The 72,089-nt window shown below is 36.7% G+C and overlaps 2 protein-coding genes across 2 annotated transcripts; both read left to right on the forward strand.

Moving 5' to 3' along the window:
• Positions 1-21,871: 21,871 nt before the first annotated feature.
• On the forward strand, positions 21,872-30,513 carry LOC140871572 (uncharacterized). Its single transcript, XM_073274141.1, has 8 exons — positions 21,872-22,506; positions 23,882-23,981; positions 24,096-24,152; positions 25,928-26,045; positions 26,222-26,304; positions 28,557-28,618; positions 28,700-28,796; positions 29,937-30,513. The coding sequence occupies exons 1-8, from the start codon at positions 22,166-22,168 to the stop codon at positions 29,991-29,993; spliced, it is 915 nt and encodes a 304-aa protein (XP_073130242.1). The 5' UTR covers positions 21,872-22,165; the 3' UTR covers positions 29,994-30,513.
• Positions 30,514-32,049: 1,536 nt separating this feature from the next.
• LOC140872045 (uncharacterized) lies at positions 32,050-33,072 on the forward strand. The gene has a single exon (XM_073274781.1). It carries the CDS (start codon positions 32,050-32,052, stop codon positions 33,070-33,072), a length of 1,023 nt encoding a protein of 340 aa, XP_073130882.1.
• The last annotated feature ends 39,017 nt before the right edge of the window (positions 33,073-72,089 follow it).

Genomic DNA, 72,089 nt, shown 5'->3' on the forward strand with positions numbered 1-72,089 from the left:
TCGGATCGAATTGTTCGAGTCCGTAAATTTTAAAATTGATTTTGGATAAATTTGAATTTTTGGAAAATTTTAATATTTTATCCGTAAATTGAATTTTGAAATCAATTATTTTGGTACAATTGATGATAAGATATGATCTTATGATATATTAGATAAAATATGATTTTATTTGTAAAATTGGATTTTATAGATAAAATATGATTTTATTTGATATGGAGATAAAATATGATTTTATATGTGAAATGTGATTTTATATATAAAATATGATTTTATCTTGTTTAAATTTGAATTGCCACAGCATGTTATCCAATAAATTAATTTTGAATTAAATGTTATTGGATAAGGATGATCGATTGCCATGACCAATTTTGTAGGTGTATGTTAGGAATTTACATTTTGTCTTTATTGTTGTTGGTTTTATTAATGGGCCTGGTTTATGGCCCGATATGAATGTCATATGTAATAAAAGTGGGCTTGGTTTATAGCCCGTTCCCACCCCCTAAAAATGTATCCCCTACTTGTCATTGTTATTTAATTGTAAATACATTAGATTTAGTGGGAGATCAAGATTTGAAGATGGTGGGCCCAGCAGACAATGAAGACTGAAGAAATGTAAATTGGAAGCATATGTAATAGGATTGCATTTGCATACTGCATATTACCTAGGATTGGACTAAGACCCGTGATTGGCAACCACGGGTCAATTAGAAATGGAATCGATCATCCTATATAATATGTGATATTATGATTGTATGCATGTTTAGACATAAATTGCGTGAATCCGGCAATGCATGCAATAAATTAAATATGATGAGACAAATATTTTTATAAATAAAAATCCCTCATTTTAAATATGATTTAAAATTTATATCAAGATAAATAAAGGAAATTTAAATATTGTTTAAATGTTCCTACCTTCCATCAACGGTCAATGTATGTGATGCTACCCGCGGATACGGTCCGGCTCATATTATTGGGGGGGCCCGTCCGTCGGAAAGCTGTACATTGGATCGACAAATGTTGTAAGTTGGGTGGAACTCCCATGGGATCGGCTCATATTATTGGGGGATCCACATGGCGACCGTCCATCACAACTTAATATTGATGGGTCATCTTGACATGTCACTTTAAACGGCGTCATATTATTGGGCCCTTATTGGACATGAGGTAAACACATGGGGGTTGCTTTGGAAGCAATTGGGCTCTACCTTTTGAGAATTATGGTTGGCTGATATTATTCGGGACCATAAGTTTGTCAATTGGACTCCATGTTCTCACTAAGGAAAAAGTTTCCCGTTTTCACTAGAGGGTGGTGAAATCGTTAAAATAGTGGGAGTGAGATTCATAAAATAAAATTCGCCAATTTTATGTCTTAGTAAATTATTTAAACAATCATCGATAATTGTCTGTTTTATCTCAGTAATCCACATGTTTCTGTTCTCCAACAAAACAAACTTATTGACGCAAACAATACAGAATGATTCCATAAGTTAAGATTGTCCTAAGTTCGGAAAAAGATTTTCTAAGTGTTAGAAAAGGCTTCTCCGAAAACAGCCACGGCTGATGTAACTAGAGAAATGGTTGGACCATGATCTCAAGGCAAAATGTTACATACAAAATTGGACAAGTCTAAACAAGTTTGCCATCACTACAAGAAACCCGGTTATTGGAAACGTAACTGCAAGGAATACCTCGAGCAGTTGCGAACTGCAAAGGGTATGTTATACATTGAAATAAATATTTTTAATACTACTTCTTGGGTATTGGATACCAGATGTAGATCTCATATTTGCAATGAGTTGCAAATGATGATAAGAAGTAATAGGCTAAGGATGGGTGAGACCCAGTCAAGGCTCGGGAATGGTTCCAGAGTTAAATCCATAGCTATGGGAAATATTTATTTTTTGCAGAACGGTTTTAAGTTACTTTTGATAGATGTTTTATTTGTGCCAGATTTAATTAAAAACATTATTTCTATTTCTATGCTTGATAGAGATGGTTATTCTTGTAATTTTGTGAATGAGATTTGCAATATTTACAAGAATGAATGTTTAATTGGAAATGGACAACTTGAAAACGATCTATACAATTTAAAACTAAAAGACGTTCCAGTGAATTGTATTGACAAACCGGCGACAACAAACAAAAGGAAAATCGATAGTCAAAACCCGGCAAACCTTTGGCACGCTAGACTAGGTCATATTTCCTCAAGGAGGATGAACAAGCTAGTGGGAGAGGGCATGTTTGATATGTCTGATATTAACTCTCTACCTACTTGTGAATCCTGCCTAAAAGGGAAAATGACTAAATCTCCTTTTAAGGGGAAACCTGAGCGTAGTCAAAATCTGTTGGATTTGATCCATACAGATGTTTGTGGTCCATTTAGAGTAGGGACTCAACATGGCCACACCTACTTCATTACCTTTACTGATGATTATTCTAGGTATGGGTATTTATATTTAATGAAATATAAATCTGAAGCATTTGAAAAGTTCAAAGAATTCAAGGCTGAAGTAGAAAACAAGCTAGGTAAAAGTATTAAAGCACTTCGATCGGATCGAGGTGGAGAATACTTGAGTACCGAGTTTTTGGACTATCTAAAAGAGAATGGGATTCTCTCTCAGTGGACTCCTCCTATGACACCACAGCTTAATGGTGTATCGGAGCGTCGTAATCGAACTTTGTTGGACATGGTTCGATCTATGATGAGCTTCACTGAGCTTCCACCTTCGTTTTGGGGCTATGCGCTTGAAACGGCGGTATTGTTGTTGAACAACGTCCACACTAAAGCAGTGGACAAAACACCATACGAGTTATGGAATGGCAAAGCTCCTAAGTATTCATACTTGAGGATTTGGGGATGTCCTGCTTACGTGAAGCGGACAGTGGGAGATAAATTGGATAGTCGATCCAGCTTGTGTTATTTTGTGGGGTATCCGAAGAATTCAATCGGATATTATTTCTATTATCCTGCTGAAACAAAGGTGTTTGTTTCACGGAATGCCACCTTCTTGGAGAAGGAGTTCTTATTGGATAAGAAAGGCGAGATGATGGAACTCGAAGAAGTTCGAGAAGAACCCGAAATACAAAATAACGATCCCACACCTCAGGAACCATTGCTGGACACGCCTGCACCTAGAAGATCCGAGAGGACTTCTAGACCTCCAGTTCGATATGGTCTTCTTCTTGAAGAGGGTCAAGATGAACCCGACATTGGATGTGATCCAAGAAGCTTCAAGGAAGCAATTTCTGATGCGGATTCGAATTTATGGCTTGAAGCTATGCAGTCAGAATTGGATTCGATGCATACTAACCAAGTCTGGACTTTAGTGGATCCTCCCGATGGAATTGTTCCAATAGGGTGTAAATGGATCTACAAAAGAAAGCTTGGGCCTGATGGTAAGGTATTGACCTACAAGGCGCGATTGGTGGCTAAAGGTTATACTCAAAGGCAAGGAGTTGACTATGACGAAACCTTTTCACCAGTTGCAATGTTCAAGTCCATAAGAATCCTTATTGCCATAGCTGCATGGTATGACTATGAGATATGGCAAATGGATGTGAAGACTGCTTTTCTTAATGGAGACATTAAGGAAGAAATCTATATGAAGCAGCCTGAGGGGTACACATCCATGGGAAGCGAGCATAAGGTATGCAAGCTTCAGAGATCAATTTATGGTCTAAAACAAGCATCAAGAAGTTGGAACCAGAAATTTGATGAAACAATTAAAGACTTTGGTTTCATCAAGAACCCGGAGGAACCTTGCGTGTACAAGAAAGTAGTTAAGGATGCGGTGACATTCTTAGTACTTTATGTTGATGACATCCTACTCATTGGGAATGATGTAGGGATGTTGCAGTCAACAAAGATATGGTTATCAGGTAGATTTTCGATGAAGGATTTGGGTGAGGCATCCTACATTCTTGGGATACAGATCTATAGGGATAGATCTAAGAGAATGATAGGACTCACTCAATCAACCTACATCGATACCATATTGAAACGGTTTTCAATGGATGGGTCCAAGAGAGGACATCTACCCATGTGTCATGGAGTTTCTCTATCCAAGTCTATGTGTCCCAAGACTGATGCAGAGATAGAGAATATGACACATGTACCATATGCGTCAGCTATAGGTAGTATCATGTATGGGATGATATCTACCAGACCGGATGTAGCATTTGCTCTGAGTGTCACGAGCAGATATCAGTCTAATCCTGGTCAGATGCATTGGAAAGCCGTGAAGGACATTCTTAAGTACTTGCGAAGGACTAAGAATATGTTCATGGTTTATGGAGGACGAGAACTCAAACTGGAAGGCTATACCGACTCTAGCTTCCAAAGTGATGTGGATGACTCGAAGTCAACCTCTGGATTTGTGTTCATGCTCAATGGCGGTGCTGTCTCTTGGAAGAGTTCCAAGCAGGACACCACAGCGGATTCCACCACTGAGGCTGAATACATTGCAGCATCAGCTGCTGCTAAAGAGGCCGTTTGGATGAGGAATTTCGTCCAAGAGTTGGGCGTCATTCCTGAATTTGTTGGTCCAGTCCCGGTGTACTGCGACAACACGGGTGCCGTTGCTCAAGCAAAGGAACCAAGGTCTCATCAAAGATCCAAACACGTACTGAGGAAATACCACATAATCCGGGAGATTGTGGAAAGAGGAGACATCAGTGTCGAACGAGTGGCCTCTGCAGACAATATCGCTGATCCACTTACTAAGCCTTTGCCAGGACCATTGTTTGACAAACATCGCGAAGCAATGGGTCTACGTAGTATGACTAGTTGGCTATAGGGCAAGTGGGAGATTGTAAGAGTGGGTGCCCAGTGAGCCAACTGTGTGGCTATGGGCTTTGTTGACTCTTTGTATAAACAATCTTTTGTTTAATATTATTTACACTTTTATGGCAATGACTTTATATTACTTCATATTGTTATATTATGATATACTATTGTTGTTTTGATAAAGACCTTGAATATACTATAGTGTATGTAAGATGTGGTAGAACATGGAGATGTCTATCATGAAATACATCTTATAGTCACTGTATATTCTAAAACCGTTCCTAGTCGATTGAGCCGTCCGATAATAAGGATAAGGATCGCTCGAGTTTGAGACTAGCATTTGCGATGCGGAGTACCACGTTTCATTGGTAGGGAACATGGAGATGTTCGAAGCATGCAAATGGATATTCATAGGATGAATAATCGAACTACCCTATCCGGACTTTCCAAGTGGTTATCACTTATCGAGTGGATAAAGTCCGCGGTTTTGGTTGTACACCATTAGTCCTTACGACTTGAAACATCATGGAGACTCTATATGCTAGTGCTGTGCTTTGACTCGTTTACCGACTCTATGGGGGTCATCAGGTGTCGAGATTGGGTATAGTTACGACACATATAGGAGTCAATGCATTGTTGTCAAGGATTCACCACATACTTGCGAGTGTGGATATCCTATGCGATCTGAGGAGATATTAGTGTGACAAATCTCTGGCCAGAGTACTTGATGTGATTTAAGAAATGGTTTCTTAGTAGCACATGCGATGTCACTAATTTGATCTTCAAGATGCATTGCATAGTTATCGAATCTTGAGCGACTCTCGATATACCAATGGTTGTTGATTCGATCGGGATATTTGGATGAAGGGACCGTACTGTACGCTAACCAAAATCTACTGGTTCTTGTAGGCACTATCAGTGATACCTAGGGAATCATGGGGCGATGTTGCTAGGCGCTTTACCATGATTCGTTGGGCAAGTCGGAAAGTGTTGTTCCGAGTCACAAGGAGTTGTGAGCCCACGGCTAGCTGTATCCCTGAACCATTGAGGGTCACACAGTGTAATGGAGTTTTAATCCCCGTTGAGATAGTTAAATTTAAAGAGTTAAATTTAATGAACTAAGGAGTTGGACTTCTTAAATAAGAGTAAGGGAGTAGGATTTCCTAAAATGACATAGGGATGGACATTTTTGGAAACCACTGAATTCGGATTCAGGAAAATTTATTTTGACTTTAAAACGTGCAGAAATGGTTTCTGTGCACATTGGTGAAATCGTTTCATCAATCGGAGTCACGATGAATTTTATATTAATTTCTGAACGAGCGGGCTTTGCTTGTCGGGCCCCAGCTTATGACTAATGGGCCCTAAGGTGTTAGTGGCCTGCATTATAAATAAGTTATTTCAGTACAGAAATTACACACAACAGGTCATTATTTTGAGACAGAAATTTCGAACCCTTCTCTCTCTCAAAAGCAATCGGCCGAACCCTCCCCATACTCTGCCCGAGAAAATTCCGGTCTGTGATTTTGAATCGCAGTAAGGAATAACGAATCAGATTCGTGTATTCTCTTCGCAGAAAACTTCTGATAGATTTTCTAGTGCAATCTATCAGAGGGATTAAACCTCTGTTCGTGGACCTGATTGAAGGCGTTCATCGGTTCCAGGGAGAGACAACAAGAGCAGAATTGTTCTGTTGGTGTCCATTAATCTCGTTGCGAGATTTGAGGTAAAATTTATTTAAATGTTATTTAAATTTTACACACACGTAATTCAATCGATGAACGGTTGATACCCATACCATGGAAACGTTCCATGAAAAATTTTTAAACTTCCGCTGCAACGGGTATCAATCGTAATTGGTCTGGGAACTCGCCAGTTTTCCAACATTGGGATGTGTGTTGACACAGCATGGACATGTTATTGCCTATGCTTCTCGACAGTTGAAGACGCATGAGAATAACTATCCAGTGCATGATCTCGAGTTAGCCGCCATTGTATTTGCGCTCAAGATTTGGAGACATTATCTTTATGGTGAGAAATTTGAGATATTTACGGATCACAAGACTTTGAAGTATTTATTCACTCAGGCAGAGTTGAATATGCGACAGAGACGCTGGATGGATCTTCTGAAGGATTATGATTGTGAAATCAAATATCATCCAGGTTCTGCTAATCTTACTGCTGATGCCTTGAGTCGGCAGGTGAGACTGTCTGCACTTCAGACTAATGAAATATCTCATATGATTCAAGAGTGCTGTTCATTGAGTTTTACGCTCAAGCACAAGAAAGGGAGGAATGGGATTCGTTTGTATACTATTCTATCTGAGCCAGCATTGTATTCTCGGATCAGAGATGCTCAGATATCTGATGTTAAGACTCAGCGATTGGCACGTCTAGCCAATAGAGTTAATACATCTGGATTTCATTTTCAGGAAGATGGTTTATTGTGCCTATCCAATAGAGTGGTTGTACCTAATGTTGCGAAGCTCAGGAATGATATTCTATCTCAAGATCACAGGAGTCGATTATCAGTTCATCCTAGAAGTATGAAAATGTATAAGGACTTGCGAACTAGATTCTGGTGGAAGGGGATGAAGCGAAGTGTGTATCAGTTTGTTTCAAGATGTTTGGTTTGTCAACAGGTCAAGGCTGAACATCGACGACCAGGTGGATTACTGCAGAATCTTGAGATTCCTAAATGGAAGTGGGAGCACGTGACTATGGATTTTGTTACCCACTTGCCTATGACTTCACGTCAGTATGATGCTATCTGGGTTGTCGTTGACCGTTTGACAAAATCAGCACACTTTATTCCTTATAACCGGGAATATTCTTATGATCGCATGGCACGTTTATATATCCAGGAGATAGTGCGATTACATGGGATTTCAGTGAGTATTGTCAGTGATAGAGATCCGCGATTTACCTCACGATTTTGGGGTAGTTTTCAAGAAGCGTTGGGTACCACTCTGAGTTTGAGCACTGCGTATCATCCGGAGACTGATGGGCAGTCAGAGCGCACTATTCGTACGCTGGAGGATATGCTACGTTCTTCTATCATGGACTTTGGTTTATCTTGGCAGGATCAGTTACCTTTGATTGAATTTGCCTACAATAACAGTTATCATCGTAGTATTGATATGGCACCATTCGAGGCATTGTATGGTCGACGGTGTCGTACTCCGTTATTCTGGGATGAAGTCGGGGAACGGCAAGTCGAGGGTCCTGAATTGGTGCAGCAGATTGTAGACAAGGTAGATTTGATCAAGCATAGGATCAAAGTTGCTCAAGATAGACAAGCCAGTTATGCGAATATTCGCCGTAGGCCACTTCCGTTTGAGCCTGGTGAATATGTTTTTCTGCGAGTATCACCTTTCAGGAAGGTGATGAGATTCGGTGTGAAAGGCAAGTTGTCTCCTTGTTACATTGGTCCTTTCCAGATACTGGAGAAGATCGGAGATGTTGCTTATCGTTTGGCTTTACCGCCATCTCTTTCCAGTATACACAATGTTTGTCATGTGTCGTTGCTTCGACAGTACATAGCTGATGAATCTCATGTGATTCAGTCTACTGATATTCAGCTAGAGCCAGATCTGTCTTTTGTTGAACGACCAATCTGTATCCTAGACAGGAAGGAGAAAGTTCTTCGGAACAAGACTATACCACTTGTGATGGTACAGTGGCAGCGCCGAGGCGTTGAAGAAGCAACTTGGGAAACTGAGAGTCGTATGCGAGCAGAATATCCTGAGTTGTTTGCTTTGTATTTTTTATTACCATATAAGATGTAATTACCGTTGTTGTAATAAGACATGGTTTGATGTTTCATATTGTTATCTTGATTTGTCTTTAGATGTTATTTCGCGGACGAAATATCTAAAGGTGGGGAGAATGTAGTAACCCAGATACCATTTTAAGATAATAATATGTTAAACATGATTAAGGGTTGGTATTTAACCAATTTCGGAGTGTTATTGGACTTCAGAAGTAAAATTTGAGCTTTTTAATTTTGGGCCGGATAGTAAGTTCCGATCCCGGATAGTAAGCTCCGATCGGAACGGAAGCTCCGATCCTGGAACGGAAGTTCCGATCCCCAGCTGCCAGAAATGATCGATGACTCAGTCGCGAGTTTTGAAAAGTGTCGATCATAGAGCAGATCGGAAGCTCCGATCGTAGATCGGAAGTTCCGATCCTGGCGTGGCAGACATGCACGCAATGAGCTGGATCGGAAGCTCCGATCCCGAAATCGGAAGTTCCGATCCTGGCCGAGAAATTTGGCTATAAATAGGGCCGTTCAGAGTTCATTTTCAATTACGAATTCCCGAATTTCCTTCTTCAGTTATATAGTGTGAGATATACACTTGAGGGCCCTATCGGTTATAATAGAGGTTCTGGAATAACCAAGGGGTGGTTATAGTCATCCGGGACTAGCGACTCCAAAGGGCTAACTACGGACGAAGGTATGGTCCGGGAATCTATTTAAGTTTTGGGAGTACTTATTAGCTTAGTTAAGGCTTATAGAATTTATGTAGTGATACGGTGAACTTTTGAATATAGGCTTGGAACCTAGGATCCTATTATACTTGAACTAGCCTAGAGGTACGTACACATTGACTGAGATTGCCAGCGAGTATACATGTTTATATGTTGCATTTATTTGGCCTTATTATATGGCATGATGTATGATTTACCGTTTTCTATACTCATATGTCATGTGCATATACACGTTGAGCCTATACCTTGTTATACCTGATTATAGAGCCGCTCAGCTCTATACTCGATAGTCTGTCACTGAGAGTACCGCGACGGCGGGGGCATTTATGTCTGTCTACTCTGGTGTACTAGACGAGTGTGGTTGCACCCAGAGGTTGATCCGTGCGGTGGCAGCACTCATATGGTGCCGGTTCTGAACATGACTTTTCAGATGATCTTTTACCAGTCATCATGTTGCATGCATTATATACATATGTTTACTCATGTCTATGTACTGGGCGTAGCGCTCACGTCCTAGTTGTTATCTTGGACACCCTATTTCATGGGGCAGGTCGCAGGATGGACGGAGCTGGTAGTTCAAGGCAGGACTAGGGAGCAGGAGCCTTGAGGATTTTATTATACAGGATTGATATAGCTGTATAATGTTTAAATTTCGATATGGTTGTATCACTACAGATTTAAGTCTGGATTATATTACTAAGCTGATATGTAAATTATGGTTAAGTTTCCGCACGTTTTTACTCTGTTAAGTATTTTGCTGTATTAAGTTTAATGCATGCTATTAGTTGCCAGTTAGTAGGTGATTCCATGTAGGGTCACCACAGGGATGATGTTACAGAGGTACCTGAGATTGATCCTGATATGATTAGAGAGATGACTGACAAAGTGAAACTCATTCAGAAGCGAATGAAGACAGATCAAGACAGACAGGCAAAGTATGCGAATGTGAGACGTCGAACTTTGAGTTTTGAGCAGTGAGACAGAGTATTCTTGAAGATTTCACCTTTCAGGGGTACTGTAACGCCCCGATTTTATCTTATTTGACTTTATTTGAGATAATCGGAGATTACAGAGTTCAAGAGCCGACTTGATTTTGATCAGAGTCCTTTTTGAAAATTTCGGATTTTTCAGGGACTAAAATGAAATTTTGGACTTAAATAGATATTTAATCTTGCTTTGACTCTTTCCTCCCTCACTTCTCCTTCCCCAACGTATCCCCCCTCCATTGAAGATGCTTTCCAAGTTCTTCGAGCTTCCAGATTTCACCCCGAGCTCGATCCGTCCGTTGGAATTTATTTCTGAAGGCAGATTATCGATCACTGCGACGAGAGCTTCGTTCTATAATTCGTTCTAAGGCCATTGAGTTGTAAGATTGCAGGAGTTGAATCGCTTTGAATATTGTAGCCGGTTGGAGAATCGACGTTTGAAAGAGGTATAAGACGACTTAGACTTGAATGGAACGATTAACTCGAATCCGACTTGATTCGAAGTGTTCCAAAGAAATCACATACTTGCATGTTAATTGATTTACTTGGATTATTGATTGAGTTATGATTTGCATTGCATGCATATTGATCCAATTGATTCGTTCATTTTGAGTTAAACGATCTGAGAATTATATTAGGGGGCATTGGCAGGCGATTTACTGCAATGATCGACTTAACCCTCTATAGTTGCTTCAGAGTCTAGAGGATTGAATTATACACTATCCACCCCGAGTGTAGAGTCGGTGCGATTTGTGGGATAGTTCATCCTCGGGATCCCAATAGAGGAAGAGAAGAGCTGATTACCTTTTGATTATCCAGACTTGATAATCCCAGATTTAAAATCATGCATTTCATTTTAGATTCCTTCTTGAAGTACATGATTGAGATTTTGTGTATTATGCTTGAGATTATATATCATTAGTTGATGTTTTGAATGATATTTCATGTTAGTCTCTTTTACAGGGAATATTATTCTCACCGGATTATCCGGCTGTTGTCTTTGTTTGTATGTGTACTTGGCAACAGGTGGGGCAGGACCGAGTCAGAGATCGCATGGCTAGGTGGGAGATGATGTAGAAGTGAGGATCGGTTTAGGAGTTGAATTTATTTTCAAACTCGATTTGTATTTTGGATTGTAAACTTAGATTGAAAGCATGTTCTATTAGTTTGGATTGGATGTATAACTTTAGAACTATCTTGTAATGTAATATGCATGTTGGATGTGTTGATGCATATTTTAGATTGAAGATTTGTATGGTGGTTTGAATTGAAGAAAGTCTGCCTTGTTTCTGATGTTTTTCTGGGCAGAGGGCGCCCTCGATCGCACGAGTTCGTAGGATCGAGCGTGGCCCGTAAATTTTTCGCGGCAGTAGAAATGCAAAAATGATGCGCTCGATCCCACGAGTTTGTAGGATCGAGCGCAACACTCGAGATTTCTCCGGCAGTGCTTGAGGCATGGATGGTGCGCTCGATCGCACGAGTACATGCAATCAAGTGCGGCTCTTTTAAAAAAAAAAATTTGTCTTGCCTTGACTTTTGAATTATTGTTGATGACGATTTACTTTATCTTAAGATTAGAGGATTAGAACCGAGGCCTCACATTAAGTGGTATTAGAGCGATAAGATCTTGGACTGAATTTAGAAATGAGCGGGGTAGATCGAGTCCGCATGAATTGAATTCTCGCATGTGAATGAGTTATTTAAATTGATTTGTTTAAATACCATGCGAACATGCTTTATTAATTGAGAATTGTTTGAATTACATGACTATGTGATTTAATTTATAAAACATGATTTACTTGAGATATAACTGTTTTGTTATCAACTGGTATCCGAATTCTAAGAGGTTGCAAGGGCACCAAATTGCAGCGTTTGAGATATCCTGTGTCCTAACCTTTGATTATCAGATGGGTACTCGACGAGTTATTAACAGGAACCCACCGCCAGTTACTCCTCCCAATGAGTAAGCTAGTATAGAAGTCGATCAGTTGGATGCCACAGCGACGCTTATGGAAACCTTACTGAAGAGGTTTCAGTCGTTTAACCCTCCTTTGTTGCTGGGTATAGAGAATCCTGTTGATTGCGAGAGCTGGTTGGATGACGTTGATCAGTTTTTCGATTCCCTTGACTATTCTGATGACCGCAAAACCAGGTTGGTCATTCATCAGCTTCGTGGTGTTGCTAAGAACTGGTGGATCACGACGAAGCGATCTATGTAGAACCGAGGTACAACTATTAACTGGAATCTGTTTAAGTCTGAGTTTTATAAGCGGTTTTTCCCAGTTTCGTACCGAAAGGACAAGGGTGCTGAGTTTGCAAATCTGAGGAGAATTTGAATATTGAGGAATATGTGGCCAAGTTTGATAGTTTGCTGAGATTTGCACCGCACATTGCTGACAATGAAGAAGCTAAAGCCGACCAGTTCATTAATGGTCTGAACCCTGATATCTTCACGTTGGTAAACACTGCTAGGCTTGATAATTTTGTGGATGCCATGAATCAGGCAAAAGGAGCTGAAGCATGTTTATGGAGACAGAGAGGAAGTCAGTTTGTGCCTCAGCAGCAGCAGGGACAGTTCCAGGCACAACATTCTCAATATCAGAACCAACCGTCCCAATACCAGAATCAATATTTTCAGTTTCAAAATCAACCACCGAGTTCTGAGGGTGGTAACAATGGAGGTAATAAGAAGGATTATTATCTTCCGAAGGTAAAACAGTTTAAGAAGCACGAAAGCAGTTCTTCGAGCTCTAGTGGCTCGAGGCAGTTCGGAGCGGGACAGAGTTTGGGTCAGCCAGGCATGTCTTGTGCCAACTGCGGAGGTCGTCACTTCAGTGATCAGTGTAGATGTATTTTTGGAAGCTGCTATAGCTGTAACCAGGCGGGGCACTTTGCCAGAGCGTGTCCTCAGCGTGTCCCTGAGCAAGCATAGAGTGGAAGTTCTTCGAGACAGTCAGCTCAGCCTCAGTGGCAAGCGCCTACTGTAAACTCTTTCCAACCTCAGTAGCAGAATAGACAGGAAGGTAATCAGTATGGGAACCAGCCTCCCAGACATCAGGCACGAGTTTTTGCTCTGTCTGAGGATCCGCAGACTCAGGCGGCACCTGATAATGATAGATCAGATAACGTTCGATTTTGGGTTTTCTATTCTTATTGGACTGTTAGATACTGGTGAGTCTCTTGCCTTCTTATTGAAGAATCTGTTTAATGTTTATCATGCCTCTAAAATTTTGTTGAATCGTTCGAATTGACGAATACTCCAGTAGTGTTGTTAATTTTTCTATTAACCGGATCTTTCAGAATATTAGTTGAAGATAGGAATTCTTATAGATGATTTCTTATCTTTTTGGAATAAGAATTGTACTGATCATTCAGAGCTTTTGAGGATCGTATAGCAGATATTTGTGTCGAGCAATTGTATGCTATTATTCGATGTCTGAATTCTATTTGGATCGAGTTGTCTTCCTCGATTTCATGATCTGGTGATGGAAATTCTGTCGATCAGCGCTCCGTATACTGATTTTTTTATACTGATGATCTTTCAGTACTTGGCATTCTTCTTATCAAGATTTTGGGATGTATTCTTATTCATAAGAATCGCGCTATAGTCTAGACATCGAGACAGCTGAAGATGCTCGAGACTCAATGTCTGAATCTGGACTTTGAGCTCGTAGCAATCTTGTTGATTAGAAGATCTGTTATCTAATGTCTTATGAGGAGATTTCCGCGATTTTTTCTAAAACTTAAAAGTTGGAGTATTTGTTTTCGCAGACGGAACCAATTATGAGGACAGAGAAGAGGATTAGATTGTATGAGATTGCTGACTGCAAATCTTAATCTGAGGAATTGTATGCAACAACTGATGTTTTGAGTTGTTCTTATTTTATCTACTATCTGATTTTGATTGATCGATTTATGGAATCTGCTACCGTATTCCGTACAGAGTGACTTTTAGTCAAGACCAGAGGATTGATACATTGTCAGAAGTCGTCAGGTATCATGTTTTGCCGAAGTCTGTCAGTTTATACAGAGACTCTCGATGCACTCGTTCTTTCGGCATAGACTTCGAAAAGACTTTAGTTGTTTGATTACAACTTATTTCAGTTCAATATCCTCAGAACGACAAACAGCCAGATCAGATTAGTCAACTTTGGAGGATATGCCATGAGTAGTAGGGCTCGACTTAGCATTAGTTGGCAGAATTCTTGATTCTTGTGGAGATTTCGTACAATCGTTAGCTAACAGATGGTTATCTTGATGACATATTTCGAAAAGTTGTACGAGAAGATAGGAAGATCCACGTTATTAGAGGTGACTTTATATGTCACATGATATGGAACCAGAGACGATTCGGATTGTGACTGAGCAGAGGAAGATTATACTGACAAGAATGAGTCGACTTTTAATTGACGGACATGAAGGAGTAATTTGAGAGACACAGTTCGTGTTGAAATCGTGTTTGATTTCGAGGACGAAATCTTTTCTAAGAGGGAGAGAATTGTAACACCCTGATTTTATCTTATTTGACTTTATTTGAGATAATCGGAGATTACAGAGTTCAAGTGCCGACTTGATTTTGATCAGGGTCCTTTTTACAAATTTCGGATTTTTCAGGGACTAAAATGCAATTTTGGACTTAAATAGATATTTAATCTTGCTTTGACACTTTCCTCCCTTGCTTATCCTTCCCCAACGTCTCCTCCCTCCATTGACGACGCTTTCCAAGTTCTTCGAGCTTCCAGATTTCACCCCGAGCTCGATCCGTCCGTTGGAATTTATTTCTAAAGGCAGATTATCGATCACTGCGACAAGAGCTTCATTCTATAATTCGTTTGAAGGCCGTTGAGTTGTGAGATTGCAGGAGTTGAATCGCTTTGAAGATTGTAGCCGGTTGGAGCATCGACGTTTGAAAGAGGTATAAGACGACTTAGACTTGAATGGAACGATTAACTCGAATCCGACTTGATTCGAAGTGTCCCGGAGAAATCACATACATGCATGTTAATTGATTTACTTGGATTATTGATTGAGTTATGATTTGCATTGTATTCATATTGAGCCAAATGATTCGTTCATTTTGAGTTAGACGATCTGAGAATTATAGTAGGGGGCATTGGCAGGCGATTTACTGCAATGACCGACTTAACCCTCTATAGTTGCTTCAGAGTTTAGAGGATTGAATTATACACTATCCACCCCGAGTGTAGAGTTGGTGCGATTTGTGGTATAGTTCATCCTCGGGATCCCAATAGAGGAAGAGAAGAGCTGATTACCTTTTGATTATCCAGACTTGATAATCCCAGATTTAAAGTCATGCATTTCATTTTAGATTCCTTCTTGAAGTACATGATTGAGATTTTGTGTATTATTCTTGAGATTATATATCATTTGTTGATGTTTTGAATGATATTGCATGTTAGTCTCTTTTACTGGAAATATTATTCTCACCGGATTATCCGGCTGTTGTCTTTATTTGTATGTGTACTTGAAAATAGATGGGGCAGGACCGAGTCAGAGATCGCATGGCTAGGTGGGAGATGATGTAGAAGTGAGGATCGGTTTAGGAGTTGAATTTATTTTCAAACTCGATTTGTATTTTGGATTGTAAACTTAGATTGAAAGCATGTTCTATTAGTTTAGATTGGATGTATAACTTTAGAACTATCTTGTAATGTAATATGCATGTTGGATGTGTTGATGCATGTTTTAGATTGAATATTTGAATGGTGGTTTGAATTGAAGAAAGCCTGCCCTGTTTCTGATGTTTTTCTGGGCAGAGGGCACGCTCGATCGCACGAGTTCGTAGGATTGAGCGCGGCCCTTAAATTTTTTGAGGCAGTAGAAATGCAAAAATGGTGCGCTCGATCCCACGAGTTTGTAGGATCGAGCGCAACACTTGAGATTTCTCTGGCAGTGCTTGAGGCATGGATGGTGTGCTCGATCGCACGAGTACATGCGATCGAGCGCGGCCCTTTTTAAAAAAATTTTTTTGTCTTGCCTTGACTTTTGAATTATTGTTCATGATGGTTTACTTTATCTTAAGATTAGAGGATTAGAACCGAGGCCTCACAGGTACTGTTCGATTTGGCAAGCGAGGGAAGTTGTCTCCACGTTTTATTGGACCGTATGAGATTCTGAAGAAGATAGGTGATCTAGCTTATCGACTTGCATTGCCTCCAGCTTTAACTTGTATTCATGATGTATTCCATGTTTCGATGCTGAGGAAATATCAGCCTGATTTATCTCATATTATCCAAGTGGATGAAGCAGAACTGGATGAAACTCTTAGCTATTTTGAGAAGCCAATTTAGATTCTCGATCGAAAGTAAAAACAACTTCGAACCAAAACCACTCCATTGGTGAAGATTCAATGGAGTCGACATGGAGTTGAAGAAGCGACATGGGAGACTGAAGAATACATGAGACAGAGATTTCCCTATCTATTCCATTGATGTGAGTTCTTATTCAGTATTCTGTCATTTCTTATCTTATGTGTGTACAGATTTCTTATGAATTCAAGGACGAACTCATGTCTTAGTGGGGGAGAAATGTAAGGCCCTGAATTATTTGATTTAATCCGAGATTATTTAATTTGAGAATTTTTAGAGTTTAGATTTAAATTCTAATATTCTTAAATTATTTAAGATTGAAATTGAATTAAAAAAAAGTTTTGAGGGCTGATTTGCAAATAGTGGAAACTTGAGGGGTCAAAGTGCAAATATGCCTAAATGGGTTGGACACTTGTTATTTAATTGTCTTACAACGTGTACAACACTATCTTCTTCAGAAACTCAGCAGCTAAGGTCAAAACTTCAGCTTCCAACCATTTCTGATATTTCAAACTTTGATATCTTGGGTTTCGGTTGTCCGAATTTAATTCCGAAAATAGTGCCGTGATCCTCTCTTCAAGAGCTTCGATTTGATGCAAGTATCTTTATTTTCAAGCATGTATTGATATGGTGATGTTGGGAGAAATCAGAATTGAGCATGGATATATGTTCTTGAGTTTCTATGAGTTGTATATTCGAAACCGGATCGAAGAACGTATGCCATATGCAATTCTTATGATTTTTGCAGCATGTATTCGACCGCTAGCACTTCTAATATGATGATAGATTGCTGATATCTTGATCATTAGTTGCTGATATTATGTTGTTTATGCTGATTTGAGATTTCTATTCGAATTCGATATTGTTTCGGTTACCGATTTTCAGTCGTTACGCCGCCGATTCACGAATTTGATCGAGTTTGAATATTGTTTGATTGAGCTGAGTTTGATATGATGTCTTGCTGATATATCTTGTTATGAACACTTTATTTCAGCATTTGATAAGAGTTGACGACTCGAGATTGACGCTTTCGAACTGACGAAGAAGTTGAGTTAGGTTTGAAGTTGTTTGATTGTGAAGAGTGAATGATGATTGAGTTCGGAAGTTGGTTAGAGTTTTATATATGTGTTCTTATTGTTGTGTTTTAGAATTTAAGCCGCAAGAACCCACAAAAACGAGAAGGTATAAGACAACATCGAGAGTCAGGAATTCAATACTCAAGAATGACGTTTCTTGAGTTATTCCGCAAAAACCACATACTTGTTATCGTTTGTGTTTATATTATTGATGTTGTCGATCCATTTCAGGTAGTGGATATTTAATTGATATGATATGATATGAGATATGATATGATTCTTATGCCAAGGTCAGATGGACCTTATTTTCTAGTCTGATGAGACGACGATAGATGGATATCCATGTCAAGATCGTATACAAATCTTGATGGCAAAGAGTGTGATAGGAATCAATTCTTTATATATGCATTTACTCTATTCTAGAGTTGAAATGTTTAGAGTTGATATGAATTTATTTAATGCATGTATATGTTGATTATACTGAGAATTGTATTCTCACCGAACGTTTTCGGTTGTTGTCCTGTTTTGTATGTGTGCATGACGACAGATGGGGCAGGAGTTGGCCAAAGTCGACGAGGGTAGCTCATGAGAGAAGATTAGATGTGGACTCGGGTTGTGTATAGCTGAATCGATGCGTACTTAGTCCTAGCAAGAATGTTAGAAAACACTTGTGAATATTGTGCTTGAGAAGTTGATGAACACTTGGATAGTTTCATGTTTTTGTTGGATTCCAAATTGTTGGTTTGATGTATCAACTTGTTATAAACATGTGTAGATCTTGTTCTTTGTAATTATACATGTTCTAGACTTGGAAAACATGGATTGGAATGAGTTGGAAGGATCAAATTTTGCTGCTGAAAAACAGAGTAAGAAGCTGCCTAGAGCTGAGCCCGATCTACTCTTTTTGGCAGACCGGGCGCAGCCTAAAAATCCCAAACCCGAGAGTTGGGTTAGGGAGGGGCGCTCGGGCGGCGGTTTTTTACCGCCCGAGCGCACCCCTATTTGAAAAAAATTTTGTTTGATCTTCTTCCTTACTTGGTTAATTAATGATGCTTAATTACTACTTGCCCTAAGAATAAGATTAGCAACCCGAGGCCCCACACTATTTGAATAAAAAATACTTACAATATCTTCTTAAGATGCGCCACTTGGGTTGAGCTTCTCAATAATAATAACGCAACCACATAATTTTCTAACTGCATGAAGGATATCTTGCATGCGACATTGCATTGATCTTTTATTGCGTTCTTGAATTCTCTCTGGTTTGCCAGCATTGTAAGCTTCTTCAATACGACTCCAAAACCGATCTTTAGATTGGTTTATACCGATGATAGGATTTTGTGACACGTCAAGATAAATATTACACAACAACCTATCTTCTTCAATAGCATAATTTGTTGTTCGGATACAATAATCCATCGAGAGGCTTTGAGCAACTAGATTATTTGATTGAAGTTTTAATGTGTGATGTTAATCAATCACATATGATCTATTTATAGTGAAATATTTATCATCTAATACTCATCTCACCTACCTCCTCACCTCACCTACCACTCACCTCAACTACCTTCTCACCTCACCTAACTCTCACATCACCAACCCCATTCACCTCACCATCTCACTATATAATTTAGATGTTACCTCATATTTTCATACATATTTTATATCGATTCACTCTAAATTTAAATGAGTTCATCTTTTCTCAATGATGCAATGTACTCTAGCTCGTCGTCTGACAATGACGATGATATTCAATTTACGGATATTAGAATGACACTATTGAGTACTATAATTCGAGAAAGAGATTTAGTTGATGCCTACGTGATCCAACAAGACCAAGAAGTCACACATGGAGGGTCAATTCCAAGTCACGTAATAATCCGGCGTGACCGATAAATTGCTGATCAAAGGTTGTTCAACGACTATTTTGCCTAGAATCCAGTATATAATGAAGCAATATTCCGGCGACGATTTCGAATGTCTCGAAATCTGTTCCTCCGGATAGTGGATGCGATAAAAAAATCATGATACTTCATACAACGAAGTGATAGTGTCGGAGGGCTTGGGTTATCGACTAATCAAAAAGCTATACTTGCATTGAGAATGTTAGCATATGTCTTATCTGCTGATGCTACTGATGAATACATCCAAATAGGTGAATATACTGCAATTCAGTGTATGGAATGTTTTTGTCAGGCTATAGTGAACGTTTTTTCGAAGAAGTACTTGAGGTCGCCTACTGCCAATGATGTTTCCAGACTTCTATATATTGGCAAACAACGAGGTTTTCCTGGAATGTTGGGAAGTCTCGACTGTATGCATTGAAGGTGGAAAAATTGTCCCACCGCTTGGGCTGGACAATTTGCAGGCCATAGTGGTTCTCCAACAATCATTTTAGAAGTTGTGGCTGATTACGATCTTTGGATATGACATGCATATTTTGGTATGTCTGGCTCCAATAATGATATAAATGTTTTAGAGTCATCCAGTCTGTTTTCTAATCTTGCAGATGGAATTGCTCCTCCTGCTCACTATACTATTGGAGGAAAAGAATATGAAACTGAGTATTATTTAGATGATAGTATCTATCCTAAATGATCAACTATTGTACAAACTATCCATGATCCACGTGCTCCAAAAAAGCGGTATTTTGCGATGAAACAAGAGTCATGCAGAAAAGATGTGGAGCGTGCATTTGGCATTCTTCAATCACGGTTTGCGATTGTGGCATCTCCAGCACATGGTTGGAAGAAAAATCATTTGCAAGATATAATGAAATCATGTATTATAAAGCACAATATGATTATTGAAGATAACGAGATCTCAGCGCACCAATTCAAGATGCGAGGGAGACACCAACTCCAGTGTTAGAAATGACTGCCAATGATCATGTCAGATTTCAAGAATTTCTCGCTTGCAATACAAAAATAAAAAACAAAGACGCTCATTATGCATTGCGAAATGCTTTAATTGATCATTTATGGGATGAATATGGTCATTTAAATATTTGAAGTTTATTGTGTTGTTTTAATTTATATCATGTACTTTTATTTTATTTCATCATTTGGAACAATTTATGTTTAATTTCTTATAATATATTATTATAATAATACAAAATTAATATATTGATCATTTTAGTAATATTATTGTAATTATTAATATTAACATATTAATATAATAAATTTTAAATATAATATAATTAATTAATGCAAATTTATAAATATATATGTTTATAAATAATAAAAAGTAATATAAAAAAGTAAATTAAAAGGAATATTTCGAGAATATTCTTTTTAGAGTAAAATTTGAAGTAGGTGGGTTGAAATGAATGTTATATTTGGTATAGAAATTGCGCTATTTTAGAATAGAACTGCTTTAAAATAAAATTTTGGGTTGGAGATGGCCTAACACACGCATTGTGTGTCATCATCTACTGAGTTGATTAAGTGCGACATATATTAACTATTTTTAATGTTACGACGATTTTTCAACATTTTTTATTTCTAAACCTCTGTCCCCGACCATATCCATCACCATCTCCCATGTTGAACAAAACCTCTTCAAACTCCATCCATGACTTACTTCTCTTACTTTTTTTTCTTTCAAATTGCTCGCATTTATAATAATAATTTTTTTTTCATAAATCCAAAGAAAAAAATCTAAAAAATACAAAAATAACGAAGTTTAAACGATTTGAAAACCTAAAAAGCAAAAGCTCATAAATTTGTACTATTAATAAAGGAAGCGCTATTAACAATAACTACTTTGGTGAGATTTGTTATTTAAAAAACTTTGATTTTTTTCTTTTTTTGTTAATGAAAAAAAAAAAAAGAAGTGTAAATTGCTCAAAAATTCCCAATGCAAACATGTTTTGCTCTGCACTCCCTAGCCATTTTTTTGTACCACATTTTTTGTTAATTTGTACTACATCTTGTATGGTTTTGTACCACATCTTGTATTGTTTTGTACTATATTTTATGACTAGGGACCCCAAAGCAAACATGTTTGCATTTGGGGATTTTTGAGCAAATTGTCCATGAAAGAACGTGTTATTCCACTGCACAATTTATAGATCATTCAAATTTATATAATCTTTGCTAAAAAAATAGTTAAATTTATATTTTATGCACACAGAAAGCTTGTATATGTTTAAGTTTGTGCCCTCTGTATTCAGAAAATTATGCACACATATTTTAAAAAGGGAGAAAAAAAGAAAATCTCTCCCACTTTATAAAGCAAACAGCACCACCAGCATCCTCCTCGCCATATTTTTCACTTGACAAACGATTGTCTTTCTACTACTGCCCATCGCCTTTTATCTCCCAGCAATTTCTCCATTTCCTCTGGATTCATCCACCCATTACCTGAATTCCAAGTGCGGTAATGCGACGAATTTCATAGAACGAAGCCTCTGGTAGCAGACTTTCGAAAAATTAAAGCGATTTTGGTACCGGAAGTGAAGTAATTGTACCTATTTATGCAGCAATAAAAAGTATGACATCTGAATCGAACGCCGGGTTTCACCACCATTACCATCAGCAGGGCGTGATGTTTAAATCCAGCGGTGCGATGAGCAGCAGCAGCAGCAGTGGTTCGGGGGGATGTGAAATGATTTCCATTGGAAATTACTATGGCAATCCTGGGGGAATTATGAATTTAGCTGTGAATGATGGGGCCACGGGAGGAGGGATGGTTTTCTCATCTGGGGGTTCGCCGAATTCTTTGAGTTCTTCCACGCTTCTGCTTGATTCGGTTCCCGGGCTGAAGCACGATACGGGGTTGGCTGTCGAATGGGGCATTGAGGAGCAGTACAAGCTGGAGGAAGGGCTTCGAAAGTTGGTACTTTCTTTCTAATCGTGGGAAATCAGTTAATAGCATTATATCTTTGTTTAATTACTTGAATTTTGATGTGTGATTCTATTGCTACTCACGGAAGTGCAATCCGGGAAACTTTGTTGTACCAGGTGTTCATATTGCTTGTTCATGGCCTTTCAAACTAACAGCTTCTAAAACTTTCATTATATTCTGGAGTGACAGAGAGATTGAGGATGTAGGCATATGTATAGAGGATCTGAGAGAGAGCTAGAAATGACTGGCTTTATCTACACTTCATAATCCGCAGCAGGTTATTAGAGTATTGCTGTTTTCTGCAATTATAGATCTCAAAATATATAAGAATGTGCCTACTTTGCTAGAGCACAGCAAAGAACATTCCAGCATAATGATATAATTATTGTGTCAAAACAATTGAACAAACTAATACGACACGACTCTCAAATGACAGCCAATTTGTCGAGACCTCAAGCTTTCTGCGTAGGTAGAATAGAAACTGAGCGCTGTTTGTTCCAATTTCTGCACGTGTAGTTGAGGTGCTTTGACTTCTGATTCGTGGTCTTTTGGTCTAATGTCTTTTATGTGTGCCGGGGCTTTTCATTCTTAGCCAATATGGTAGTTTGTATGGTGTAAGTTGCCGTTAAAGAAGGTTATGATCTGTGAGTGTCATTTTCATTGTTTGAGTTAGGCTTTTATTTGTTGTCAGATGTTATATTCTCATACATATTTTAACTGGGAATAACGTTTTCCTTGGGTTTGGAATCTGGATTCATCATAATCTAGTTGCCTTGTATTATTTGTATATGCACGTAGACTTTTAGGCGCAACACACTGGCAAAATTTGTTTTGTGAGATTCTTGCATCAGTTGCTATTACTCTAATACAAATGGAAATTGAAGTGCCTGTAAATTTCATTTTTAAAATCGAAAGGTGGAACCTTTTAAATGGATGCGTAACAAGGATAATTAGACGTGGATCATTACTCTAATTGGTTGGTATTGATTAAAAAAATTCCATGTGAGTTATGAAAGGAATCATTGTCTCTTCTGTATGCGAGCATAAAGCCTTTGATCATCTGTCACCTGTACTGTCATGTATTCCTCCATTTCTTTAGAATATGGATTCATGCCAGTGCTTCTATGAAACATTGCAAATTAATCACCTTATCGCAAAATTTGACTAATTTATTGCCAGCCTGATTGTTTATTTCAGCCTTGATTTTCTACCCTCGTCATGCAGACTTCTTTCCAATACGTGACTCGTGGTGTAACCTGTCCAGATCTTACATCTGGAGCTTATCTTGCGTTCCAATTGTTTGCTATTAGTTTCCAAAAGCATGACCCTGTTTTCACATGTTTGATTGATTCCTGCTTGAAGGTATGCCAATGAACCCAAAATTCTGATGTATATTAAGATTGCAGCCTCTCTTGGCGACAAAACTGTACGCGACGTTGCTCTTCGATGTCGATGGATGACGGTGAGTTAATAATTCTTTTCGAGATTGCATCTGATAATTAAATGTATTGTTCTGCTTCATTTTATGTGAAGATTGTTTGCCTCCTTGTTTAATGTTTTTACATTGTCTTGTCAGAGTAAGCGAAGAAAACATGAGGATCAGAGCTTGGTGAAGAAAGTGAAGGATCAGAGGGTAATGCTTTCTTAGGTTTGCTTAAAGTAGATTAACTGACTCAGTTTTAATCATTGGTCAGCTGTGGTGTGATTCGATAAATTTCAGCACAGTTTCATTTTCTAATCTATGTAAATTAATCATAATTCTTATTAAAATTAAAATCACTGAAAAACTAGGCTGCTCAGAACCTTCTTTGCTGTGGTAGTCAATTGGTATGTTCAGTTATGCTGATCTCCTGCTGCCTAAAACTAGATGATTGTTTATACAATGCATCTGAAGAAGCTGACCACTATGAGATTTTTTAATTTCTCTACTATTGAATATTTGAAATCAGATTTTAGAATCTTTGAAGCCTGATATAATGGCTATGGTGTTTCATAACCAACACTGGTTTGAGTTCACATTCATATTTAACTTCATATCAGCCTGTAGCAGTAGAAACTTATGGCTCTATCATGATAGGCGTGGTAATGAACTTTAGGAGTACTGGTTATATTATACTTTTGAATTTCCTATAACCTATTGTCTGTGATCGTCTTTGAGGGGTTAAGCCAGATCTGGCAATAGATGTATGTGAGACAAGATTTGGTAGAAGCTGAAGAGAGAGTATCAAGTGTTACTGGCGACTGGCAAGCACGTTGGAGATGGGGAGCGAGTTGCTTACTGTAACTTTTATGGAAGCTTAACAATTTATGGATGGGTTGTAGCATTAGCATGTTATTTGCGAATCTTTTTAGTTTTTATTTAATCTTAAAAATAAGAAAAATTCATAATTTTCTTTTTTGTTGTCTTGGACTTATCATTTACTTTTTCAAATTAGATCAAACTGCCATCCTTACATTTACTTATTCATTGAAAGAATAAGTTACATTGAGAAATAGACTTTAGCCAAGAAAGAAAATTTTCAAATGTTTACCAAGTATTGAGTTCCATGGTTGGATGAATAAAGGAATCACATTTAGCTCATTATTCATTTAATGACATCCTAGCTTAGCTTAAAACTATAATTTTGTACCATCATATGCTGTTTTGAGTTTCATTCGTGTACTGCAATTGTCCTTTGGTAGGATATCTTCTCCTACTATACTTTTATCGAATAAACTTTTTTCATATAAAAAATGTGAACATTGTCGAAGTGTTTGCGAGGCTGTGTAATATCCCCTTCTTTTTTTTCTTTTTCTTTTTTTTTTTTTGGTCTTAAGGGGGTGGAGTTGGTTGGTTTAGTATGGAGCAAGGTGGTGGTAGCACTTGAGTTGGGTGTTGGTTATAGACCACCCCTTCAGAGCTAAAGTGAGGAAGAAAAAGTACTATCAACATACAAAAAAGGCATAGTTGGATCTTGTTGTTGCTAGGATTTGATTGGGTCTTGGTCAGGTAAAATTGTTTGTGAACTAGCGACATTACAGTTGGAAAATGTAAATTTTGGTTTTGCACATAACGGATTGTGAGAAGCATCAATGCTTGAAATACGAGGCCTTAATTGGTGTACCTTTTCTTTACCTTTTACCTGTTTTGGCAAGTGTTACCCTCGCTTAGTACTGAATCTCATTCTTCTCTGACCTAGCCATTCCGATGATTGAGTTACTGTAAGCAATCTTTTGTTCATGAGATATTGTTTACAAATGAAGTTTTAAGGATTCTATGTTCGTTTTATCAACTGATCAGCAAAAAAGTGTGGATGTTTGTTATTAATCTTTTAGCTGTTTTGTTGTGTGTATTGTATATCTGCAATTCAGAATTATTCTCCTGTCTCAGAAAAAACTCTTACTCTAAAACTTAACCTATTTTTCCAGGATAAATTGATTGATTCAGCTTTGAGGAATAATATGTCTCCAGCTTCATCAATGAATGCTGCTTCATGTTCTTTCATTTCAAACCATCACAATCAAAGCAACTTAATGTTTTCAGAAGGTTTGGCTCCCTAACTTTTGGGATTAATCATATCTTCTCTTTTGCTTCTTTCCCTGACAATCACGACTGAGCACATTTGTTCATTTTCATGTCTAGAAGGGTTAATTTGGATGCCCTTTTTTATTGATTTTGAGGGAGTACATTACTATCGTGAACTCATTCTATTTTTCTTTCAGCAATGAGTGGCACAGCCAGACATCTTTTGGAAGAAAACAAGCAAGCGTTTGGTCAAATTTCTGCAAATCTTTCAGCTCTCAAGGTAATTTCAGGAGGAAACTAGAGTTAGCTTGTTCTAAATTGCTTTAGGAATTTCTAGGGGACATTGTTTCTGATGGAGTCTCATTGTTTAAGTATTTATTGCTTTAACATGATTATATAATAGAACTCTTTTCAGACATATGCGAACACACATTTCTTCCTTTTCGTTTGAAGGTATGGCATACCTTTTCTTTCGTAGTTGACAGGAGTTATGATATTCCAAAGACAACATTTTGGCATAAGGTGAATAAAGGAATTCTAGAGAAGATAGAAGAATTAACATGAAGACTTGCAGCATATGATGCATGTATATGGTTATAATGTGTATTAGGAATAAACTAGGAAAGCTTATTAAAAAAGCTTTAACTATCTGATAAATCTACATAAATCCCCATCCAAAATACTTGCGTGAAGCGTGTAATTTAAGAGCTTAGGTATGTCTGATTCTAACCGCCTAGGTACTTGTCACCTCCTATTGTAGTTTGTACACAAAACAATTCCAACTCCTGTATAAAGACCAGATAAGGTACTAACAAATATATAATTTATTATAACAATATCCGTGGTTACAAATTTGTAGATTAATCTTTTAACATTTTTCATTTGATCAATACCCTAACAAGTAATGTTACTGTGCTCAAAAGTGTTTTGATTCAACTTCATGTTATCCTCTCGTGTGCGGAGAAATCAAGAACATACACTAAATAATTGGGCATCTGAAGTACGGGAAGATACAAATATATCTGAACAATATAAAAAACAAATATAAAAAAAAATATATCTGAACTCAAAAGGCTGGCCCTCTGAAATTGAGCATCCGTGCATCTTCGATGAAGATGTAAGAACCTTGGTTTATCAATCCTCAACGTGAAAAAGTTGTAGAACATTTTGAATCAACTTCATGCTATCCTCTTAGATTTTTTGACCAAGAGAATGTGATATAATAAGGTTCTAAAAAACGCTAGGCGGTAGGCGGGCGGTCACCCACCGCCTAGAGCCTAGGTGCCTAAGCGGCTACCTAGACAGTGCCTAGGCGGTTTTTTAAAAATATATATAAATATTTTATAATATCTAAAATGATTCAAAATATGCATAAATATGTTCAACATTTTCATTAATATTTTTTCAATCATGTTTATTCATGTGCATAAATTTTTATGTGGATATATTTCAACAAAAATATGCATAACTTTGTTCAACTATTTTTTAAAAATAAATTTATCAATTTAAAAAAAAATAATGGAACCAGGTTGTTTGTTACCCGCCTAGGCGGCCAATTTTTCCAGCATCTCCTGGAGTCACCGCTAGGCGGTGATTTTTGGAACACACACATATATATAGATTTATACATATACATATAATTATGGCTGCGAATTATGCAAGTGATTTTCTGGGTACTCAATGTCATGGCTCTAAAGTTTGTTTCCTCAAGATCTCTGTAATGATCAGGATACCACAAACAGATTTGAAATCACAGTGGCCTGCTTTAGAAAGCAAGATCTTGAATATTTGACTCCTGTGGATGTGGTTAACCTTCAAAGTTGTAGAACTTATATTCCGCGGGAACTTAAATATTGAATTAGGCGAGAGAAGTTTCTGCATGTGTAATGTGAAATATATTGTGCCCGTACAATGAACCCTGCAAGTACCCTTGTGACTGTACTATAGAGGAGTCATGATCCACATCAAGCACCTTGACATTATTTTTTATCTTTTATTACTGAAGAAGCAATATATTGCTTTTGACAAGAAATGATTGGTCTGTGATTTTCAGCATGCAACATGGTAAAATTAGAATTTAGATTGTACATGACACCTTAATGGCTTAATTTGGTATGTCTGTATGTTGATCTCGCAGAAATATTTAAACTATGGCTAAGAAATAAGCTGATTGATCTTTGGTTTAATTTATTTTATCAAACTAAATGACATGAGAAAACTCGGTCACTTGACTACAATGAAATCACACTGCAACATTAGTTATTGGAAGGAGATGTTTAATTGACTGAGGGGAGGGTAACCCCGAATTAAATGAGTAAATCAGATGGGACTGTTGGAGAAGTAGACAAATCCAATTCTGAGGTTTTTGAATATACACAGTAAGAAACTTGGTATAACTAGATGACCTTGTTGAACATGATATATGCATTGATCACTTCCTCATTTAGCAAATGGTTGCCCTTTCTTTACCTAGTTTTCCTTAATAATTTTTGCATACATTTGCCTCTTCTAATCTTTTCACTCTAATATCAGTTGCAGGAGAACGTTAATCTCTTTTTTCATACACGGAACAACATAACTACAATATTGAATGAGTATGTTGTGGTTATTAATCTACCATCATTACTTTTGCACTCCATCATGTCTTACTTAGTGGAGCTCTTTTACTTTTATAGCATGAGTAACATGCCTGGGATTATGAGCCGAATGCCACCTCTTCCTGTGCTATTAAATGAGGAACTTGCAAGTAGTGTTTTTCCTCATTCTTCTCAGGTATGACTTGTTTTTTGTCTAAACTATTTTCAGCAACGGACTTTATGTTCACTTTTTAATATAAAAATGTCTAGCATCTTTAGATCTGTGCAAAGAATATTGTGGAGTGCTGTATGGATATAATAATGGATAACAAGTTCCCTATTGAATCACATGGCGATTTTAGTTGGTAACTCTAGGAACCTAAATATTTGTTTAAAGCTCGTCAAAATCTACACAAAAGGAGACCAAGTCTCATATCACTTCCCTTTCCTACCATAGGGGAAGATTAGACGTTGAATTATGATTTTTTTGAAGATTTAAGAATTGAAAGAATTTTTCCACATAACAGATGGACTAGTTTTAAATTCTTAAATAAAATTTCTAAAATGAAATGGAATGTAATAGATGTTGGTATTCGATTCATACGTATTTGGACTTTGGAGCGATAAATTAGTAGTACCTGCTTTATGCGTGTCACTGTAGGCAAACTTTGACGTCCTTGCGGAGGATGGGAACTGATTGACACCCCAAGCAGACAACCCAGAATATTCTCACGCACCTGTTTTGTATGCTCTAATGCTGTATCTGACGGAAATACAGCTAGTGATTAGTTTGACTGGGATTGGCATATAAGTGTGTGCCCTCGGTAAATGTTGGTATTCGATTCATACGTATTTGGAGCGATAAATTAGTAGTACCTGCTTTATGCATGTCACTGTAGGCAAATTTTGATGTCCTTGTGGAGGATGGGAACCGATTGACACCCCAAGCAGACAACCCAGAATATTCTCACGCGCATTTGTTTTGTATGCTCTAATGCTGTATCTGACGGAAATACAGCTAGTGATTAATTTGACTGGGATTGGCATATAAGCGTGTGCCCTCGGTTGAGCTCCTTGCGCCTTTTTATTGTTGCTGTGAGGATGAAAGTTAACTGCTTCTTTGAACCTTCTTGTCCGTTCCCTTGTAGTTTTACCATTTTCTCAAACAAATTCATATGATATCCACCCCAACAATGAACTCCCCCTTGCCATTTGGAATCAAGGAGCATCTCAAATTTTATTTAGATTTGCTGAACTCATCTTTCTTATTGCTTCATTCGTAATTATTGTGACTATTTTTCCCTTTTTTCTTTTTTCTTTTTTCTTTGTACTGCAGCCCATGATGTTTGGGTCGTCAAGTATGTTACATATGAAGCAGGAGCCGAGGTGCTAATCGCAATTCTTAACTTAAACTACACAAGTCTGGTTCCTGTAAGTATTGAAATTCTGCTGTAATGAGGCAAGACGCTTGCTCTTTTTCCAGTTCATAGTCTTGTCTCCATCCCTCATGGTAAGATTGTTCCCCCCGGATGTCATTTTTGGAAGCTGAATTGTTTGCTGAAGTAGGTACCAGCAAAGGCGCTTTAACTGCTAAATTTATTTGCTTCCTTTTGAATGTAAATTTACAGCACAGAAACCAGTTTGAGTGGATACTAAATTTGGAGCTTGATTCATCCTTTTCAAGAATCTGTCACTTATCTCAAAGCCTCTATTCCTTTGCAGTATAAACTTTGAAGTCAATTGCATTGAGTGGAAATGCAGAATTTTATTATTAAGCGAGTCGATTCCACATCTCTCGAGGTTCAATCTGGTTATATGTGCACCACCCTCAAGTTTTGGTTCATACAGTTTGCTAAACTTTGGATTCATAACTTTGATCGTGATAGATGTATCGACTAGCGGATGAATCCGAAAATTCGAGAGAGTTGTTCTTAGCATTTGTTCGTCTCACTAAATATCATGAAAAGAAAAAATGCATGCTGGGGACACCTGATGCAGAGTTGCTCTTAGCATTTGTCAGTAGTTTCTCATTGGCTTCCGGCTGAAGAATTACTCCAAAAAATAATAATAATAAATAAAGAATAAAATGCATGCTTCTGATGCAGAGTCTGAACAGAGATACTCGAAAAATAAGGGGTGAAATATGCTTTAATTCATATTTTAGTTTCTAGAATCTAAAATTAATTACTACAAAAACATATAAAATTATAAAGAAATAAGAGAAAAATATAAATTATGGATTATTAAAATAATTATTCATCTTTAATCATTTAAAATAGGAGAGAAGTGTAGAACAAAATGGGTGGTTTTTTTATATATGTTTTATATATTTTTTTGAAGAGACAAAATGAGTATTTTAGATAAAGCAAAAAAGGTTTTATCTAATGGGTAGTGTTATTCACACTTCATTTTTTGTTAAATAGACTCCAATTTTAATTTTTGTACTATTAGTTGACAATTGTACCCTTTATTTGATTGTCCTTATTTTTAGTAAGTTCATCAAGAATATTAATTAATAAACTAAGTTACCTAAAATATTATAATTATCGTTAAATTTGTAGATATTCATAAATAAATAAAAACTCAAGACAAATAGTAATAGTATGATTCACTTAACTAATTATTGTTTTTTTTGTTACAATATTATGGATGTCAAAGATTTGGGTGATCGAACAAATCTTCAAGAGATGGTAAAGAATCAAGATAATATCAATTCCTTGTAATTGCATAGTTACCATACTCGAGAATTTCTTGTACCTATAAATAGGTCACTTATGTAATACTTTTGATATATTGAATTTAATTGTTTTCTTTGCATATTCTTTGGTTAGTTTATCCTTTATTTTATAACACGTTATCAGCACGATTTTGTTAATGTTTTTCAATTTCATGGTTTTCATATAATTATCTCTCCGGCACATCTTACTCACGTCACCCACCACCGCCAACCTTGAGTGTCTCGTATTGAATTTGATGTATAATAATTTTGTAGATTATCATTTTCTTTATCCACGTCTGACGCCACCCACCATCACCAACTTTCAAATTCTTAAGTTACTTCTTGAATGTTATCGGTATGCTAATTAATTCATTTATGGCTTACACTATCATGTATAATTCTTCTGTCCTATTCTTGAATCATGACATGATTACGTGAACTTTAGTATATGCACCATCCATATTTTGTTCCCTTTTAATCTACTATTATTTCATAAAACATCATATTTTGTTCCCTTTTTTAATCTACTATTATTTCATAAAACATCAGTTTACATGTATATATTATAATTATGTTTAGAGATTTTTAATGATGAATATTATATGATTCTAATTTTTTTTTTTTAGATTTCATCATTGCGAATATCTCAAAGCTTGAATTTACCGCTCTTGATATCTCCGGCAAGAATTATCTCTCTTGGATACTAGATGCTGAAATACATCTAGATGCTATGGGTATTGAAAATACAATCAAAGATGAAAATAATGAATCACCGCAAAACCGTGCAAAGGCTATGATATTCCTTCGTCACCATCTTCATGATGGTTTGAAAATTGAGCATTTGACGATAAAAGATCCTCTTGATCTGTGGAATAATTTGAAAGAGAGATATAGCCATCAAAAGACGGTGATTCTTCCAAAAGCACGCTATGATTGGATGCATTTGCGCTTACAAGATTTTAAGTCTGTAAGTGAATATAATTCTGCATTATTTCGCATCAGTTCACAATTGAAATTGTGTGGAGAAAAAATAACTGATGATGATTTTTTGGAAAAAACATATTCCACGTTTCATGCCTCTAATGTTCTCCTGCAACAGCAGTATAGAGAGAAAGGCTTCAAAAAATATTCTGAATTGATTTCATGTTTACTTGTGGCTGAGCAAAATAATGAATTATTGATGAAAAATCATGAAATCCGTCCCACTGGAGCCAACCCATTCCCTGAAGTGAATGTGGCGATGCATGATGAAAAAAGAAAACAAAATAAGACCGAATTTGGTCGTGGTAGTGGTCATGGTCATGGACGTGGCCGTGACCGTGGACGTGGACGTGGACGTGGACGTGAGCGCCGTCGAGGACGCTTTCATCCGTATAATCGTGGGCATGAAGAGCCACGTGACTATAGTCATATCAATCAAAAGAATACAAATTATCAAAAATGGGGTAATGGCCAAGCAAAGAAAGTTGAAATTGGTCAAAATAATATGCCAAAGAAATCAGAAAATGAGTGCTATAGATGTGGAATAAAAGGGCATTGGTATCAAAATTGTCGTACGCCCAAACACCTTGTTGATCTCTACCAAGCATCAAAAGAAAAGGCAAGAGATATAAAGACTAATTTTATTTATCAAGGTGAAGATTTAAGCCAAGTCTCATCCTTCTCAGCACCTTTCGATGTCTCTGATTTCTTTGAAGACCCAGATGGGAGAATTGATCATTTGATTGGAGATGGCAGCGTGCAGAATTATTAAATATTTTATCTATCGTTTAGTTATATGTTTTGATTTATTTAATGTTTTTGAGTTATTTTTATTTAAGACAATATTAAGTTGGTTTAATTGTTTTTATTATGAATAAAAGTTATTTATTTCATATTGTCTTTATTATGAATTTTTTTATTCTTATTAATTCTATTATTTTGAATAGAATATGGACTTTGGACATGAAGTCAATGATGGAGATTTATGTCTTGTTGATAGTGCGACAACGCATTCTATATTTAAGAAGGATAAATATTTCTCATATTTGCAAATGAGAAAAAGTAATGTCAACACAATTTGTGGTAGTACAAACATTATTGAAGGCTCCGGAAGAGCAAATATTATATTACATGGAGGGACAAATTTTATTATCAATAATGCATTATTCTCTCCTAAGTCTCAAAGGAATTTATTGAGCTTTCAAGATATCCGACGGAATGGATATCATATTGAGACTGTAAGCCAGGAAGGAAAAGAATATCTTTTTATTACGAAAGAAATGTCGGGAAAGAAATACATTGTTGAAAAATTACCGACATTTACTTCTGGCTTATACTACACAAAAATAAATGTAGTAGAGATAAATGCCACAGTTGACCAGAAAGTCATTAATATGAATACGTTTATGACTTGGCATAACCGTTTGGGACATCCTGGTTCTACAATGATGCGAAAAATTATAGAGAATTCACATGGGCATCAATTAAAGAACAAGAAGGTTCTAAATTTTAAAGAATTCTCATGTGATGCATGTTCTCAAGGCAAATTAATTATTAGGCCTTCACCGACTAAAGTTGGTATTGAATCACCTACATTTTTGGAAAGAATACAAGGTGATATTTGTGGACCAATTCACCCATCATGTGGACCATTTATATATTTTATGGTTTTGATTGATGCATCAACAAGATGGTCACATGTATGTTTACTATCATCTCGCAACTTAGCGTTTGCTAGATTATTGGCTCAAATAATTCGATTAAGAGCACAATTCCCAGAATATCCCATTAAGAGGATTCGTCTTGATAATGCCGGTGAATTCACATCTCAAACTTTTAATGACTATTGCATGTCAATTGGGATAATTGTTGAACATTCTGTTGCTCATGTTCATACACAAAATGGTCTCGCTGAGTCATTGATTAAACGTCTCCAATTAATAGCTAGACCATTAATGATGAGAACGAAACTCCCCACGTTAGTTTGGGGACATGCTATTTTGCATGCAGCAACACTTATACGCATCAGACCTACTAGTTATCATGAATTCTCCCCTTTACAATTAGTTTTTGGCCAAGAGCCTAATATTTCCCATATAAGAATTTTTGGGTGTGCGGTGTATGTTCCAATTAGTCCACCACAACGCACTAAAATGGGTCCTCAAAGGAGATTGGGAATATATGTGGGATATGATTCTCCATCGATTATCAAATATTTAGAGCCCACGACGGGAGATATTTTCACGGCACGATTTGCCGATTGTCATTTTGATGAAACAAAATTTCCAACATTAGGGGGAGAAAATATGAGATCACCAAGTGAATTAACTTGGAATGCATCACTACATCAATTTGATCATCGGACAAGTGAATGTGAACTTGAAGTTCAAAGAATAGTCCACTTGCAAAATATTGCAAATAAATTACCTGATGCATTTAGTGATGTGAAAAGGGTGACTAAGTCATACTTACCGGCTGCTAATGCTCCAGCACATATTGATGTTCCCAAAGAAATATCAAATGATGAGTCAATTGCTCGACTCAAGCGTGGTACACCAATTGGATCCAAAGACAAAAATCCACGAAAAAGAAAAGGATCAAATAATATGAATCCACATATTGAGATATCTGATTCATTGATTGATAACTCTGAAAAAGTTGATCATCAAATCCCCAATGAAGTTCAAGTACTTGACAATGAAGAGATCTCGATAAATTATGTCAAAACGGGAAAACGATTAAATCGAGCAGAAATTATTGTCGACAATAAGTTTGCATATGCCATGGCATTTGATGTTGTTAATGAAGATGATGATCTAGATCCTAAATCTGTTACTGAATGTCGTAATAGACATGATTGGCCAAATTGGAAAATGGCAATACAAGAAGAGTTAAACTCACTAGCAAAACGTGAGGTTTTGGGACCTGTTGTCCAAACACCAAAAGGGGTAATTCCCGTGGGTTGTAAATGGGTTTTTGTACGAAAACGAAATGAGAAAAACGAAGTGACTAGATACAAAGCTCGATTAGTAGCACAAGGTTTTTCTCAAAGACCCGGTATTGATTATGAAGAGACGTACTCTCTTGTGATGGATGCAATTACATTCCGATATCTTCTTGGCATGGCCGCACAAGAAAAACTTGAAATGCGTCTTATGGACGTTGTTACTGCATATTTGTATGAAAAACTTGATAATGATATCTACATGAAAATTCCTGAAGGATTTAAGATATCAGAAGCATTTGCTTCAAATTTTGCAAATGTTTGCTCCATTAAACTACAAAGATCCTTGTATGGACTAAAACAATCTGGGCGCATGTGGTACAAGAGACTTAGCGACTATTTGTTGAAAGAAGGCTACAAAAATGATCCAATTTGTCCATGTGTTTTTATTCAAAAGAATGGATCAAAGTTTGTCATTATTGCTGTATTTGTCGATGATTTAAATATCATTGGAAGTCCCGAAGAACTTGAAAAGACAGTTGATGTCTTGAAAAGGGAATTTGAGATGAAAGACTTAGGCAAAACAAAATTTTGTCTTGGTTTACAAATTGAACATCTGGCAGATGGAATTTTAGTTCATCAATCCACATATACAGAAAAAGTGTTGAATTGATTTTATATGGATAAAGCCCATCCATTGAGTTCGCCCATGGTTGTTCGATCTCTTGATGTGGAAAAAGATATTTTTCGACCTCGTGATGAGCAAGAAGAACTACTTGGTCCAGAAGTACCATATCTTAGTGCAATTGGTGCATTGATGTATCTTGCTAATAGTACTAGACCGGACATATCATTTGCTGTAAATTTGTTGGCAAGATATAGTTCTTCTCCTACACGAAGGCATTGGAATGGAGTTAAACATTTATTTAGATATCTTCAGGGCACTCATGATTTGGGTTTATTTTACTCTAATGCTTGTAATTTGCAATTGATTGGTTATGCAGATGCTGGGTATCTATCTGATCCACATAAAGGAAAATCACAAACTGGGTACTTATTTACTTATGGTGGAACAACTATATCTTGGAGATCTACGAAGCAAACCATGGTCGCTACCTCATCAAATCATGTAGAAATACTTGCAATCCATGAAACCAGTCGAGAATGTGTTTGGTTGAGATCGATGATTCATCATATTAAAGAGGAATGCGGCTTGTCTTCTACTAAAAACTTGGCTACAATATTCTACGAAGACAATGCGGCTTGTATTGCTCAACTGAAAGATGGATACATCAAAGGTGATATGACAAAGCATATATCCCCCAAGTTCTTTTTCACCCATGATTTGCAAAAGAAAGGTGATATTGAAGTTCAACAAATTCGCTCAAGTGATAACCTTGCCGATCTTTTCACAAAATCATTGCCCACATCAACTTTTGAGAAATTGGTGTACAAAATCGGAATGCGGCAACTTAGAGATTTCAAGTGATGTTTGCAACAGGGGGAGTTAATCCAAACTGCACTCTTTTTCCCTAGTCCATGATTTTTCCCAAGTGGTTTTTCATGACAAGGTTTTTAACGAGGCAGTTTAGCAATAATGAGGGATGTTGTACTCTTTTTCCTTCACTAGATTTTTATCCCATTGGATTTTTCCTAGTAAGGTTTTAACGAGGCACATCCGTCGAATGACATCCAAGGGGGAGTGTTACAATATTATGGATGTCAAAGATTTGGGTGATCGAACAAATCTTCAAGAGATGGTAAAGAATCAAGATAATATCAATTCCTTGTAATTGCATAGTTACCATACTCGAGAATTTCTTGTACCTATAAATAGGTCACTTATGTAATACTTTTGATATATTGAATTTACTTGTTTTCTTTGCATATTCTTTGATTAGTTTATCCTTTATTTTATAACATTTTTAATCTTAATTAACGTACTATTTTATTTATTTACGATTATTTGAAACAAGATATGTAACTTAGCTAATTCTAACGTTTTAAATATGTTATTTCATATCTTCTTATTTTTCATTATACTTTTAAATATATATATATATATTTAATTAATCATAATATCTTATAAATGATATATTTCTATAAAATGAAAATTAAAATAATATATCATCGATCAAATTAGTTGAAATATTTTTCAAACAACATTCTTCATAAAAAAAATAAAAAAATATATATATAAAATTTAATATTTATTATTTATTTACATAAAATTGATATAATTAAAACTATAAATTATCTTATAAATATAACGTAGATAATCAATTGATATTTTTATTAAATATTATAAAACATAATATACATACAACATTATTTTTAATCTCAAATTGTAATATAACTTGTATTTTTTTAAGCTTTAAATTTTATAAATTTTTGGTAAATTAAAATGTTTTATATCCCAATATTTACATTTTTGTGAGTTTACGATTTACCAATATTTTGTGTTCATATTAAAATATGATATAAAATATTTATAATATCACATTTTTAGATCAAAATATGTTTTTGATATTATTTATTTTATTTAGATATGATAAAAAAAATTATGATAGTTTTTTAAAATATTAAATTTTAGTTGTTGATATACAAAAAAATATTGCATTTTGAGTTTTTTTTAAAGTAAATAAAAAATTTAAAATGTAAGAAAAGTTAGTTTAAGGACAAATTTGTCTAATTATAAATTGCATATAGAAGATGAAGTGTGATCAACACTTTTTGGAGTGTAAATAACACTCCCCTTATCTAATACATCAAAATATTTACTGTTAGAGTCTTTCCTTAATTTATAGCAATGGATAGATTTATAGGAATGTAAAAATTGGATGAAGATATATTCTACAACCAAATTTAAAATGATATTATGTTCTTGGATTGATAATTTTAAAATTGATTGATTTTAAATTTTTAGATTTACTTGGATAGAAGAATATTGAACTGAATTTCAAATCGATTTTATATCAAATCATATATTTCAGTGTAATTATATTATGGATTTTATTTGACATATGAGGTTGTCTAAATTGGTGGAGTAAATAAACGTTTAACTAATGACTAGAATTTTGATTTTTCATATCAACATTTTTTTCGGACGAGTCTGTCGTACAGAGTTTATGCAATGTGCTTTATTTAACTAACAGAGGTTAGTGACTATCACGTTAATACATCAATTTATCAAATGGTAGTGGTTGTGATTTCCACGATCATATTAAAAAAGACAAGAAAAAAAGTGTCAATCAAATTCATCATCCGATTTTTTTTCAGAATCAAATTCATTCATCTAAATCGAATATATCGATCCAAACATATTTGACTACCCCATAAAAAATCATAGCATTTTGGAGAAAATAAACGAACAAAGCTCAGATTTCCAAACCATTCCAAAATCTTATAGCATTAAAATAAAGATATATTTATATTAATATATTGATTGTGGAAACTTTTAGATTCCATCCCAAACTTTTAGGCATGAAATCCCTAACTTTTAGATGGGATAATAATCATATAAATCAACAATCAAATCTCAATTGTGTAGAATGTGGAATTGGATATCTCAAACAACCTAGGTATGCTTATAACTTTTAAAAATAAGTAATTATTGTTTTTTTTCACAATTTTGTTAAAAAAAATCTATAACCACCAATTTAATTGGCTTCATTTGGTGCCCAAGAGATGGATATATATTTATATATATATATATAATTTAAATATTATATACCCCGTTGAAATTGTCGACTGTCACTCAAGGACTAAATAAAAGAGCTTGAACAAAATAAGTCAAAGAAATCAATTTTTTCACTTTAATTCTATTGTCTTACTGGAAGCTTTAATTATTCAGTTTATTTCATTGAGATTTGTGCCTTTGAAACCGATAATTAATTGTTTATAATTTATCTCGTCGGTTTTTTTTAAAAAAATTTAAAAAAAAATTTAATTTCAAAATTACTTTGGCATCGAGAGTTCTGTCAGTAACAACGGACCCTGCAAAATAAATGGGTCCGCTGTTTACTGCAACGGACGCTGCAGCATATCACGCGTTCTCTGAAAATTTTTCGTGACCTGTTTTCGATCATTCTTTTTTGGCCAAAGATGCTTTAAATTCGAATGTTTTCGGATTTGAAGTGCACATCTATTTTACAAGAAAAGTGTATCACAATATCGAGAGAGGAGAGATTGTTAAAGAAACTGTTGAAAAAAGAAACACGTTATGATTTTTTATTATTAGTGGTATTCATTTAACTACGTGATTTTATATTACTAATTTTTCTCTTAATTAACTATTGTCAATATATATTTTTTTAGGATGACAACAAATTGAGAGCCGAAAAATCTCAATGTACTATATTTACAAGCGACACATATTTTGTCAACATTTTTTTTAACGATATTGTTAGAGCTAAATGATCAGACAATCTTATTTGAATGTTATATATTGAGAATCGCTTACATACCCGTGTCATTGCGTATTAAATCATGTGGGATTTTATGGAGTTTTGCAATGTGAATTTTGAGTTTATGATAATCATTTGATTATTGCTTTTGTTGAACGATGACGATGTGAAATACACGCGTTCTATTTTAAATGTGATGAAGCAACCATCACATTACAAGATGTTTTAATTTGGGGTTTGCCTATTGATGGTGAGAATATAACTAGTACAAATGGTTCACACAACGTTGAAGAATGACAACATATATATCTCGATTTTTTTGGGATTTATGTAATTAACATCGCATATCAAAGGTGATCACTTATCGATGACCACTTTATATGAACATTGCATGTCTGTACCTATTGAAGATAATAGTTCAGAGATAGATGCGTAAAATATAGCCATTAAGTAGTAATGATGATTATTGGAGGAATAATGCTTCCAGATTATCAAGGAGGGTAGACTAGACTTATGTTTTTGCAATACTCCGGAATATTGATCGAGTCAAATCTTACAGTTGGGGGAGTGCAGTTTAGCATTCCTATATCGTGAGTTATGCAATGCAAGTTTTAATAAATTCAATGCAAGTTATGCAACACATGTAGGAAAATCTATAATATTGTGTCTCTATATATCCTGTACGTATAATATATTATGATTGTCTAAGACCACGTGTACTTTTGTTTAACTTTATTTGTTATTAATGACAGATATGAGCATGAAGCGGGATTAAATGTGCTTACCCTGATTCGAATGGTTTATTTCTTATCGTGCCTAAAAATTCAGTCAGTGAAATCATTCCATTTGTTCCCTATGCTGCACGGTAATGTTTAACATTTATTATCATAATAGAAACTTTAAATAAATTTTTTCGGATTTTTAATCATATTTTTTTCATTGTAGGTGGAAAAATATGTTTAGTTACACTCTTTCACCAAAACATATTGTTAGAATTATAAGAGACTGTTTTGATCGTATGAATATAATGAGGTGTAGTATTGAATTATTTAAACTTTTCAAAAATTAAATTCATTTTAATATTTTTTACTAACATTGAGTTTTTATGTTTTGCAGTTTAACTGGATAGTTTACAACAAAAAAGATTCATATTTAAGAACAACAATTGATTCGTACGATAATAATATCTGGCGATGTGTTTGTCATCTTTTCTGCTTTGAAATTGTGGAGATGCGTCGCTCTAATCGAGTGTTGAGGCAATTCAAAATGTGTCAATCTATTACAGGACCTGCACTTGACAACAATGACCTTCGCAATATCACTAGAATAGGCCATCGCAACACAGACTGGAAGGAAAATCATGAAAATGCTATTACTTTTTGAAATAGAAAGTTGTGGTATGTTTTCCAAAGTGAACGACATGGCAAATCTAGGCAGACTGATGATGATTATTTTAAATGGTATATATATATATATATATATGTATATATATATATATATATATATATATGAGCGCATTATTGTATATCGCCTACAGTGAATGGGGTTTGTTTCCGGCCATATCCATACAAATATTTGTTGCCGGATAAAATAATCTTTCTCAAAATTTCAATACGCCTTCTCCTGATTCGCATCAGTCATCATTGGGGTCTGTTCCTAGGTCATCTGGTTGGTATGACAATGCAAGACCATCTGGTGGGTTTGAAAATGCAAGGTCATCTGGTAGGTTATACAAAGCAGGGTCATCTGGTGGATTGAAAATGCAGGGCCATATGGTGGGTTATTGAAACATCTAAAACTCTTTAAACTTAAATGCGGAATTTTTTTTTTTTTTTTTATAATCTATAAATAATACTATACATATACGCCCATACATATATGTATAAACATAAAAGAAATAATTTTACTACATAAAAATAACTTAATTAATTGCTGAAAATATCCTTATGCAAGAACTAAAAATACTAAGTTTGATAATTCAACATTCTCATAATTAAAATAATAAAAATAAGAACTTGTTTAAAAACTCAGCATAATAAAATAAATGTTTCTTAAACATCAACTAGAATCTGCGACGGTCACGGGGTCCACTGCTCCGTGAGCTCATACGTCCTCACCACCGGTAGGAGCTACATAAAAGTCATCTGTCTCACCTGTACCATATAAGCGTAGTGAGCCTAGGGGCTCAACATGTCTAATCCTTTATAACAAGGTTAAAAATAATGCATCACATAATTACTAATACATATACATGTACATGAGCATGCATGGAAATATTTTCATCACATAATAAAACTGCTGAATCATAAACTGAATTATAACCATAATCATAAACATATTATTTCTTCATCATATATAACATAATTGAGCAATGTTTTTGAAACCTAAAGATGGTCCTATCCATAAGTGTGACGCTCATGTGTCGACTGATCAGTCTCATAAACCAACGTACGATGGCGGTGATAAATCACCTCCTATGGTAGTAAACTACCGAATCATATGGTGGATAACCACCCCTATGGTAGTAAAACTACCGAATCATATGGTGGAAAACCACACATATGTCACACATACTTCAATTTCCACCAAAATATTTTATTGCTCATCATTTACATAATTATATACATAAGAAATTTTATGAATGCATGCACTGAAAATATGTCCGTAATATATATTTAATTTATTTTCATAATAAATATACTTATACTTAAAATATAAACTTTATGCATAAAATAATTAAATATATATTCTGGACTCATTTATTTTTTATGGGTTGGTCCAGACTGCTGATCACTCACTCTAAACCCATTAAACTTAAATAAAAGCCCAATAGTCATATCTGAGCCCAAATAAATTAATTAAACTTAACTGTGCCTAACTAAAATATTTAAGCCCATTAACTTAATTAAACCCAATAAAATTCTAGACTGGCCCAAAAATCCACTGACTGGCCCAATAATTCTCATGGGCTCCCAAGCCCATAAAAATTATTAGGCTAACTTAAATAAATTATTTAAGGTCCAAATAAAATTATTTGGAGGCCCAAATAATTTTCTAACTATTTTTTTTTAAAAACCCAAAATACAATAAAACCATTAAATACTTAAAAATTAAAATACCCGAGCCCGGCCCACCTAACCCGGACCCGGACCACCTGACCCGACCCTAGACACTACGGACCCGACCTTGACCCCCAAGACCCGACCCAGCCCCAACCCCAACCCAAACCCGATCCCCCCTCCCCTTCCCTCTTGGCTGCGCGAGCAGCAGCCCTTCCAGGGCTGCTGCCGCCATGCTCCGGCCATGGCCGACCGGAGCGCCACCGGCAGGACCTTCCCAGGGTCCTACCGGTCCTAACCCTGCCATCGGTCGGCTGGTTCATGGCCTAGCATGAACCAGCCGAGACCTTCCTGCCCAAAACCCCAAACCATGAGCCATCATCTTCTTCCCTTGATCCCAATCTGATACCCTTAGTTCCAGCCTCTAACCTGTCGTTCCACCAGCCTCTAGAGACCCTCAAACCTGCTGCTAGACGTAGGTCAACAATCTGGACAGCCCATGGCATGAAAAAAAATGTGAAAGCATGACATACAAGTGTAGAAACGTAAGTCTCTCATATAAAAACCAAAGTCTCAAAAGAATTCCCAAGAATTAGTACGAACTCGATGAATCTAGAACAAAAAAACTTGTATATAGCTTATATGGTGTAAAAAAAAAAGTTTAAACATGCCTTTTTAGTTATTTGACGAAGAAAGACGCGTATACGAGCCTCCGGGACGACGAACGACCAAATAAATCCTCAAAAAAAAAGTTGATCGGCTATGGTGGCTTGTTTTCTGCTGAAACCGTGAGGGAGATGAAGAAATATATGGGGTAGGCGGCTAAGGAGGGTTTTTGATTGATTAAAGATTTGGTTTAGGGTTAAATATTAGATAATTACTTAAAATACAAAACCTAATTAGATAATATACTATAAAATCATAATTAAAACTATTACTAATAATTAAAATCTGATGTAAAAGCATAAATCCCGAAATTATAAATTAAGGGATTTTTAAAATTTAAATAAAGTCATTAAAATGACTTATTTTGGCTAAAAATCAACCCTTAAATAAATATATAACTAAATACTAAAATTTTCTTGACAAAATACCTTAAAATATTATTTTAAGACTCATAAAACCCATAAAATATTTTTGGCTAAAAATTTTGGTATCTCGTCCGTCCACGGTCCCGTCTACGCGATCTACTCAATAAAATTCTCAAAAATCTAAAAATACAATAACTGCGGGTTAAATGATCTCATAAATTTAAATCATGCATATAATCCACATAATAACATATAAATGTCATTTAACCCAAATATAAATTTTAAATAATTATTTTCCTTAATTATGCATGCAAATTTACGTATTAAAAATTTTCGGGTGTTACAATTCTTCCCCCCTTAAATTGAATTTCGTCCTCGAAATTAAAGTGCTTACTCGAATAACTCCGGGTAGCGAGTCCTCATGTCTGCCTCGGTCTCCCAAGTGGCTTCCTCCTCGGAATGATTCTGCCACTGGACTTTGACCATCGGTATGACCCGCGTCCTCAATCTCCGCTCATCTCTGGCTAAGATACGAACAGGCCTCTCCTCAAATGCTAGATCTGGTGCTAACTGCAAAGGCTCGTAATCCAACACATGCGTCGGATTAGAGATGTATCTCCGAAGCATGGATACATGGAAAACGTTGTGCACTGCTGCAAGCCCTGGCGGTAGTGCTAAACGGTATGCCAAAGTGCCAACTCTCTCAAAGATCTCAAATGGCCCAATATATCTCGGATTCAACTTGCCTCTGCGACCAAATCTCATCACCCCTTTCATAGGTGATACTTTCAAAAACACATGATCACCTACTACAAACCCAAGATCTCGTCGTCGAGTATCAGCATAACTCTTCTGACGACTCTGAGCTGTCCTTATACGATCCCATATCTGTGTCACAATATCGGCAGTCTGCTGTACAATCTCGGGACCAAGTAAAATCCTCTCGCCAACCTCATCCCAATGCACTGGCGATCTACATCTCCTCCCGTAGAGAGCTGCATAAGGAGCCATACCTATGGACGACTGAAAACTGTTGTTATAGGTAAACTCCACTAATGGCAGTCTAGTCTCCCAAGAGCCCTGAAAATCAATGACACAAGCTCTCAGTAGATCCTCAAGAATCTGGATCACCCTCTCCGACTGACCATCTGTCTGGGGATGGAACGCTGTACTGAATAATAGCCGAGTCCCCAAAGCTGTGTGCAAACTCTTCCAGAATGCAGACGCAAATCTCGGATCTCTGTCCGATACAATCGACACTGGTATGCCATGCAGTCTAACAATCTCCTTGATGTAAAGCTCTGCATACTGCGTCAATGAGTAAGTAGTCCTCACCGGCAAGAAATGAGCTGACTTGGTGAGTCTATCCACGATCATCCAAATAGTTGTACGTCCTCTAATACTCCTCGGAATGCCAACTACAAAGTCCATCGTGATGTTCTCCCACTTCCACTCCGGAATGGGTAGAGGCTTAAGTAACCCTGCAGGACGCTGATGCTCTGCCTTGACCTGCTGACAAGTCAAGCACTCTGATACAAATCGGCCAATATCTCTCTTCATGCCGGGCCACCAATACAATGACTGCAAATCTCTATACATCTTCGTACTTCCGGGGTGAATGGAGTACGGAGATGTATGAGCCTCTGTCAAGATCTCAATCCTCAACTTATCAACGTTCGGTACCCACATACGACCACGGTACTGAACGATACCATCAACAACTGTATAAAGAAGCCCGTCCTTGGCTTCATCTCTCTGCCTCAATCGCTGCAACTCCTCATCTACAGGCTGTCCAACTCTGATACGATTCCGAAGATTCGGCTGTACCACTAACACTGCCAAACTCGGTGCCTGACCGCTCGAGTACAACTCCAGCTCGAATCTCTGAATCTCCTCCTGAAGTGGCAACTGAACTGTCACACAAGATACCACTGAATTCTTCCGACTCAACGCATCAGCCACTACATTAGCCTTACCCAGATGGTAGATAATGTCACAGTCATAATCCTTAACTAATTCCAACCATCGGCTTTGTCTCATGTTCAACTCCTTCTGTGTGAAGAAGTACTTGAGACTCTTGTGGTCTGTGAAAATCTTGCACTTCTCACCATACAGATAGTGCCTCCAGATTTTCAAAGCAAAAACCACTGCTGCTAGCTCCAAGTCATGCGTCGGATAGTTCTGCTCATGAATCTTCAACTGTCTCGACGCATAGGCAATGACCCGGTCACTCTGCATCAATACGGCGCCCAACCCAAGCTTAGACGCATCCGTGTAAACCACTAACTCCTCGTGTGGAACAGGCATTGCCAACACTGGCGCAGATGTGAGTGCTTCCTTAAGCCGATCGAAGCTCCTCTGACAGTCTGAACTCCATATAAACTTCGCATTTTTCTTGGTCAAGGAAGTCAAGGGTACTGCAATAGAAGAAAAACCCTTGATGAACTTCCTGTAGTAGCCTACTAAACCCAAGAAACTGCGAATCTCTGAAGCATTCTTCGGAATTCCCCAATCCTGCACTGCCTGCACTTTCGTCTGATCCACCGCTATCCCATCTTTCGAAACTATATGGCCAAGAAATGCCACCTGCTCTAGCCAAAACTTGCACTTACTGAATTTCGCATACAGTCGATGCTCCCTCAAAGTCTACAATGCTGTCTGCAAGTGCTGTCTATGCTCCTCAATGCTCCTCGAGTAGATCAAGATATCATCAATAAAGACTATGATAAACTGATCTAAGTACGGCTGAAATACGCGGTTCATGAGATCCATGAAGACCGCTGGAGCATTGGTCAATCCAAACGGCATTAATAAGAACTCGTAATGCCCATAGCGTGTCCGGAAAGCAGTCTTGGTCACATCTGCACCCTCAACTGATGATAGCCAGATCGCAGATCGATCTTGGAGAAAATCGAAGCTCCCTGCAACTGATCGAACAAATTCTCAATCCTCGGCAGTGGATACTTGTTCTTCACAATGACCCTGTTGAGCTCTCGATAATCGATACAAAGTCTCATGCTACCATCCTTTTTCTTTACAAACAACACTGGAGCTCCCCAAGGAGAAAAGCTAGGACGAATAAAGCCCTTCTCCAACAACTCTTGAATCTGCTCCTTCAACTCTTTCATCTCAGTAGGAGCAAGTCGATACGGTGCCTTAGAGATAGGCACAGTACCTGGTATCAGATCAATACTAAACTCCACCTCTCTAGCTGGTGGGACTCTCGAAACGTCCTCCGGAAAGACATCTGAAAAGTCACAAACCACCTCTATGTCTGACAATGATCTGCTAGGTGGTTCTGATGAAGTGACTACACTGGCGAGAAACCTCTGGCAACCACGTCTCAATAACTTCCTCACACATGTATAAGAGATAACAGGCGAGATCTCACTGCTCGGAGATGCATAGAAAACAAACTGGTCGCCTACCACTGGTTTCACTGCCACTGTCCTCTGCCGAAAATCAATCACTGCTCCGTTGACTGACAACCAATCCATACCCAAAATCAGATCGAATCCAGTCAACGGTAAAACCACAAAATCTGCTCTGATAGTATGTCCCTGTAACTCCATCTCCAAATCTCTGCAGGCGCTAGTGGTAGTAAGAATCTGACCAGACGGCATAGTGACATCGTAACCTGTAACAGCAACCTCAGGCTTGATGCCTACCCGCCTGATATACTCTAGGCAAATAAACGAATGCGTGGCTCCTGAATCTAGCAACGCAAACGTGGAATTTCCTCCCACTAGAATTCTCCCTGCACGCAGAAAATCCCAACAATCGCATACTAAACTTACTTTTCTCCCAATACAAGTTACAAAATTATTTCTCTTAATTAAACACGAATAAAATGAGCATCCTACTCTAACCAAACAAACAGATAATTCATGCAATTTAAAATCATGAAGTAAATTCCCAAAAATTTCTTAAAAGAAGAAGTTTAGGAAATACCGGTGATTAAGGAGGTATCTGGGTCTGCCTTCTCAGCCTGCATGACGATCACCCGCCCAGTGGTGTTCTTCCTCTTCGGGCAGTTATATGAAACATGCCCTGGCTCCTTGCAAACATAGCATACATTGGACCCCACTAAACACTTCTCGGTGTGCGGCTTCTGACACTGTGGGCAGATCGGAACTCCTCCAGTATTAGGGGCCCCGCCCCTCTGCTGCTGCTGTAGCTGATGCCCCTGAGGCCTCTGCTGCTGTCCCTACTGATTCAGGCCCTTAGACGGCCCAGTATACGGCTTCTTCGCAGGAGGCTGTGAAGTCGCCCTCTGATACCCTGGCTGAAACTGCCTCTTACTCTGCTACTTTCGCTGCATCTCTCGCCTCCCTTCCTCAGAACGTAATGCTCTGCTAGCTGCCGCCTCATAAGTAGTGACATCCAACATGCGAACGTCATGTTTGATGTCAGCCCGCAAACCATCCACAAATTGCCTCAACTTATCCGGCGCACTGTCAGCAATAAGAGGCACGAAACGATACCCTCTCTCGAATTGGGTGATGTAATCCACCACAGACTTGTCTCCCTGGAGGAGACTCATAAACTCCCAGATCATGCGACTGCGCACATCCTCAGTGAAATACTTGGCATAGAACATGCGTCTGAACTCTATCCAAGTCAATGTAGGTAGATTCACACCTCGAACCGCACCTTCCCACCAAGAGGCTGCATCACCTCTCATCATATACACTGCACACTTCACCCTGTCAGCATCAGTGATCCCCATGTAGTCAAATATGGACTCCAGTGATCGAATCCACCCCTCAGCAATGAGTGGATCAGTGGTGCCGACAAACTCCTTAGGTCCCTTCTTCTGGAACCGCTCGGCAACATCCTCATCATGGGTGAGCCTAGGACGTGCCGCCTGCTGCTCCAACAGAGCAGTAATCCCAGCCATCATATTCGCATTGGCCTGCTCCAATGCTGCAAGCGGATTCTGCGGAGGTGGAGGTGGAGGTCCCCCTCGCCTATTCATCTGTCTCGGAGGCATTCTGCACCACCACATATTTCTTTACGTAAATCGCAATGCATAACTTAAGGGTTCTAAAACTTTTCTAACATGAAAATCTTAAATCATTACATATGCTCCTTATAATTCATAAGAAAACAATTTAAAACTTACAGACCGGTAGTAGGATTTCTGAGCTTCACGTGGCAGTAGGACACCCTCCAAGGACCGCGCTCTGATACCAAATGAAACATCTAAAACTCTTTAAACTTAAATGCGGAATTTTTTTTTTTTTTATAATCTATAAATAATACTATACATATACGCCCATACATATATGTATAAACATAAAAGAAATAATTTTACTACATAAAAATAACTTAATTAATTGCTGAAAATATCCTTATGCAAGAACTAAAAATACTAAGTTTGATAATTCAACATTCCCATAATTAAAATAATAAAAATAAGAACTTGTTTAAAAACTCAGCATAATAAAATAAATGTTTCTTAAACATCAACTAGAATCTGCGACGGTCACGGGGTCCACTGCTCCGTGAGCTCATACGTCCTCACCACCGATAGGAGCTACATAAAAGTCATCTGTCTCACCTGCACCATATAAGCGTAGTGAGCCTAGGGGCTCAACATGTCTAATCCTTTATAACAAGGTTAAAAATAATGCATCACATAATTACTAATACATATACATGTACATGAGCATGCATGGAAATATTTTCATCACATAATAAAACTGCTGAATCATAAACTGAATTATAACCATAATCATAAACATATTATTTCTTCATCATATATAACATAATTGAGCAATGTTTTTGAAACCTGAAGATGGTCCTATCCATAAGTGTGACGCTCATGTGTCGACTGATCAGTCTCATAAACCAACGTACGATGGCGGTGATAAATCACCTCCTATGGTAGTAAACTACCGAATCATATGGTGGATAACCATCCCTATGGTAGTAAAACTACCGAATCATATGGTGGAAAACCACCCATATGTCACACATACTTCAATTTTCACCAAAATATTTTATTGCTCATCATTTACATAATTATATACATAAGAAATTTCATGAATGCATGCACTGAAAATATGTCCGTAATATATATTTAATTTATTTTCATAATAAATATACTTATACTTAAAATATAAACTTTATGCATAAAATAATTAAATATATATTCCGGACTCATTTACTTTTCATGGGTTGGTCCAGACTGCTGATCACTCACTCTAAGCCCATTAAACTTAAATAAAAGCCCAATAATCATATCTGAGCCCAAATAAATTAATTAAACTTAACTGTGCCTAACTAAAATATTTAAGCCCATTAACTTAATTAAACCAAATAAAATTCTAGACTGGCCCAAAAATCCACTGACTGGCCCAATAATTCTCATGGGCTTCCAAGCCCATAAAAATTATTAGGCTAACTTAAATAAATTATTTAAAGTCCAAATAAAATTATTTAGAGGCCCAAATAATTTTCTAATTATTTTTTTTTTAAAACCCAAAATACACTAAAACCATTAAATACTTAAAAATTAAAATACCCGAGCCCGGCCCACCTAACCCGGACCCGGACCACCTGACCCGACCCTAGACACTATGGACCCGACCCTGACCCCCAAGGCCCGACCCAGCCCCACCCCCAACCCAAACCCGATCCCCCCTCCCCTTCCCTCTTGGCTGCGCGAGCAGCAGCCCTTCCAGGGCTTCTGCCGCCATGCTCCGGCCATGGCCGACCGGAGCGCCGCCGGCAGGACCTTCCCAGGGTCCTGTCGGTCCTAACCCTGCCATCGGTCGGCTGGTTCATGGCCTAGCATGAACCAGCCGAGACCTTCCTGCCCAAAACCCCAAACCATGAGCCATCATCTTCTTCCCTTGAACCCAATCTGATACCCTTAGTTCCAGCCCTAACCTGTCGTTCCACCAGCCTCTAGAGACCCTCAAACCTGCTGCTAGACGTAGGTCAACAATCTGGATAACCCATGGCATGAAAAAAAATGTGAAAGCATGACATACAAGTGTAGAAACGTAAATCTCTCATATAAAAACCAAAGTCTCAAAAGAATTCCCAAGCATTAGTACGAACTCGATGAATCTAGAACAAAAAAACTTGTATATAGCTTATATGGTGTAAAAAAAAAAAAGTTTAAACATGCCTTTTTAGTTATTTGACAAAGAAAGACGCGTATACGAGCCTCCGGGACGCGAACGACCAAATAAATCCTCAAAGAAAAAGTTGATCGGCTATGGTGGCTTGTTTTCTGCTGAAACCGTGAGGGAGATGAAGAAATATATGGGGTAGGCGGCTAAGGAGGGTTTTTGATTGATTAAAGATTTGGTTTAGGGTTAAATATTAGATAATTACTTAAAATACAAAACCTAATTAGATAATATACTATAAAATCATAATTAAAACTATTACTAATAATTAAAATCTGATGTAAAAGCATAAATCCCGAAATTATAAATTAAGGGATTTTTAAAATTTAAATAAAGTCATTAAAATGACTTATTTTGGCTAAAAATCAACCCTTAAATAAATATATAACTAAATACTAAAATTTTCTTGACAAAATATCTTAAAATATTATTTTAAGACTCATAAAACTCATAAAATATTTTTGGCTAAAAATTTTGGTATCTCGTCCGTCCACGGTCCCGTCTACGCGATTAACTCAATAAAATTCTCAAAAATCTAAAATACAATAACTGCGGGTTAAATGATCTCATAAATTTAAATCATGCATATAATCCACATAATAACATATAAATGTCATTTAACCCAAATATAAATTTTAAATAATTATTTTCCTTAATTATGCATGCAAATTTACGTATTAAAAATTTCCGGGTGTTACAGTTATACAATGCATCTATGTTGACGAGGGTTATCACTTATCAGACTCAATTTTGGAAAAATATCCAAAGTTTTACAGATCTTTTTAATTCTAACTGTCAGCAACCTGATCTTCATAATATGTCGTCCGACAGGAATATGGTTTCATCTGTTATTTTTTCAGATGAGAAAAATGATAGCAATGAAGAAAATGATGACGCTCATATAAGGCGAAGAAATAATCCTGAGGGTTTTGTATTGCATTAAGGTATGCGAAAATGTAAACCACCCGGTTGTGAAACTGATGATTATTTGCATAATTGTAATTGTCATAAACAATCGTTGTATATATTGCTGTTATGTAATTTGATAAAAATATTTAATTGTTTAAATTTTATTGTATAATAATATTTTGAACATAGTAATTTTGAAGACTAAATTTAATAATTGAGGTAGTCATAGTTCAAATTGCTTAACTATTTAGAATATAGTAACTAATTTAAAACTAAATTTAATTTAGTTTTAAATTAGTTACTATATTCTAAATAGTTTTAACAGGGGAGTTTGAAAAAGTATTGCACATAAAATTCTTGATTTTTTTTTCATTATACTTTTAAAAAAACATTTGTTTTTTTAAATATGTAGTTTTAGTTTTCGAAAAAATGAAAGAATATTTGTTTAAGTGTCTGCCCACTTAATTTTTTAATTTATTTTTACTAGTATTATGAAATATAATAATTAGTAGTCTTCATAGTAATTTGATCAATAATAGGTATTAATTATTTTTAAAAAAAAAAATATACATATACATATATACATATCCACATTTTTATTTATATTTTCAAGAATTTTTGTGCAAAAATTAAAGAATTTTTCATATTTCAATTATTGTTATTGTCTAACTATCAATCATATTACTAGTATAGAAGATGTACATACACCTTCCTTTATTTTTTTGAAAACAAAAACAACACATATTTTGAAGAAACATGAACTAATTTCTAACAACAATATAAAATACATATATTATTTAAATAATATAACTTTGTTGTCGGTTCTCTCTTCTTCAAATATCGATATAATCTTTATATCACATTCATCCAATATTCCTGAAATAAAAAATATGAAAAAAAATTATTTCATGATAAAATATATATAATAAGAAAAAATGAAAGTGACAAATTAAAATTAGAAAAATTTCTACATATTCGTTCTTCGTTGTTGTCTCTCTCTAACTACCGGTCTATCCATCTTGTTTTTCAATCGAGTTGTTATATCTCTACTGGCTCTTCTTCTTTCACGTCTAACCGAGTTGTGGTGCAACTCAAAGGTAGGTGGATCCCAATATCGTTCATCAGCAAGAGGTTGAAATCTTCCTTCATACAATATGAGGTACTCAAACATATTGTAACACCTAGAATTTTTTTTACGTAAACCGTATGCATAATCAGGAGATTTAATTATTTAAATAGAATAAAATAAAAATAAAATAAATTAAGGTGTTAAATGACTTTTTATTTGCAATATTTGTGTGTTTTTAATTTATTTAAGGCATTTAACCCGGGTATTTTAAGTGTTATGAATTTTTAAAGAAAATTGTTATTTGCGAGCGCGTAGACGGGAAGCCCTAGAAACAATCAGTCGTCTTCAAACTCACCTTCACTTTCACGTTCTTGAAGAAACATCACTCCATAGTCGTTCATTTCACTTGCACACACAACATGAAATCCCAAGGCAAAGTCCAAGGTTTTCGCGTAATCTCGACCGTCTCGTCGCCAGCTTCGATTTTCCTTCCTTCGTTTCTCGTTTAAGGCATGTTTTTCACTTTCCTTGGCTCACCGTTTAGATCGATATAATACTCGTTTTTGATAGAATAAAATCACTGCCTGTGTTCGTGGCCAGTCGGGTCGGCCCGCTGGACCCGCCGGATCAAACGGGTTTTTTATATAAAAAAATACTTTTTATTTTTATCTTAATACCCCCAACCCGTTTCATTTTATTTACACGATTTTTTTTTCATTCTCTCCATTCTCAATTCCTTCTAATTTCTTGAATTATAAAAATATCAAGTTTTGATTATTGATTTATTGTCAATTGTTTATTTATTTTTATATTTATACAATTACAAATATCTGGAGCGGGATCAAGTCGTAGGGGTGAGAAAGGAAAAGAAAAAGAAAAGAGCATCATACCACCCGAGATCGAGTATCCTCAATTCAATGTCGATGGCTTTGATCTTGAATATTCCGATGATGAAATTCAAGAAATTCGACAAGAGGCGCAACAAAGACAACAAGTTGGACAACCACTTCATCATCAAGTCAAGAAAGTATGAACGATCCGGCGGCCTCTCAAAGACAAACTCGAGCGGTGCCTCGCCTGACATCCGATATCTTCACCAAACATTTCGAAAAGGTGACATTTCCCTCTGGTGATTTGCAATCCAAATGAAAATATTGTTCAAAATGTTACAAATTTAAACTAGGAGGTGGTTATGGATCTTTGACGCGACATATCGAAAAAAATCATCCAGTGGAAATTTGGATTGATCGTGCTCAAACTCAAATTCTGGCATTCTCTTCTCAATCGGGTAATGAATCTCAACTATTTAAATATAACGAAGCTAGATTTAGGGAAGAAACGGCTAAATTTTGTGCAGTTGAACAACTTTATTTTAGTTTTAGTGATAAATTATCTTTTGAAAATTGACTTTCTATAAGTGCAAATCCTTTTATTAGACATATTCCAAGAAATAGTCTCAAACGCACAATGAAAAAGTTAGTTTTCGATCAAAAGAAAGAATTAATTAAGGAATTTTATAGTTTGAATAATAAAGTTTCTTTGTGTTCCGATATTTGTAGTGATCATTGGCAAAGTTGTTCATATATGGGTATTACATGTCATTGGATTGATAATAATTGGAACATTAAAAAAAGGTTGCTTGCATATAGATGTTTCAACGAATCACACACGGCACAAAATATTTCTCAACTTATATTTGTTATTTTAGAAGAATATGGTCTAACTACCAAAGTTTTTTCAATGTCTTTTGATAATGCTAGTGCAAATACTTCTATAGTTAGTGAGCTTATTGAAGTATGTAAACCATCACTAGGTGGCAATTTTTTTCATATTAGATGCACATTTCATATTTTAAATTTGTGTGTTCAAGATGTGCTAAAAAGTTTAGACATATATATTCAACCAATTAGGAACGCTATTCATTATTTATGGGCACATCCTCAAGTTATGAAGCAATGGGAAAATTTTGTAGAGTAAATGGTATGAAGCCTAAGCGCGGTTTGCACGAGATGTTCCAACTCGTTGGAATTCAACATATAAATTATTATTATCCTCTTTTGAATATAAAGATTTATTATGTACATTTTTTTATCAATTTGTTCAAGCTCGTAATATTTATTTGTTTTCAAATCAATGGAACATATGCACTAGTATTTGTGAAATTTTAAAAAAATTTAATGATGCTAGTGACCAATTATCCGGTGTTTATTATACTACTTCACATTTAGTTTTAACACATTGTTGCAACATTGCTTGTGTTTTTCATGAACATGTTAAATCTAATGATAGTACTTTATCTCAATGTATTCTCGTCATGAAAACAAAATGGGAAAAATATTTTTCGCTCATTCCTGTCAAATTTTTTTATGTGCTTTTTTTTTAGATCCTAAACTTAAATTAGATGGCTTAAGCGACATGTTAACATTATATTATGAATCTTTGGAGCCTATTGCGGAAACGGTTCCTACTATCTCATTTATTTTGTTTAATATTAAAAGTCATTTACTTGATATTTATAATGAATATAACATCAAATATGGTGTACAAATTGTTTCATATGAAACACAATCCACTGAAACTAGTAATGTTACTTCTAAACTTACTAAAACACAACTTTTATTAAGGGAACGACCGAAACGTCTACGAGGATCCTCAATTTCCAGTCAGAAACTTGAGAATTATTTTACCACTACTTTTGATTTTAGTGATACAGATGAGGAAAACTTCAACATTTTGAGATGGTGGTCGCAAAAAACACAAGTATATCCAATTTTGTCTATAATGGCAAAAGAAATTCTAGCTTGTCCGGTTTCAACAGTTATATGTGGAGCAAACATTTAGTATTGGAGAAAATACATTGGACGAGAAACGTTCTAGCTTAAGGCCGAAAAATTTGGAAGCCCAATGTTTGCTCAATGATTGGTCAAAAGTCGTTACTCGAACACAACATATTCAAAGTGATGAAGAAGACCAATATGATACCGAAGAAACATCCGAAACTACGACGGGAGGAAATGCGAGTGAAGCAGAATAAAATGTAATAGATTGGTAATATAAGATGTTGAAATTCTAATATATATTTATTTAATAAATGTAATAGATATTTATTATAGAGATATGAACTATTTGATTTAGTTTACTTAAAAAAAATGTCTTATAAAAAATTTTAAAAAAATTTTGAACAGCAAAATTCAGCTTCAAGCCTTTAGCGCCCAGGAGGCGCGCCTGCGCCTCTCACCTGCGCGGCCGCGCGGCTGCTGCGCAAGGAATGCGCAGCATTGGCGCGCGCGCAGGTGAGAGGCGCGGTCGCTTTGCAGAAAATAATGCGAAGCAGCCGCGCGGCCGCGCCACCCCTGCGCATTAAAAAAATGGCATTTTTTTTTAAATTACAGGGGTTGACCCGGACCATGACCCGTCGGTTAATGGAACCCGAACCGGAACCTCCGGTTCATCAACTCGGACCAGAACCGGCCTTGGGTGGGCCAGTTAAGGGTTGGTAAAACACCAACCCAGAATCGATGGGTCCGACCCGGAACCGGACCGTGGCCAGGTTTATTTATGAGCCTTCGGAACCTCAGAGGTTTGGTGACGAGGCATAGGAGGCATAGAAAAACCCCACAGGTTTGGTGACCCTCGCCGCCACGTACGTTGGTTATAGATTGATCAATCGAATTAGGTTACACTTCACTGATATGACCCACACAAAAAAAGATTTTATGATTATAACATGCCATAATTTATGCTACGTATCTATGTTATGACTATGTTTATGATGCATTATTATGCATACGATTTTACGACCATGCATGCATTAGACTTCTCAGGTTATTTTTATATACGATATGTTCTTGCATGTGGTTTTATTTAGTAGTATTTGTTATTAAAAGTAGATCATGCTGGGCCTCTAAGCTCACTTATCTAAGTGGTGTGAAGGTGAGTTCGATGCTAGTTCTGAGGATATGGTCCCGACAGGCGGTGAGGACCTCTGAGCATCCGCAGTTGGCTAGCGTGCCCGTGACCTTTGTAGTATTTTCATTTCCGCATTTTTACGAGATTTTTACTGAGGATTGTACTAAACTAATTTCTGCACATGTTTCCTACTTACACTATGATTTGAGTGTAGTTGGATTCCAAACTTTGGATTTCTGTTTTTTTACGACATCGTTTCTTCATGCATGGATTTTCTTTAAATTATACGAGCGTTTTAAATCCCTAGAATACAATCAACTTATTATATGTTATACTACTTTAAATAAACCTAGTTTTAGTACAGACGCATATATGTATGTGCATATATGTAATATTCTAAAATAACAATAAAAAATCCCTCAAGTTTTCAGTCGTTTCATTTGGCATCAGAGCAAGGTCCTTAGAGGGTAAGCTAGCCTGCCACGTGGAGCTCAGAAGTCGCACTGCCATTTTGTGAGTTTTAAATGCTTTTAATTATGTTTTAAGAATGAGACCCATGAGTTAGATTTTCACTGAATTTTTGTTATAAGAGTTTTTAAATTAAAATACCTAGTTATGTAATACGGTTGCGTGAGGGATTGATGGGAATTGCAGTATGCCTCCGAGACGTGAAGTTCGCGATGCGGGTAATCAGGATCCACCTCTACCTGTAGCTCTACCACTCTCAGCGTTCGAGGGAACCAACAAGGACGCTAGGCTAGGGTGAATAGGAGAGTTTTACTTTATTGAAAAACTAAGTGATTGTTTGGAGAATTAAGTCAATTCGTTTTGGATTCAATTAGTTTTGTTCTAGGGATTTTGTGTTAGCATAGGAATTGATGAGGAGATTTTACTTATGAGCATATTGGATTGGATTATTTTTTCTTTATTTCTTTTTTGAGTATGCAATTACACTATAGGGAATGCAGTACTATGATTGATTGTCCTCTTGGATGCATTGGGTGTATAGGACTTGTGCGTTGATAAAGACTGTTTCTAGTTTTGTTACCCTGAACTCTAGGAAGAGTGATGATGGGTTTTGACTAGGGACTCAGTGGATTTGTGATGATTCTTTTGAGTTGTGTCGCTAAGTTTTTCTAAGTTAAGTCATTATAGGAGTTTACGTTTTAATTGCTATGTTTAAATGAAAAATCTGGGAACATAAAGGTTGTCTTGCAGATATTTGAGGATAGATAATTGGATTGTACAAACTTGGTCAACTAGTGAAGTTGTGGTAAATTCAATTGTTGTGTCCGGGAAATGAACATTAGAGTAACATTTGGGTTCTATTTATGAGTTAATATAAGATTGTGGTTGGAATTTTTAATTATGGTACTACGAAGTGCGTAAAAATATCAAACTTGGGATTACAGTGGACTATAGGAAAATTGCAAAAGTTTGCCTTAAACTGTGATTAGAAACGAAAGTTTGTAAATGTAGACTTGATTGAGATGTCGTAAACCCACGGGAATGATAAGATATTTTATTTTATCAGAGTGCGCAGCAGAAGCATAACTTTTGGGATGCTGGATTTTTTGGGAACTAGGTGTGCACATGGATTTAGTAGATTATATTTTCAAAGCACTTCGTTATTAGAAGTTCGATCAGTCAAATTTAGAGGACAGTATCCGCAGCACCAGCAGCAGAGGTCATAGGGCCAGCAGAGACAGCAACATCAGGGTGCAGCCGCGCCTAGCACTGGAGGGATGCTCTTCTGCAAGAAGTGTCAGAAACCTCATTCTGGGCAGTGTTTGGTCTGTTCGGGCAAGTGCTGTCATTGCAAAGAACCGAGCCATATTTTGAAGAACCGTCCGAGGAGAAAACAGACCACGGGGCACCTATTTATGATGCGGGCTGAGGAAGAAGACCCTGATACTTCTCTCATCACGGGTAATCTTAAGTTATGTTCTTAAATTCAGTTATTGGGACGCTTAGTTGAGATTGCTTGGGAATTTGTTTGGCTATTTGTACTTGTGTTTTAGAAATGCATGTGTGAGATGGAAATGATGTATTTGTAAATTTATCATGCTTAGGTATGGACTTTGGATGATAATTGGTTTGAATTGGTTGACCTAGTAATATGGTCTATATTTGTTGGGAAATTTTATGCGTGCAAGGAAAGTTAGCATTAGAGGTATTGCTACGTTTGCGTTGCTAGATTCTGGAGTTACGCATTCCTATATCTTTCAGTCGTTTTTGAGAATTTTTACAATTGTTTTCTATATGTTTAGATGCGAATTTTGGTTGGAGAGAATGGTTTAAGAATTCTCTTAGACATTTGACTGATTACTATTGAGGAATTTAGATTTCATTTTTCTCAGAAATAGTCGAGCTGTAACGCCCCAAATTTATCTTAATTTACTTTATTTGAGGTAATCGGAGATTACAGAGTTCAAGAGCCAACTTGATTTTGATCAGGGTCCTTTTTGCTATTTTCGGATTTTTCAGGGACTAAAGTGCAAAAATGGGATTTGTTAGATATTTATAGCTCCTTTGACCATTCTATTCACTCCACCCTCATCCTCCATCTCGTTTCCACCATTGTTGAAGAGAGAAACGTGACTTCAAGCTTTGGGATTTCAGTCCTAGCTCGATCCGTCCGTTAGAATTTATTTCTGAAGGCAGTTTAGCGATCACGGTTGCGAGAGCTTCGTTCTATAGTAATTTTTCTTCGATCAGCTAGACTTCTATTTTCGGATGTCATTAGAATTGATTGAGTTTCGAGTATGTTATTCTTGGCAGAGTTCTGATCGTTTATTCTCTGTCGGTTTTGAAATAGAGCGTCGTTCGGAATTGTTATGAATTTTGAAGCGATTTTTGAAAAAGTGAATTTGGTGATTTTTTGGAATCGGATTGTTTTGGTTGAATTTTGGTTGATTTGAATTTATTGGATTGATATTATGCTGTCTGCAATTTTGGTTTGATTAGAATATAGCCGTTATGTCGCCGGTTTGAGTTTTGGGCTATAGTTTGATTTGAATTGATTTGAGCCATTTTCAGTCGTGTTTGAATGTCGATAGTGATCTCGGGCCTTTATTTCTTCTTTTACAGATTCGTTTAAAGGCCGTTGAATTGTGAGGTTGCAAGAGTTGTATCGTTTTAGAGATTGTAGCCGGTATAGTATCGATTCTCTTATTATCGACTAGGAAGTTTGAATGAATCTTGATTGAGTTTTGAATTGAGACTTGTTGTTTTACATATTGAAGATAGTGAAACGACGAAGAGGTATAAGATGACTTAGACTTGAATGAAACGATTAACTCGAATTCGACTTGATTCGAGTGTTTCGGAGAAATCACATACTTACATGTTAATTGATTTACTTGGATTATTGAATGAGTTATGCTTGCATTTACATTCATATTGAGCCTTATGAATTCATTCATTTTGAGTTAGACGATCTGAGAATTATAGTAGGGGTCATTGGCAGGCGATTTACTGCAATGACCGACGTAACAAGTTTTTGGCTTGTTGCGTATTTTTGTGCCCGCAAGTGCACGATGTCAAGTTTTAATATATGATGAGTAGAGTATCGTTCCCACGAGGATTGAAAATTTATGTTCACACCAAGTCCTGTAATTAAAATAATCTCAACTTTGTTTAGAAAATCAAAGTTTAAAATTTAATAAACTAAAATAAAATAAAGAATCTAGAATTTGAAGGATGGCTTTGGGTACACGATCTGAGACGGGTTCTAGATACAAGATATAACTCGATTTTCATTCATGCAAATCATATCAATTGATTATATCATCCATTCCAATTTATAGGCCAAGAACTCTTAATTGTTATTTACTGCCTCTCTCAAGTGCCGAGTAGATGTTATTATTCTAATGCTAATTTCGATATCCCTATCAGAAATCAAACAACAAAACAATTTAATCAAGTTTTATGGTTCTCTTTCATTGACTTCAAAGGAACTTGTAAGCCTCTCGAACTCTACAAAAAACCTAGGTTGTGTTTTCCTATGATCCTATTCAAAATCTCTTCTCTCGAGTGCCAGATTTCAAATAAATATAACAATTCAATTATTGATCAAGTAATTGAAAGACAATCAAATCAGGAATACACAAATAAATTGTTAAGAACAAATAATATTAGGCAAAATAATAGTCAAAATATGAAACTCCAATCAAGATCTGTCAATCTCTAGAAACAACTAATAAGTTTATACTGAAATAATTAAACACATAGACATATTCACAAATCTCATAATAAATCAAGGCAGATAATAAAAATCACAGTCCGTCCCCAGATGAATTTCCTCTGTCGTGTGATTCGATTAGCCCTTGTCGTTCGCGCCCACGTCTCAAATCTGTGTCCCAAGCCTACTTGAATGCGTAGTTGTGTGTGGTTCTCTTGTTTGGGTTTCGCTTATTCTCCTCTCGATTCTCTCCAAAACGTGCGGCTGATTTGTGCGGCCCTCTCCCTGTCGTGTGCGTGTGGTCTCCTCTTTTATTGCTTCTCGAAGCCCGTCAAATAAAGCTCGACAATCGAGTCTTTTAAATTTCCAAAATTCTGCACTTTCTATCTCGCAGCAGCAGCGCTGGAGAGCCTATTTCGAGCGCTGGGGCGCTGCGCGACATCAAAAATTTTTGGAAATGAAACGTCGGGCGCTGGAGCGCTAGTATCGGGCGCTGGGGCACTGCAGCTTGTGTCCAGCGCGCAGCATTCTTGAAAAAATCATATACGAAGTTCTAGCCGTCGGGTCGAGCTAAAATTTTGACAGCAGCTTCAAAACATCCTAAACTTTATTATGAAGGGTGGAGATCGGATTTGGATGTCTAAAATATTCCCGGTAAGTTTCTGAAGTTGCTGCTCCATAATTCATCATTCCCCTTCTTTTTGCTACTTTTCTTCTAATCCTTGCATCTTACAAAAATAACAACAAATATGCATAAAATCCACTCGATACATGACAAAAGCCAAGTAAAATCATATATAAATTAAGTGCATAAATTGCAGTTACCTTTTGATTATCCAGACTTGATAATCCCAGATTTAAAGTCATGCATTTCATTTTAGATTCCTTATTGAAGTACATGACTGAGAATTGTGTATCATTCTTGAGATTATATATCATTAGTTGATATTTTGAATGATATTGCATGTTAGTCTCTTTTACTGGGAATATTATTCTCACCGGATTATCCGGCTGTTGTTTTGTCTTTGTATGCGTGCTTGGAAACAGGTGGGGTAGGACCGAGTCAGAGATCGCATGGCTAGGTGGTCGAGTTGATAGAGTGAGGCCTTGTTGTTGTTGAAGTTGAATATGTAATCGAACTTAGATTGTATTCGAACTTGTATTGTATTTTATTGCATTTCATTGAGTAAGCTAGACTGAAACATGTTCTATTAGTTTGAGATTGTATAACTTTAGAATTATCTTTTAATGTAATATGCTTGTTGGATATGTTGATGCATGTTTTAGATTGAAGTTTTGAATGGTGTTGAATTGTTGGAAGCCTGCCCTGTTTCTGATGTTTTTCTGGGCAGAGGACGCGCTCGATCGCACGAGTTCATAGGATCGAGTGTGGCCCTTAATTTTGTTGAGGCAGTAGAATTGATAAAATGGTGTGCTCGATCCCACGAGTTCGTAGGATCGAGCGCAACACCTGAATTGTTTTCGGCAGTGCTTGAGGCATGGATGGTGCGCTCGATCGCACGAGTACATGTGATCGAGCGCAACCCTTTAAAAAAAAAATTCATTTGCTTTTAATCTTGGATCTTGTATGCTTAATTATCGTTTATTTCGAGATTAGATGATTAGAACCGAGGTCTCTCATTAAGTGGTATCAGAGCGATAAGATCTTGGACTGAATTTAGAAGCGAATCGAGTCCGCATGAATTGAATTCTTGCATGTGATTGAGTTAATATTAATCAATTTATTTAAATACCATGCGAGCATGCTTTATTAAATGAGAACTTTTCAAATTACATGATTTTGTGATTTAAATTATAAAGCATGGACTACTTGAGATATAACTGTTTTGTTATCGGCGGGTATCCGGTATTTTGAGCGGTTGTAAGGGCACCGACTTATAGCGATTGAGATATCTTGTGTCCTAACCTTTGATTATCAGATGAGTCCTCGTCGAGTTATAAATAGAAACCCACTATCAGTTACTCCTACGACTGAGCAAGCTAGTACTGAAGTTGATCAGTTGGATGCTACAGCGATGCCGATGGAAACCTTGCTGAAGAGGTTTCAGTCGTTTAATCCGCCCTTGTTGTTGGGTACAGAAAATCCCGTTGATTGTGAAAGCTGGTTGGATGACGTTGATCAGTTATTCGATTTCCTTGACTATTCTCATGACCGCAGAACCAGGTTGGTCATTCATCAGCTTCGTGGTGCTGCTAAAAACTGGTGGATCACGACGAAGAGATCCATGAAGAACCGAGGTACAACTATTAACTGGAATCTGTTTAAGTCTGAGTTTTATAAGCGATTTTTCCCAATTTCGTACCGAAAGGACAAGGGAGCCGAATTTGCAAATCCGAGACAATGGAATTTGAATATTGAGGATTATGTGGCCAAGTTTGATAGTTTGCTGAGATTTGCACCGCACATTGTCGACAATGAAGAAGCTAAAGCCGACCAGTTCATTAATGATCTGAACCCTGATATCTTCACGCTGGTAAACACTGCTAGGCCAGATAATTTTGCGGATGCCATTAATCATGCAAAAGGAGCTGAAGCAGGTTTGTGGAGATAGAGAGGAGTTCAGTTTGTGCCTCAGCAGCAGCAAGGACAGTTCCAGGCACAACCTTCTCAATACCAGAACCAACCTTCCCAATACCAGAATCAATATTTTCAGATTCAGAATCAACCACCGAGTTCTGAGGGTGGTAGCAGTGGAGGTAATAGAAAGGATTACTATCATACGAAGGGGAAACAAATTAAGAAGCACGGAAGCAGTTCTTCGAGCTCTAGTGGCTTGAGGCAGTTCGGATTGGGATAGAGTTCGGGTCAGTCAGGCATGTCTTGTGCCAATTGCGGAGGTCGTCACTCCAGTGATCAGTGTAGAGGTATTTTTGCAAGCTGCTATATCTATAACCAAGCGGGGCACTTTGCCAGAGCATGTCCTCAGCGTGTCCCTGAGCAAGCTCAGAGTGGAAGTTCTTCGAGACAGTCAGCTCAGCCTCTGAGGCAAAACATCTACTGTCCACTCTTTTCAACCTCAGCAGCAGAATAGACAGGAAGGTAATCAGTATGTAAGCCAACCTCCCAGATAGCAGGCACGAGTTTTTGCTCTGTCTGAGGATCCGCAGACTCATGTTGCACCCGATAATGACAGATCAGGTAAAATTCAATTTTTGATTTTCCTACTCTTATTGACTGATAGATGCGGGTGAGTCTCTTGCCTTCTTATTGAAGAATCTGTTTAATGTTTATCGTGCCTTTAAAATTTTGTGGAATCTTTTGAATTGATGAATACTCCAGTAGTGTTGTTAATTTTTCTATTAACCGGACCTTTCAGAATATTAGTTGAAGTTAGGAATTCTTATCGATTATTTCGTATCTTTTTGGAATAAGAATTGTACTGATCATTCAGAGCTTTTGAGGATCGTATAGCAGATTTTTGTACCGAACGATTGTAAGCTATTCTTCGATGTCTGAATTCTATTTGGATCAAGTTGTCTTACTCGATTTTATGATATGGTGATGAAATTTATGTCGATCAGTGCTCCAGTATACTGATTTTCGGTACTGATGATCTTTCAGTACTTGGTATTCTTCTTATCGAGATTTTGGGGATGTATTCTTATTCAGAGGAATCGCGCTATAGACTAGAAATCGAGACAGTTGAAGACGCTCGAGACTCAATGTCTGAATCTGGAATTTGAGCTTGCAGCGATCTTATTGATTAAAAGATCGCTTATCTATTGTATTATGAGGAGATTTCCGCGATCCTTTCAAATATATGGAGTTGGAGTAAATTGTTTTCGCAGACGGAATTGATTTGGAGGCAGAGAAGAGGATTAGATTGTATTAGATTTCTGACTGCGAATCTTTATCTGAGGAATTGTATGCAACAACTGATGTTTTGAGTTGTTCTTATTTTTTTATTCTATCTGTTTTGATTGATCGATTGATGGATCTGCCGTGTTTTCCCTACAGAGTGATTCTCAGACATGATCAGATGTTAGATTTCTGTTAGAAATTTTGTCAGATTGTATGATTTACCGAAGTCTGTTAGTTTAGACAGAGATTCTCGATGCACTCATTCTTTCGGCATAGATTTCGATGAGATTATGGTTTTCTGATTGCAAATTTTTCAGTTCAATATCCTCAGAACGACGGACAACCAGGTCAGACGAGTCAAACTTTAGATGTATGCCTTGAGTTGGAACCAGAGATGATTTGGATTGTGACTGAGCAGAGGAAGATTATTCTGACGAGAATGAGTCGACTTTTGATTGACGGACTTGAAGGAGTAATTTGAGAGACAGAGTTCGTGTTGGAACCGTGTTTGATTTCGAGGACGAAATCTTTTCTTAGAGGGGGAGAATTGTAACGCCCCAAATTTATCTTAATTTACTTTATTTGAGATAATCGGAGATTACAGAGTTCAAGAGCCGACTTGATTTTGATTAGGGTCCTTTTTGCTATTTTTGGATTTTTTAGGGACTAAAGTGCAAAAATGGGATTTGTTAGATATTTATAGCTCCTTTGACCATTCTATTCACTCCACCCTCCTCCTCCATCTCGTTTCCACCATTGTTGAAGAGAGAAACGTGACTTCAAGCTTTGGGATTTCAGTCTGAGCTCGATCCGTCTGTTAGAATTTATTTCTGAAGGCAGTTTAGCGATCACGGCTGCGAGAGCTTCGTTTTATAGTAAGTTTTTCTTCGATCAGCTTGACTTCTATTTTCAGATGTCGTTAGAATCGATTGAGTTTCTAGTATGTTGTTCTTGGCAGAGTTCTGATCGTTTATTCTCTGTCGGTTTTGAAATAGAGCGTCGTTCGGAATTGTTATGAATTTTGAAGAGATTTTTGAAAAAGTGAATTTGGTGATTTGTTGGAATCAGATTGTTTTGGTTGAATGTTGGTTGATTTGAGTTTATTGGATTGATATTATGCTGTCTGCAATTTCGGTTTGATTAGAATATAGTCGTTATGCCGCCAGTTTGAGTTTTGGGCTATAGTTTGATTTGAATTGATTTGAGCCATTTTCAGTCGTGTTTGAATGTCGATAGTGATCTCGGGCCTTTATTTATTCTTTTACAGATTCGTTTGAAGGCCGTTGAATTGCGAGGTTGCAAGAGTTGTATCGTTTTAGAGATTGTAGCCGGTATAGTATCGATTCTCTTATTATCGACTAGGAAGTTTGATTGAATCTTGATTGAGTTTTGAATTGAGACTTGTTGTTTTACATATTGAAGATAGTGAAACGACGAAGAGGTATAAGATGACTTAGACTTGAATGGAACGATTAACTCGAATTCGACTTGATCCAAGTGTTCCGGAGAAATCACATACTTACATGTTAATTGATTTACTTGGATTATTGAATGAGTTATGCTTGCATTTACATTCATATTGAGCCTTATGAATTCATTGATTTTGAGTTAGACAATCTGAGAATTATAGTAGGGGGCATTGGCAGGCGATTTACTGCAATGACCGACGTAACCCTCTATAGTTTCTCCAGAGTCTAGAGGATTGAATTATACACTATCCACCCCGAGTGAAGGGTCGGTGCGATTTTGTGTGATAGTTCATCCTCGGGATTCCAACAGAGGAAGAGAAGAGCTTATTACCTTTTGATTATCTAGACTTGATAATCCCAGATTTAAAGTCATGCATTTCATTTTAGATTCCTTATTGAAGTACATGACTGAGAATTGTGTATCATGCTTGAGATTATATATCATTAGTTGATATTTTGAATGATATTGCATGTCAGTCTCTTTTACAGGGAATATTATTCTCACCAGATTATCCGGCTTTTGTCTTGTCTTTGTATGCGTGCTTGGCAACAGGTGGAGCAGGACTGAGTCAGAGATCGCATGGCTAGGTGGTCGAGTTGATAGAGTGATGCCTTGTTGTTGTAGAAGTCGAATATGTAATCGAACTTAGATTGTATTCGAACTTGTATTGTATTGTATTGCATTGAGTAAGCTAGACTGAAGCATGTTCTATTAGTTTGAGATTGAATAACTTTAGAACTATCTTTTAATGAAATATGCTTGTTGGATATGTTGATGCATGTTTTAGATTAAAGTTTTGAATGGTGTTGAATTGTTGGAAGCCTGCCCTGTTTTTGATGTTTTTCTGGGCAGAGGGCGTGCTCGATCGCACGAGTTCGTAGGATCGAGCGCGGCCCTTAATTTTGTTGAGGCAGTAGAATTGATAAAATGGTGTGCTCGATCCCACGAGTTTGTAGGATCGAGCGCAACACCTGAATTGTTTTCGACAGTGCTTGAGGCATGGATGGTGCGCTCGATCGCACGAGTACATGCGATCGAGCGCATCCCTTTAAAAAAAAATTTCCTTTGCTTTTAATATTGGATCTTGTATGCTTAATTATCGTTTATTCCGAGATTAGATGATTAGAACCGAGGTCTCACACGAGCCAAATGATTCGATTTAAGAGTACTCTATAGAGATGAATTAGTTGCTGCAAATATGAAATTTGAGAATTTGGTGATAGTCCTAATTGAGTAATTAAGTATTGATTGAAGCTTACTTGTTATTGTGAGGGATTGGAAAGGTGCTTTTGGGATAGCAAAAAATAAGTTACTTGAACCGTTTTATCGATTCCTTCTGGAAATATTGGAATCCTTCTTGTAGTTCATGTGTTGCTTGATTCGCATGATGTTTGTCATTGAATATTCAGTCAATTTGGCACCGATTGACATTTCGAGTATGAATTTTGGAAATTCGTATTCTTTGAGAACTTGAATTCTAATTCTGGACATGGATAGTGATTTGAGTGAGTATTGTTATTCTATTCCATTATGATCTCGATTCTATTTTGTTGACATCAGATTATGCCTTGGAATCTTATTTCTTTTCAAGAGTGCGTGTGTATTTCTTCGTGAGCGAGGTCACGCTGACAACCCTGATTTCGATTTGCCTTGTTGATGGCCATGATGTCATATCCGTTGACGGGTGATCACCTAATTTGTTATTGATTGATTGGCCCGCATCCCTTGTTCATGGAGCCTTGAGTTTGATTCACTCACCCCTTTTATTTAACTGCAAGTGAGTTATTTTATTTTAGCGGATTTGTATTCCAGAATATTGTATGTTGATACTGTTCTGAACCATATCCATTCGATTTCGAATTGATTATGACCTAGCAAGTTATTGATTGAGCTGAGTTATATTGAACGTCGTCTTGACATTGTTTTGGCTCGTAACTGATAGTGATTGATACCACCATTAGAATTTAGTGTTTGGCGAACACCAGATAGAATCATGAGTTTAATGATATCAAGGATTATGGTATTATGAGTTAGATTTTGAAGCAGATTCGCAGTAGAATTGAATAGATATGTTTTGATCCAAATTGTATTAGGAAAGAGAATCAGAAGAGTCTACATGCAGCTTTGGGGACGAAGTTATTGTTCAGTACTGCTTTTCATCCCCAGTCAGTTGGAAAGTTAGAGCAGGTTATTCAGGTCCTCGAGGATTTGTTGATAGCCTGTGTGATTGACTTTCATGGCTCATGGGAGTCAAGGCTACCTCTAGTGGAGTTCACTTATAACAAAAGTTATCAGGCATCTATAGGTATGGATCCATGCGAGGCTCTATATGGGATGAGGTGTAGGTCTCTTGTGCATTGGGATGAGGTTGGTGAGAGGATTCTCTTAGGGCCTGAGTTGGTGCAGCAGACTGCTGACGTTATGTTACGGATTCGAGATAGGATAAGGACCGCACAGAGTCGTCAAAAGAGTTATGTTGATCAACGACGACGAGACCTCGAGTTTGCCGTTGGATACCATGTATTTGTGAGAGTCGCGCCCTGATGTGGTGATAATTTATTATGGTTATTTGTGTTAAATTGATATGATTAGGAGAATTTGCATTGCTTTAATTCATTTTATAGTTTCTAATTATTATTTTTGGTTGATTTAGGAGAAGAAGGAGAATGAGCAAAAGGTAGATGAATTTGAGAGGAAAAGATGAAAAAGCTATTGCGCAAGAATGAATTACGGAGCAGCAATGATCCAAAAATCATTTTTAATTTTAGAGAGCTCCAAATCCAATATTCACCGTTCCAAATGAAATTCAAGATGTTTTGAAGCTGCTGTCCAAATTTCAGCTCCATCCGACAGTTAGATCTCGAGATATGAAATTTTCAAAAACATTGCGCGCTGGAAAAAAGTGAGCTCGCTCGATCGGTTAAATTTTACCGATCGAGCGGCCAAAAAGTATGAAAACAGTAGTTGGATAATTTTAGCTCGCTCGATCGGTCAATCTTTACCGATCGAGCAAGCGGGTCTGTTCGGAAAGAATTTTTATTTTTGGTAACTCTTTTATTTTAGACTCTAGAATTTTATTAGGTCTCGATTCCGATTTTTACACATCAATCATCATATTGGAAGGCTTAGAACGTGGAAGAACTCTCCTGGCGGCTAGGTTTTATCTCTTTTTTCTTAGATTTAATTCTTTCTTAGTTTAGTACTTGGTTGAGGAAGACGAACCCTTGAGTTATTTTATTTGTGAGATTCAGTTTTCTATTGTTTAATTCCAAATTGCGTATCAAGAGTTATTTGGATTGATTGTCATGCTTGTATGTGAGATTTTAAGATTGACCACCTTAGGATTTTGCTATACAATCTATTGCTAAATTAGAATTCAAATCCGTAATTGTTTGAATCATCTGATTTTTGAAGCAAATATGATTAATATTTTCTGCTGTTGAATTTGTTAAATCGTAGGAATAACAATTGACTAGATTAAATATAATCGCTGGTATTGTGTTGTCTAGATTCATCAGTTTTACTCATTTGAATGCTGCCGTGGATTTAAATCTAATCGCTGGTATTGGGTTAATTTATGGGGTAAGGGTTAACTTAGAACGCTGGTGTCTATTTAACTAAAATTAAGGTGAAGCAGGAATTAAATTTCCAATGATGAATATTCAATGTGGATTAATTATTTTTAGGGAATCGATGATCGAATGAATAATTTCAAGGGTATAGTCGACCAATACCAAGTCTCTTTAGTTTATTGATCTTTATTATTTTAATTCTTGCATAGTAGTTAGTAAAACCTCAAAAACCCCTTTATTTTATTTTAGAACACTTTTAAATTTCACCTTCCTCGTGGGAACGATCCCTACTCACACTACTGCATATTTTGTTATCTGATTGAGTTGGTTAATTTGGGCGTGACACGACTTAGCGCTATCAAATTTTGGCGCCGCTGCCGGGGAAGACGTTTAATTTATTTGTGTTTTTGTTTTTATTATTTTTATTATTATTTTTTTTCTTTCACCGTTTTTTTCTGTTTTTTCAAGAATTTTTGTGGTGTAATACTTCGAGATGTCAAATCGACAAGTATTCGCGAGTTTTATCTAGCAACACGGAGAGCCTTTCTACGCAGCATGGGAGAGATTCAAGGATTTTGCGACCATCTTCAGGTTTCATTATTTTTCTAACTGTTCTCCCCTTACATTTTTTCTTGATGGTTTGGATGCAGTGACAAGAAGATGGGTAATTGAAGGAGCTTTCGCAGCCGATAGTTCGTTATTTTTCCGAGATTATGATAGTTTGATGCATCTGTTGGATGATATGACAGAATTTGAATATTACCGGTCTTGGGATCTTACACACCTGGATTTTACAGAACAACCATTCGAGCTTCAAAAGAAGGAGGGAAGTTGTTCTAAATTGGTCTTACATCCGCTAGAGGATATTATGCCACCAATACTGATTTTTCAAATCATTGTACATTTTTCTGCCACCAAGATGAATACTGAATCTACTGCTATGAGCCTCTTTCATTATCTTCTGTTTCAAATCTGAAATATTTGGCACAACAATTCTGTTATTTACATATAAAATATCATCAGCACTGACCTGATACTCAGATTGATGTTCAGATCTGATTATATCAATCGAATTCTGAATATTCTGATATGATTTGTGTGCTTCTTTAATTCTTATCAACAGTTCTGGCTCAGCTTGTATAGCACAAATTCTGATAGACTGTATATTTGTCTCAAATACCAATCCAAAAACACAACAGTATTCTACCAATCGAGATACACTTATCATAGTATTTGATTTCGCAATCGAAATCTTTCAATAAATCTAGTCATCTTCGTTGCCTCATATTTAATTCAGACTGCGAAAACAGATATTTCAAGCTTTTGTGATCAGAATAAATTTTGAACTTCTCACCATAAAGATAATGTTTCCATATCTTCAAAGCAAATACAATGGCTGCCAATTCAAGATCATGAATTGGATATCTGGTCTCGTGTGACTTCAACTGTCTTTAGGCATAAGCAATGACATGACCTCTTTGCATAAGCACACATCCTAATCCCCTGTGAGAAGCATCACAATAAACAACAAAATCACCAGTACCTGAAGGAATCGTCAATACTGGTGCACTCGTCAACCTCTTCTTCAATTCAAGGAAACTGGATTCACAAGCTTCTATCCAAACATGCGGTGCATTCTTCTGAGTCAGTTGAGTGATAGGCTTGCAATGCTGGAGAAATCCTGGATAAATCTGCGATAATATCCTGCTAAGCCCATGAAACTACGTATCTCTGGTACAGATGTTGGTCTATGCCAATTAATCACAGCTTCCACTTTAATATCGACTGAAATTCCATCATCTGAAATGATATGTCCAAAAAAACAACTCTCTGCAACCAAAATTCACATTTTGATAACTTGGCATATAATTTCTCGGTTCTCAAAGTCTGTAATATAATTTTGAGATGCTCAGCATGATCACAGAGATTTTTAGAATAAATCAAAATATCATCAATAAATATAATAACGAAGTCAACAAGATATTTCTGAAATACCCTATTCATAAGACCCATAAATACTATTGGAGCATTGGTCAATCCAAATGGCATGACTATAAACTCAAAATGACCATACCTCATTCTGAACGCAGTCTTAGGGATATCTTCATCTTGAACTCGCAACTGATGATACCCAGATCTCATATCGATCTTGGAATAAACCGCTGAACCCTGCAACTGATCAAATAAATCATCTATTCTAGGCAATGGGTATTTGTTCTTTACCGTAGCTTTATTCAATTGACGGTAGTCGATACAAAGATGCATAGAT

Source organism: Henckelia pumila, unplaced genomic scaffold, assembly GCF_033568475.1.
Source record: "Henckelia pumila isolate YLH828 unplaced genomic scaffold, ASM3356847v2 CTG_461:::fragment_3, whole genome shotgun sequence".
NCBI lineage: Eukaryota > Viridiplantae > Streptophyta > Magnoliopsida > Lamiales > Gesneriaceae > Henckelia > Henckelia pumila.

Bases quoted from the DNA above. Each gene is read 5' to 3' on its own strand.
- LOC140871572 (XM_073274141.1), top strand. From the start codon at position 22,166: ATGACATCTGAATCGAACGCCGGGTTTCACCACCATTACCATCAGCAG. The intron at 24,153-25,927 runs GTAATGCTTTCT...CTATTTTTCCAG, and splicing joins AGAAAGTGAAGGATCAGAGG to GATAAATTGATTGATTCAGC. The intron at 26,046-26,221 runs GTTTGGCTCCCT...TTTTTCTTTCAG, and splicing joins CAACTTAATGTTTTCAGAAG to CAATGAGTGGCACAGCCAGA.
- LOC140872045 (XM_073274781.1), top strand. From the start codon at position 32,050: ATGGGTATTGAAAATACAATCAAAGATGAAAATAATGAATCACCGCAA.